The sequence below is a fragment of the Arachis stenosperma genome, chromosome 8, assembly GCF_014773155.1.
Source record: "Arachis stenosperma cultivar V10309 chromosome 8, arast.V10309.gnm1.PFL2, whole genome shotgun sequence".
Taxonomy (NCBI): domain Eukaryota; kingdom Viridiplantae; phylum Streptophyta; class Magnoliopsida; order Fabales; family Fabaceae; genus Arachis; species Arachis stenosperma.
The window spans coordinates 52092466-52164554 of NC_080384.1; the positions used below are offsets into that span (position 1 = coordinate 52092466).

General features: G+C 30.2%; 4 protein-coding genes and 1 long non-coding RNA gene across 5 annotated transcripts; 4 read left to right on the forward strand and 1 right to left on the reverse strand.

Moving 5' to 3' along the window:
* Positions 1-6420: 6420 nt before the first annotated feature.
* Positions 6421-13671, forward strand: LOC130946276 (probable alpha-mannosidase At5g13980). The gene is made up of 28 exons (XM_057874952.1): positions 6421-6748; positions 6848-6936; positions 7022-7196; positions 7398-7517; positions 7654-7737; positions 7816-7887; positions 7992-8105; positions 8301-8401; positions 8498-8591; positions 8707-8874; positions 8971-9057; positions 9221-9286; positions 9376-9432; positions 9727-9946; positions 10066-10202; positions 10421-10492; positions 10599-10661; positions 10756-10827; positions 11055-11102; positions 11312-11431; positions 11545-11610; positions 11699-11811; positions 11903-11987; positions 12071-12178; positions 12298-12393; positions 12529-12576; positions 12720-12788; positions 13280-13671. Exons 1-28 carry the CDS (start codon positions 6455-6457, stop codon positions 13475-13477), a joined length of 3036 nt encoding a protein of 1011 aa, XP_057730935.1. The 5' UTR covers positions 6421-6454; the 3' UTR covers positions 13478-13671.
* Positions 13672-16084: 2413 nt separating this feature from the next.
* On the forward strand, positions 16085-23597 carry LOC130946289 (uncharacterized). The gene is made up of 14 exons (XM_057874965.1): positions 16085-16187; positions 16364-16472; positions 16654-16720; positions 17083-17193; positions 17690-17885; positions 18919-19004; positions 19136-19331; positions 19769-19880; positions 20160-20287; positions 20419-20625; positions 20759-20868; positions 21796-21925; positions 22328-22474; positions 22968-23597. The coding sequence occupies exons 2-14, from the start codon at positions 16382-16384 to the stop codon at positions 23187-23189; spliced, it is 1803 nt and encodes a 600-aa protein (XP_057730948.1). The 5' UTR covers positions 16085-16187; positions 16364-16381; the 3' UTR covers positions 23190-23597.
* Positions 23598-23805: 208 nt separating this feature from the next.
* On the reverse strand, positions 23806-26263 carry LOC130946188 (uncharacterized). The gene is made up of 2 exons (XM_057874862.1): positions 26257-26263; positions 23806-25820 (listed from the first exon to the last, which is right to left on the reverse strand). The coding sequence occupies exons 1-2, from the start codon at positions 26261-26263 to the stop codon at positions 23806-23808; spliced, it is 2022 nt and encodes a 673-aa protein (XP_057730845.1).
* Positions 26264-27915: 1652 nt separating this feature from the next.
* Positions 27916-38343, forward strand: LOC130946608 (ADP-ribosylation factor GTPase-activating protein AGD1-like). The gene is made up of 20 exons (XM_057875408.1): positions 27916-28022; positions 28189-28265; positions 29067-29167; positions 29656-29726; positions 30443-30505; positions 30969-31013; positions 31163-31228; positions 31330-31377; positions 31472-31567; positions 31654-31695; positions 32422-32631; positions 32755-32886; positions 33191-33406; positions 33502-33588; positions 34076-34411; positions 34821-34960; positions 35035-35128; positions 36371-36539; positions 36647-36896; positions 37835-38343. Exons 1-20 carry the CDS (start codon positions 27978-27980, stop codon positions 37932-37934), a joined length of 2388 nt encoding a protein of 795 aa, XP_057731391.1. The 5' UTR covers positions 27916-27977; the 3' UTR covers positions 37935-38343.
* Positions 38344-49567: 11224 nt separating this feature from the next.
* Positions 49568-49983, forward strand: LOC130944052 (uncharacterized). Its single transcript, XR_009071955.1, has 3 exons — positions 49568-49598; positions 49674-49760; positions 49881-49983. It is a non-coding gene; the product is annotated as an uncharacterized LOC130944052 (long non-coding RNA).
* Positions 49984-72089: the final 22106 nt, after the last annotated feature.

Below are 72089 nucleotides of genomic sequence, written 5' to 3' on the forward strand. Positions count from 1 at the left end.
TTTTTTATAAAAAAAATTTCTCTTAAAAATGTATGCCCAATTTCTCTTTCTCTCTCATGCCTAAATTATTTTTTTTATTAGACTGCGGGGCTAATACCCAAAAACACTAACCAAACAACTTTAAGAAAGCTAATTCTTCTGTTACATATTTATTGTTGGGCCAACCGTGGGGAGTTCTAGATAACTAGGGAGACTTCGGGAAGGAATCAAGTGAGAAAACATAAGATGAAAATACACCACATCCAACTCAAAACCTTAACGTGTCAAGTTAATGGGTCTCTCATCTTATAAACTCTTCATTCTTCCATGCTTTCTTAGATGTGGGACTAACTTCAACACTCCTCACACTTGCAACACTAACATTTATACGTTATATATTAGTTTTGTACATCTTTTGTTTTTAATATTAAAAATAATTAATAATAAACGAGTATAATAAAAAAAATTATCTTTTATACTAAAAAAAAAATAAAAAAGGATTTGTTATGGTTTTGATCTTCGGTCCCGCACCTAGAACTCAGAATTGATTCCATTTCCTGCAGGCTTAGATTGGCCTTCATATTTTTTAACCAATATTCAAATTTAAATACCTCTCTTATATTAGTTAAATAAGATAAGATAAGATAAGTTGAATTATAAATTTTTTTAGGTATGTCAGTCATTTTACACACCTTACACCTCTCAAATTCATTTTGACTTGAATATTAGAATGTCTTTACAGGTATCAGTTATATTTTCATATTAAAAATTGAGAAAAACTCTGTGTACAAGCGATTAGGGCTTGTAAGTATTACAAATCAATTAAACTCTAATCCCCAAAATTCGCTTCAAGTGCTACATCCCTTACACGCGCTACATCCCTTCTTCTTCTCCTTCTTTTTCGATCGTTCTTTTCTCCTCCTTTCTCACTGGTTTGTTCTTCGTCGTTGACGTTAGTTCCTCCACATACTGTTACGGCACGTTTTCATTGCACCTTCTTCTTCTTCTTGCTGCACATTCCTCTTCTTCTTCTTCTTCTTCTTCTTCTTCTTTTCTTTTGTTTCTTGCATTTTCTTTCTCCTTCTTCTTCATTTACGTGCTTTTCTCTCTGTTTTCTTTTTTCGTTATTCTCGATTTCTATTGTTTTTTGACATCAAGCTCTGAAATCGTTTTTGAAGAAGAAGAAGTAGCAGAAGATGAGGAGGAGAAAGAGAAAGAGTTCTAAATTATGCATGATTTGGGGTGTATTTCTTAAATCCTTTGGGTGTATTTTCTATAATCTTTTGGGTGTATTTCTATAATCATTTGGGTGAATTTCTGTAACCGTTTAGGTGTATTTCTGTAATCTCTTGGGTGTATTTTATGTAATCGTTTGGGTGTATTTCTGTAATCTCTTGGGTGTATTTTATGTAATCGTTTTGGTGTATTTCTGTAATGCTTGCCATTTTTTCTGAAATAAAAAATACACCCATAGATATCAGTAAGATACACCCATAGATATGAGTCAGATACACCCATAGATATCAGTCAGATATCACTCAAATACACCCAAAATTCGTTGAAGTACATCTTATGCATAATTCAGAACTCCTTCTCTTTCTCCTCCTCATCTTCTGCTGCTTCTTCTTCTTCAAAAACGATTTTACCATGAAAAATCGAAAAAAACGAGAAAACAGAGAGAAAAGACGTAAATGAAGAAGAAGAATAAGAGGAAAACGAGGAAGAAGAACGTGCAGAAACGAAAGAAAAGGAGAAGAAGAAGAGTAAGAGGAAGAAGAACGTGCAGCAAGAAGAAGAAGAATTTCAAAAACCATGAAAATCGAAAAAAAAAAACGAAGAGGAAGAGGAAGAGGAAGAGGAAGAAGAAGAAGAAGAGAAGAAGAAGAAGAAGAAGAAGAAGAAGACGAAGAGGAACCGTTTGAGTGGGGCGCGTGTAGTTACGCTCCATTCAAAATGAGTTAATGCGCGTGTTAATGAAGTTTGGGCTGATAACTTGTAAAACTTGTACGGCCTTTTTACTTGTATGTGTAGCAGACCCATTAAAAATTATGGTAGAAAATATTTATAAAATTAAACTATTTTTATAAAAAGGTAGTACGTCACAAAAGTTCCTCTTATCTAAGAAGATTAGAGTCTGTAGATTAAAAAAATTAAATAATAAGTTTTAGTTATTATTTTTATGTAAAAAAGTTTAATTTTTTAAAAAATTAATTTTAATATTCATTATCTAAAACTTGATAAAATTTAATGTTTATACTTTTATTTTTTCTTAGATATTAAATTTGTTGTACAAATAAAAATAATTAATTTTATATTTACTATTTAAAAAAATATTTTTTATATATAAAAATATAATTAGATATTAGTATAAAAACTTATATTAATAGTTATAAAATTAACTCAAAATTATTTTTTAAAACAATTGAATGTTGATTCTAATTATTAATCACAACATTAGTACCCTCTTTAAATTATATGTAATAAATAGTTAAAAAAAGTATAGATTAAAAAAATAAATAATAAAAAATTAAAACTAAATAAAAAACTAAAAAAGTGCATAATATATTTTTTATGTAAATAATATTATAGAGTATTTGTTAATTATATTAAATTATAAATTTATATATTTTTTATAATTTTATGAATTTATGTGAATTATATTATTTTATTAATTTTATTTTTGATAGAGCAGAAATGTAGAGAGAAATAGAAAATGAGAGAGAAGGATAAAGAAGAAAAAAGAGAAAGAGAAAGTGAAAAAAAGAGAGTTCGATAATTTTAGAGAAAAATATCTTATTTTAATTATAATGAAAGAATATTTCGAAACATATTTTAACTTGTTAAGTTAGTAATATAAAATATAAATTATAAATTATATATAAAGTATGAAGGATAGAGAGAAATAGAGAAATGATGAGAAATAGATTAGAGGATGGCGGAAGAAAGTTTATTAATTTTAAAAAAAATATATTTCATCTCAATTTTAATGGGAGAGTGTTATATGATATATTTTGGCTGTTAAATTAATAATATATTTTAATTTTAATATTTTAATTTTAATTTTAGTTACAATTAAGAATATTGTATATTTTGATTGTTAAATTTATAATTAATCATTAATGATCTAATAAAAAATATATTCTCTCAATTTTTTCTTCAATTGTTTAATAAAGTGTGATTTTTTATTTTACACTCTTTAAATAAAATTAAAAAAATATATGAAAAAATATTGAATAATGAGATATTATATTTTATTAAATAATTAAAAAAATTAAAAAGATTCGCTTTTTATTAATTTAAAAAAAATTAATTATAATAAAAAATAATATAGGACACATTTTATAGTAGAAATACATTATAAAAGGAAAATGAGTGTGATTTACTGAGCGGATGATATCAAAATCAAAATCGGGATAAATGTTGACTAAAAAATTGATCCGTCGTAGCATGCAATGCATTATTGATGCAACCGAAGAACTGACACGTCACGGACACCAAAAAGTAAACAAAACATTCTGATTCAACGTTAACACCACACTACACTACAAAGGAAACGGGGCAAAACTCAAATCCACGCTCATCACGATGAAACCAGGCAACTACCTCACACCCTGTCACTTTTAATGGCCCATTATGGCATTATAAGAAAGTTATGTGCACTTCTTTGATAATTGGATATTTGACTTAATATTTAAAATAGTTTTTGAAATTTAATTTTTAATTAATTTAAATTATATTTTGAAATGTTAAAATATGAATTAAATTAATTTTTTTGTTTATTTTCGTCACAAAAAAATGATATAGTACTCATTGTGAAAAAAATGGTTGAATCGCATCTCATGTAGTTTGGACATGTGAGAAAAAGACTGATAGAACATCTAGTTAGGAGGGTGGATGAGATGGAAGATGGACAAGGGGCGAAAAGCAGAGAAAGACCTAAGAAGACCATCCTACATGTAAACGGTCTCTGTAGACATGATACATGACAGGACACAATGGCGTCGTTTGATTTATGTAATCGACCCTACTTAGTGGGACAAGACTTTGTTGTTGTTATTGTTGTTTTGTTGTACAATTAAACAACGTCATGTCAGCAGAAAAATGACGTGACATGATTAAACAACGCCATTTTACTATTGATGCTTAACCGGCGTGATTTTACTCCTTTCTCTTTTTTTTTGTGTACCTTTTTAATATCTGAACCTCCTATCATCCCATTGTCACTATGCTCAATCATACTTTTCCAATCCCATTATTCTCATCTCCCCCCTTCTCAACTATCACCACCACCATACCAGCGCCCTCCTCCTATTCTTCCTTCTCTTTTTTCTTCCTCTTCAATTTGATCAATAAATTCTCCTTTTTTCTTCTTTGAGTTAAATCTCAAGTTGGCTCCTAAAATTTAGTCCGATACTCAAAATGACTCCCACAATTTTGTTGGCCCCAAGTAGAACCTCCAAATTTGCAATTGTGGCTCCAATTTGCCCCTGCGATCATCTCCATTACCAGAATGCTGATTTGATGCAATTGCATGATACGGTGAACACTACTTAAACGACGATGCATTGGTTTCGCGCCCAAACCCTTTGGAAACCACGTCGTTTCAGTCTTTTGTGGGTTAAAACTCTCTTTCTTTCCACTACGACGATCACAAGTTGCCAAACATCAAGGAAACTCTTACACTACGTGGTTTCCAAAGGGTTTGCGCGCGAAACCAATGCGCCGTCGTTTAAATAGTGTCCATCATATCATGCAATTGCGGTAGATTAGCATTTCGATGACGGAAATGATCGCAGGAAAAAGTTGGAACCACAATTATAAATTTGGGGTTCTAATTATAACCAACGAAATTGTGGGAGTCATTCTAAGTATCAGGCCAAATTTAAGGGACCAAATTGAGATTTAACTCCAAACCTTTCTTGTTTTTTTCTCACATAATCAATGCAATGATAAATAAGATAACTTGATTCTATGATCTCAAGCAACCATCACTCTAGCAATAATTTTCAACTCACTTTCATTTTAACTCGCCGCTGCTACTACTTGTGAGATGGTAGAGCATGTAGGTGAGGCTGATGATAATGACGACGATGATGATAGGGTTTTGAGTCTTTGTTTGTCGTCGAATTTTTTGGTTGGGATGAGGATGAGAATTTCTTAGATGGTCCAATTTTCTTTGCGGTATTATCTAGCTAAAGAGGTGGAGGAAGAGAGTGATGGAGAAGAGGTGGTGGGATGACGGTGGAGTGGTGGATGAGGGGGAGGTGAGGAGGAGGAGAATGGTGGTGATAGTGGTGAGGATGGTGGGGTTGAGAAGGTATAATTGAGAGTGGTGGCAATGGGGTGGTGGAAAGTTCAGACATTGAGGAAGAAGAAGAGGGAAAGAGTAAAACCATGTCGTTTAGGCACAAACAGTAAAATGACGTGGTTTAATCATGCCACGTCATCTGTCTAGTGACAAGAATGGACAAATGGGTCAATTTGAGCCATGTATTAATATTTCACGGTACAATTTGGACCAATTAAAAATTGAAGGGTTAAATTGAGTCAGAAAACCAAATTTCAGGAGTCATTTTGAATATTCACTTAATCATAATTCGTTTTATTTCAATCTTTTAATATTGTCGGACTAATTTATTTTAAGTGAAAATTTACGTATAGTTATCTTAACATGAAATTGATAATTCAAAATTATTAGATTATACTTTAATTAAATCGGTCAAATTATCTAATAATTCTCAATTATCAATATTACATCTAAAATCTTTACTTTCTTTTATTTTTTTTTATAAAATTTTGTAAATGTACATCATAAAAATATAAAAGTATATTTTTTACATTTTTAATATGTTGAATATAGTAAAATTTTAAAAATATTATTAATTTTTTATATTCTTAAAATATATCCTTAAAACATAAAATAACTAACTTTTTTTTATATAGTTTGAAAAAGCTAATTCTTTTGAAGATTGATATTTTAATTCAAATTCAAATAAAAATTTATATGTAAAGATAATAGATAAACATCGTCAAATAATTTGACATATTTGAGAAAATTATTTAACGTAATAGTTATCCATACATTAATTGTCGTTTCATGTGAATATTGACTCCATAAATACTTCGTTTCCAAACTAACTTTCTCATTTGATTGAAAAACCATTAACTATGTGATCCGAAATTTGATTCCTAACGATAAATGTAAAACATATCCTATATCTAATTCTTATTCTTAGTCATAATAGTAACGGTGGCCAATAAGTCTAATCAGAACCAGCCAAAAACATGCATAGCACCATAAAAGTAAAAAAAAAAAGGATCAAATGATTTCGAAGTCTTCAAAATTTTGGTCCTACTCGACAAATAATAATTCATCTATAATAATAATAATAATAATCACGTTCCACATACATTATTGACTATATATATATATGTGTGTGTGTCTGTGTTTTCCTTGTACTTGGTTTTTTCATGAATGGAGAGTGTAGTGTGTTCCTGTTTGTGTGTTTTGGTGTTGTTGGGGTGTTTCATTTCATCAACGGAATCAAAGTACATAAAGTACAACACAAGTTCAAACATTGTTGCTGGGAAGCTCAATGTTCACTTGGTTGCTCACACTCATGATGATGTTGGTTGGTTGAAGACCGTTGATCAGTACTATGTCGGTTCCAATAACTCAATTCAGGGAGCGTGCGTTCAAAATGTGCTGGATTCGCTTGTGCCTGCATTGTTGGCGGACAAGAATCGCAGGTTTATATATGTTGAACAGGCAAGCTAAGGCTCTATCTATTTTGATTTATCTGAATGATGATGATATTATTGTGGAAATTGCTGTGGTTGAAATTTGTTGGTGGATTGGAATTTGTAGGCATTTTTCCAGCGTTGGTGGAGAGAACAAAGTGAAGTTGTTCAGAACATAGTCAAACAGCTGGTCAACTCTGGTCAATTGGAGTTCATGTATTTAAACAATTTTACCCATTTCTTGTGGTTCCAATGACATTAAGTTATTCTAATCAAGTATTGATTATTTTCAAATTTGCAGAAATGGGGGTATGGTTATGCATGATGAGGCTACTACACATTACATTGACATGATTGATCAAACAACACTTGGACACCATTTCATCAAACAAGAATTTGGTAAAACCCCAAGAATAGGATGGCAAATCGATCCGTTTGGACATTCGGCGGTGCAGGCATACTTGTTGAGTGCACAGGTAGGTGTGTTTGTGAGTTAAGATCCAAACTTGTTTTGAGAAGGAAACAGATATAGAAACAAACAAACAAAATTTCTTGGTATTTCTGTCTTGAGACACTTGCCAAACACAATTTAGTATTTCTTGGTATTTTTTACATAGTATTTCTTCCACCTGTTTCCCTAGCATGGTTATGGTTATGCAAAATGCTTGTTGGCATAGGTTGGGTTTGATTCCCTATTCTTTGCGCGGATCGATTACCAAGACAGAGCTAAGAGGAAAGATGAAAAATCTCTTGAAGTTGTGTGGCAGGCCTCTAAGAGCCTTGGTTCATCTGAGCAAGTAAGTAATCCAACTAGTTTATGCTTTACACTGATTGATGCTGCATAAAGAAAAAATGTTCTTGAACATTTTCCATTTTTTGGCTTCTAATGTATGCTTCTACTAATTGATCCTTAATATTGTGATGTTTATGTAGATATTTTCAGGTGCATTCCCTAAGAACTATGAACCTCCTGCTAATTTCTACTATGAAGTAAATGATGATTCTCCAATTGTACAGGTAGGAAACTAACTCAAGTATTGATTGTTCTTCAGGGCTAACGTGTTCATTTAAAAATGTGTGGTTTTTAACTTGAAGGATGATGTCAATTTGTTTGACTACAATGTCCCTGAACGTGTAAATGAGTTCGTCGCAGCAGCGATTTCTCAGGTGTGGAACTTATCCTTAGATAGCTGTTTTGTTCTAAATTTGTATTCCTTTTAAGTTCATAAGATGCTTTGAAGTTTTATAGATTGCTGACTATCCTGTTTCAGGCGAATATTACGCGAACCAATCATATAATGTGGACAATGGGGACAGATTTCAAGTACCAATATGCACATACCTGGTTTCGCCAATTGGATAAGTTTATTCACTATGTTAATCAAGTTAATATCATCAACAATTTCCTTAATTCATCACTTTCTTTTTACTTAAGTATTGATTTCAAGCTATGTACTATCTTCCAGCTTGGCCTGCTAAATTTGACTGAATCTAAATTAAATAAAACTTGTCTTGTTAAGCATTTGTGTGTTTAGAATTTTTTGAGATACTAATGGTACTTCTGGATAATGCTTCTTCAGGATGGCCGGGTTCATGCCCTTTACTCAACCCCATCCATATACACCGATGCGAAACATGCTGCTAATGAGGCCTGGCCAATCAAGACTGAAGACTACTTTCCGTGAGTCCGAATGCGAATAATTCAATGAATAAGCTGTCAACTTAAAATCATTCCTTCCAACTTGTTGTTTATATATTTGTGCCATGAATTTGTTAGGTATGCTGATGTGGAAAATGGCTATTGGACGGGGTATTTTACAAGTAGGCCAGCTATCAAAGGCTATGTTAGATTCTCAAGTGGCTACTACTTGGTAATCCTTATTGTTAAGTTCACCCAAATATTCTATGCAAATGTCTTCATTCAAATGTATATTAGAATCTCATTAGAATTCAGAACTCCACAATCTGGCTCTTATTGTGAAATAGGCAGCAAGGCAGTTAGAGTATTTTAAAGGGAAGAGTGCCTTAGGTCCAAAAACTGATTCTTTGGCTGATGCTTTGGCTATTGCTCAACACCACGACGCAGTATCCGGTACAGAAAAGCAGCATGTGGCTAATGATTATGCGAAACGGCTTTCAATAGGCTATACAGAGGTAAATAATTGCTTGTATATGTGCTCTTGGATCTTCTTTTTTTCTTTTGGTCTTAAATAGAATCTCAAAAATGTTATCATGTGATATGTTATTCAGGCTGAGAAGGTTGTTGCAGCATCACTTTCTTACTTGACAGATGCACCAAAAGCTGGTCATCAGATTCCTCAGGTTAAATTTCAACAGGTAAGTGGTGAATATGTGAACTATAAGTTATCACATAATTCAAATGGCTTTTTTCTTGTTTCTCCCTTCACATGATATTCATAACATTTTCACAATGGTGAATATAGAGTTATTAATTCTTACTTATATCTTTTCTCTTTTGTGTTCCATCTTGTCATTTTAGTGTCCACTTCTGAACATAAGTTATTGTCCTGCGTCAGAAACTGACTTCTCGAATGGAAAAGACCTGGTGAGGATCAATGACATCTAATTCCATTGCTTATTGAAACACAATTTTCTATATATCAAGAATCTTCTGAGATAATGGCTTTTCTGTAGGTTGTAGTTGTTTACAATTCACTTGGATGGAAAAGAGAGGATGTAATAAGGATCCCTGTGAGTCTTTTTTCCTTCAAGCATTACTGTCTAAAATATCTTTATTTCAATATATGATGGACAATATACATTTGCAAGCATTTTTCATGCTTTGCTTTTATGTGGCAATCAATGCCTTTTTAGGTAAAGCATTTGCACATTTATGTTGCATTCTGTTTCATTGTTCAATTGAGTTAACTTATGTTCATGAATTGCCATGAATGAAAAATGTTTCAAACTCAAAACAGGAAAATCATATTGCAAGAACAAACATTGTTTCTGCTTGAAGTAACTTGTCTATCAACTTTTCTGTAGGTTGTAAGCGAATATGTTGTTGTTCGAGATTCAAGTGGAAAACAAATCCAATCACAGCTGCTCCCAATACTTGATACTTTTATTGGTTTGAGAAAGTACTACACTACAGCATACCTGGGAGTATCTTCAACTGTAAAACCTAAATACTGGCTTGCATTTTCGGCTACTGTCCCGCCACTTGGTTTTAGCACTTACTATGTATCTAAAGCTAAACAAGCAGGTTAATCCTCATGGGTGATCCAATTCTCAGAACATGATGAGTCATGCTTATAAAAGCAACTAAGAAAAACTTTTTGTATGTGATAACTGATAAAATTATTGTTTTTACTGCTATTGCAGCTACTATTTCAGATACATATACACCATACAAATCAAGGAATCAGAAGGATACAATTGAAGTTGGTCCAGGAAACTTGAAATTGATTTATTCCGAGAAGGAAGCAAAACTCACTGAATACATCAACAGCAAAAGCAAGGTATGCAATTTGGATGGCACCTTACTTTTCCACTTCATTCCCTTACATTTGTCACTTTGAAAATCTAGTATATCATTGTACTTAGATACAATTTATATCCAAATACATTGATCTAAGAATTTACTAGATTTTTAATGGCGAAAAATAAAAGGGAACAAAGGGTGTATAGATTAAGATTTTATAGGGCATGTGTTCTAAATTTTTGCTCACAATGAAAGGTCAAAGAATCCATAGACCAGGCATACAAATATTATTCTTCATATGGAGATGATGGAACACAAACTTCTCAGGTGATACATTTTCCTATACTCAGAATTTTGATCAGGCATAGATGAATTGATTGTTATGTGAGAACTTATTAAAGTTATTGATTTAAATGTTCTAAATTGTTAAAAGCCTTCCGGCGCATATATTTTTCGCCCCAATGGTTCATCAGTTCCAATCAAATCAGACAGAAAGGTGAAAATCTCTTATCAGAACTCTTGTGATGTTCAATCATGAATACTCTATGGTAGCAAGAGACTAATAACTGTTCTTATTTGAGATCTTTCAGTCTCCTCTCACAGTCTTCCGGGGGCCAATTGTGCATGAAGTTCATCAGAAGATTAGCTCATGGATATACCAGGTAGTACTTAACTTTCTTTCTAAGAACACTTAAATATGTCAGTGAAGCTTGGACATGCCAAAATTTGGATGAAGACATAGACAACCTAGATAATAAATAGTTAGTTGAACTTTAAGCTTAACAACTTTCTTTATAACCTTCATACACAATTATATGAGAGGTTGAGAGCTACCTTATCAAAAGCTTTATCAACTTCAATATTTGACCATGGCTTAAAAATTCAACAGATCACTAGACTGCACAAAGGGAAAGAGCATGCTGAGGTCGAGTTTATTGTAAGTCTCCGGTCACTTTCTATTACTTTAAGGTGGCTACTTCCACGAAGATGTCTTCATGTGAAGATCATATTTTGAACTGTTAGATGGTTCAGTCAAACATGTCAAACCATCTAACGGTTCATAATATCGTCTTAATCTTCATGGAAGTAGCTACCTTATTTTAATGCTTGTGCTTGCTACTAAAATCAAAAATCTCTTTGATTCAGGTTGGACCTATACCTACTGATGATGGAGTTGGTAAAGAAATTGCAACAGAGATTACAACAAGTGTAGCAAGTAGCAAAACCTTTTACACCGATTCCAATGGGCGCGATTTCATCGAAAGGGTAGGCCTAATAGGTTGATCAGCTGATTTAGAGTTCTCAATATGAATGCCTAGGCAAATGTATTATAATTATGGTATTCCTGATTTGTTGCTAAAACGGTGTACACTTTACAGATTCGAGACTATAGAAAAGACTGGAAATTGCAAGTAAATCAACCTGTTGCTGGAAATTATTACCCTGTATGTTGTTCTGTTGAATCAAGTCTGTTGCAATTATGCTAATACCAATACACATGAATGATTATTGAAATCTAGTTTTTTGTTTCAGATCAACCTTGGGATTTACCTGAAAGATAAAAGTAAAGAGCTCTCTATATTGGTAGATAGGTCTGTGGGGGGATCCAGCATCAAAGATGGGCAATTAGAACTAATGGTTCATAGGTTTGTTAATTGTTATGCTTTGTTCAACTTTTTAAGCTAATTAATTATGTATCATTCTAAACTCTTAATTCTACCAATCAAATTGTTATAGGAGATTGCTTGTAGATGATTCTAGAGGCGTTGGCGAGCCGCTGAATGAAACAGTTTGCGTCCATGATAAGTGTGCCGGATTAACTGTAAGTAGATTCAATCAATCTCTGGAATTTTTAGTTGACAAGACCATAAGTTATGCACTTATGCATACTTTTTTGTTTTGCAGGTACTAGGGAAGTACTATTTCAAGATTGATCCTGTGGGAGACGGTGCGAGATGGCGTCGATCATTTGGTCAGGAGATATACTCGCCGTTTCTATTAGCCTTCACAGAGGTAGTAGTTAAAGAGTGGCTTTTAGAAGCATTTGAATTGCTCTGTTGGCTGAACTTGTGAAAAAATACTTGCATGCTCTAAGAACATTTACACTACTCTCTTTTCGCATTTTTTCCTAGAGTGAAGGTAACTGGGGAGACTCCCATGTTACAACTTTCTCAGGAATAAATCCATCATACAGCTTGCCAGATAACGTTGCAGTCATAACCCTTCAGGTGAGTATCAGTTACCTTTCTTAATGAAGAGAGATTTTAAGATTTTCAATGAATTTGTGTAAGTTCAATAATGAAGCACTCTTGAATGTTTATATGACTTTTGATAATGGCATGCTATTTTCTTGAGCTTTGCAGGATCTAGGTGATGGAAAAGTTCTCCTAAGGCTTGCACACTTATATGAGGTACATTCTATTTGTTATAGATATATAGTATTCTTCATGTTAATCTATGCATAGCTTAGAAATATGGGTTGGTTTTGTTCCTTTTCTGCATTATATTTGGTTTTCCACATACTGAATTTTCTTTTTTTGATAATAAATTCAAGGTTGGCGAGGACAAGTATCTCTCAGCTAAGGCAACTGTAGAACTCAAAAAGGTGTTCCACAACAAACAGGTAGAACAACAACATGAATCACAACTTATAATGTTTTTGTGTTTTTCCATTGATGATTAGGAGCTAGCTTAACTCTGCCTGTGTTTACATAGCCGGTCCCAAACCCGGAAAAATGAGAAGAGTTGTTCAGTGTGGGACAACCAACATAAAACAATCTCGCATCCTAATGCATGGCCATGACGCAATGACGTCTTTGAAGCCATGTTGGGTTGTGTCAGGTTTGCGACAGCCGATGTAAAACAAGGTCGCATCTCAAAACATGGACATGACACAATGACATCTTTGATCCATGTAGCCGAGTCCACTTAGTGGGAAAAAGTCATCTCGAAATTGATTAGGAGCTAGCATAGTAGTAGACCAAGTCTTGAGCTGTGAGCCTTATCCCAAACGTTAATGGTTTAGGATTTAGAGTTTATTGTTTCTGTACCTAATCATTGCACAATTTGTCTAAAGTATTTCATGACATAAATATAATTCTCCATGGTGCTTAGGTTATCAAAATAAGTGAGATGAGCTTATCTGCAAACCAAGAAAGAGCAGAAATGGAGAGGAAGAGATTGGCATGGCAAGTCAAAGGATCAACTCAAGAACCACATATTTCAAGGGGAGGACCAGTTGATCCTCAAAAGCTTGTTGTAGAGCTTGCTCCAATGGAAATAAGGACCTTTATTATAAGTTTCAAGCATTAAGGTCCTCAAGGACCACTATTGCAAAATAAGAGTTAAGTGTGCTTATTCAAATAGTGAGAACAAAAAGAACATTTCTCTTGCAATTAAAAAAATAAGTAATGCATTCAAATATGTCCATTGTGTGAATGGGTTGTTTGTTTGGCTAAGGTTGTATGAACTTTAGTTTCTTACCAATAAAGCTTATATTGTCCCTATGCTCTTATCTTTCACATGCAATGCAACTAGACTCATAATCATAACTGCATATTTTGGTTTTGCTAGAAAGGTGAAAACTTTGCAGTCGACTTCACGTGAAGTTGATATCTGAGAGCCGTTGGATGAAAATTTAGTCAAATCAGTCAAATCATTTAACGACTCTCAGATATCAACTTCACATGAAGTCAACTTCATCTGAGTTTCCACCTGCTAGAAATAAAACATATAAATGATTGATAAATATATTTAGACATAAAAATAGTTAGAAATCCAAGTAAGAAAAAAAAAGATTAATGTAACAAAATTCTATGGATAATTTTATAATTTATGATGCAGTGAAAATTTGATACAATAATGTTTAGAAAATAAACAAATTAGACAATTAATAAATATTAAATAAAATAAATTAATTTTTTTTATCTTTCTAATATTACCAAATTTGATAATATAGCAAAATGTTAAGTACCTTTGGATATCTTTGACTGCATTGAATTATTGAAATCACATTGATATCCAATAATATTAATGTTTCGGAGATGTTTCATATTAGGCCATGGCAAATACAATATTGTCATTAAAAAATATTTTATATATTCTCTATCCAAATATAAAAGTATATTTTTCTCAGAGAAGATTGTTAGTTCTATCATTTAGCCAATCTTAATGTGTGTATAAATTGATTTATACAATTATTGTATTTTCTAAACATAATATCTAATTATGTATTTTCATGAGTAAATTATTAAATTACTATTTTTATTTATAAAAGTTAAAATATCGATAAAGTTATTCAAAAATAAATAAAATTAGTTTTTTTATTTAAACGTTAGTTTTATTCATAAATAAATTTACAATCTCACTGCATTTATATCTTTTATAATAAATACTATTTTGATATCAGTATTTTTTAAACAATCAAACCAAACACACAATTTTTTTTGTTTTATTAGTTAAAAAATAATTTAGATATACAATTAATTAGTAACAACCATATTTTATAGGGTGGCAATAGTGTTGTTTAATATATGAATAATGTTTTTCATAAATTTATTGGTTTTCTAAATTTTTATAGATAAAAATGACAATTTATTTTTTTAAAATGGAAAGTATATTTTTTGTTTTTAAAGTTTGTCAAAAATTTTAAAAATACTCTTAAATTTTATTTTATTTTGATTTTGTTCCAAAAATTTTTTATTTGCATCATATATATTCTTAATAGCTAAATTTTCAAAAATTTTAAGACTAATCCAACAATAATTTATGATAACTATCTTTAAGAGAAATTCTTCGCATACAAGCGATTAATGCTTGTAAGCTTTACAAGTCCAATTAAAACTAACGCTCAAAATGCGCTTCGAATCGTTCTTCTTCCTCTTCGTCTTCTCCTTCCTCTGCTTCTTCTCCTTTTCTTTCGTTTCTGCACGTTCTTCTTCATCGTCTTCCTCTTCTTCTTCATTTACGTGCTATTCTCTTTGTTTTCTCATTTTTTTTTTCGATTTTTCATGGTAAAATCTTTATATGTACTTCAACGAATTTTTGGTGTATTTTCTTAAATCTTTTGGGTGTAGTTTTGTAATCTTTTGAGTGTATTTCTGTAATCCTTTGGGTGTATTCCTATAATCGTTTGGGTGAATTTCTGTAACCGTTTGGGTGTATTTTTGTAATTCTTTAGGTGTATTTCTGTAATTGTTTGGGTGTATTTCTGAAGTTCCATTATCTTCAAAATGATTAAATACACCCAAAGAATTTAAGAAATACATCCAAAATTCGTTGCATAATTCAGAACTCTTTCTCTCTCCTCCTCATCTGCTGCTTCTTCTTCTTCAAAACGATTTCAAAGCTTCAAAAACCATGAAAATCGAAAAAAAACGAGGAAGAGGAAGAGGAAGAGGAAAAACTTGATTTCAGAAACAATGAAAATCGGAAAAAAAAAACGAAGAAGAAGAGGAAGATGAACCGTTCATAATACAGTGTAGCGCTTTAAAAACAGGAAACGGATGAATAACGCATTAAAAGGCCCGTTAGCAACTTGTAAGACTTGTAAGTCAAAAAGACTTGTATGTGTAGCAGGTCTCTATCTTTAATTTATTTTTATTAATGGTTGTTCTTGTAAATTATTGCTAAATTAATCCTAAATTTTTTAAAAAATTAGTTGACAAGAATATATTTGATACAAATAAAATTTTTTAAGACAAAATTAAAATAAAATAAAACTTAATTTTTTTTAAATTTTTAATAAATTTTAAGAAAAAAATATATTTTACTTTTTTTTTAAATATTAAATAAAATATATCTTTTAAAAATGATTTTATTTACAATCTTTAAAAGACTATTTTATCAAAATCTAAACCTTTTAAAAACCAAAAAAATTATTTACTCTCTTTCATATTTAATAATTAATACTATGATTATTGAAGAACTTGATTAAGAAAGAAAACAAGTTAGCAGGCTTTTGGTGCAGCAATTTCATTCTCCATATTGTAGCCTTCATACTCATTCACTGCGCCTCAACCAGGTTCTCTCTCTCTCTCTCTCTCTCTCTCTCTCAATTCCCAGATCTGTAGCTCCCGGAAGAAAAAAAGGAAAAAAAATTCAACCCTTATTTTCTAACCAGCCAAAAACGCATGCAATTTATAACAATTTAACTAGAATATTAATTATTATTGGCGTGATTGGAATATATTTGACTAGTGAACAACACCACACTCCATGGGGAAAGATAACCAACCTTCCGCTATGGAAATCGACGATCCTAAATCCGCCAATTCCGATCAGATTGTTCCCAAGTTCTCCATCAATGGTTAGGTTTTTCTTTTTGTTACCCCTCTCGCCGTTGTTCTTATGCTCCTGTTTTTTTGTTTTCTCAAATTTAGGTCAATGTTATTCCTATTATGTTTCACTTAGCTGATGAAAATCAATAATTTAGGATACAACAGCGAAATTTGAATCAATCAATAATTTATCTTTTTTTTTTTTTGCAGTGCTGCAGCTCTTGAAATCGGCACAAATGCAGCACGGTTTGCGGCATGGAGATTACACTCGATATCGGTATGTGTCTTTGAGATTGAATTTGGTTTTTCCTGAGATAGTTGAGTAGCTGAATTGTGACAGTGACAGTGAAAATCGCCAAATTTGGTGTCAATATATTTATGGAATTTCTTTTGTACCCTTGTTTTTATGAGGTTACCAGTACTTTGCGCTGAGATTTAATCACGAGTTCTGAAATAACTAAAATTTTGAAATTCCTATATTCTGGCTATTGTCTGACCTCAACAGCAATGATTTTAACGTTACCATTATACTTCCTTGATCAATCATACGGAAAGTTCATTCAAGCCATTTGATTTAATATGATGAAATATAAATTGGTAATTGATGTTTTTTTTTTTAATTTCCCCTTAATGTTGTAGGAGGTATTGCACAGCTCGTTTGAGGAGGTTATATAAATCATTGAAGTTTACTCATGGTCGAGGCAAATATTCAAAAAGAAACATAACCGAGAGTACTGTCACTGACGTAAGGTATACTTTATTTTACTGTATCTTCTTCATTGACATAAGCTCTGGGGAACATTTTATATAATTAGTTTACACTGAGTGTTATAAAAGCGAGAGTATGAGAAACTTAAGGACCTGTTGCATATTAGGCTTTAGAATCTTCCTCTATCAAATTATTTCTGGTTTATCTTGATAGTATTTGTTTCTTCTAGCCTCCTGGATTACCTTAAAGATATTGACGATGATGCTTATTGTTATCTCAACTAAAACTCTTGCGCCATTGCTCTTGAACCACTTTTAGATATCTAAGTGCGTCAGTTAATATTAGTGTTTCTCAGACTTAACCCTAAATCCATCCTTGTGAACACCTTCATTTAAACGTTGATTTCATTTTTCTGGTGATGTTTGAGAAAAACGGATTAAGAGACATTTAATCATTCTGTCTCCCTTTTTTTTTAAATGAAATTATCTATTCATGGGCAGCATGGTTAACATTGAAAGATATATTGTCAAAATTCAGGTTTCTTCATGTGCTTCTATATTCGGCAGAGAGAGCTTGGAGTCATGCCATGGAGAAAAGACAGCTTCCAGATGGCCCAAATGCACGTCAACGTATCTATTTGATTGGCAGGCTGCGAAAAGCTGTAAAATGGGCTACTTTGTTTTCAAAATTATGTGCCATCAAGGCAGATTCAAGAACATCTCTTGAAGCTGAGGTCTGGATTTCTGCCAGTTATTTCAGAAAAAAAAATTATGTGTAGTGATGGTTGTTATCTTCTTCTGATTTAGTTGTGATATCAGATACTTCATCTTTATTTTGTTTCGTTTGTTTACTCTTCCAATTAGCTTAGCTTTTCAAATGCCTGTTTATTTATTTATTTTAAAGTTTCATTCATATATGTTTGTGTTTCTTATAAGGCTCATATGTTTCATTCAATCTACATAGGTATTGTAATAATAGAAATAGAACAAAGATTTACATGAATCCACAAGAACTAAACAAGCCATGATTCATGTTATGATCTTGAACATTTTGTTAAGTTTTGGTTTCATCCTCATATATAAATGTTCAAGGTAGAATCTTTGTATTGTTATCTTATATAAGTTTTTGTCCAGTGGAGTGCTTTAACCAAGACAGTATATGTCATGAAAATTATTCGAAATAAACAACATTTTATTGCATTGAATGAATAAGACTAAATTTAAAAAGATACTGCATTATTTTGGAATTGATAAGAAACTTGATAGTTTTTCCTTTAACTGTGTTCAAGTTCATTAGTTCTGCACTTATTCAAGGATCGTACACCAAATTTGGTGTTAATTTGGAAGTATTAGAATTAATCTTACATTGAAACTTAATGGAGAGGAGACTGAAACTTCGTCCCAGATTTAGGTACTAAAGTATATGTTACTTTTATTCATCATCATCATCATCATCATCATCATCATCATCATCATCATCAACAACAGCAACAACAACAAAGCCTAAAATATATTTTACTTTTATTCATCAAACTATCTAAATTATCTTGATTGCTGGTTCCAACATCCAAGATAACCTGTACATTCTATTATGTTCCTGCTCAATGATTATGTTTTTCAACTCATTAACAATGATTGTGAGTCTTAGTGTTGTCAAAATGCAAATCATTTGATGGTTCTACTTTTTGTGTTTTTTGGGTAAATGCTGCTTCCTTTTTGTTGATGAAGAATGAAAGTTCTTTATCTTTTCTGTTTATTGAATTTCAGGCCTATGCATCCTATATGAAGGGTAATTTGTTGTTTGAACAAGATCAGAACTGGGATGTGGCTTTAATGAGCTTCAAAAGTGCCAGGTACCTCTACTTGTCTCCTTGTTTGCTGCCTCAGAAAGAAGATGAAATAACTGTCCGTTATTAAAAAATGTATGCCCTTTTTGTGACACTTGTTTTGTCTCTTAAATTAATTTTTTTTCCTTATTTGACAGGGCTGTATATGAGGAATTAGGGAAATATGGAGATTTGGATAATCAAGTTTTGTGCCGTGAGCGAGTTGAGGAACTGGAACCTAGTATACGATATTGCCTTCATAAAGTTGGCCAGTCAAATTTACAGACCTCTGAACTTTTGAACATTGGTGACATGGAAGGTCCTGCATTAGACCTTTTTAAAGCAAAGTTGGAGGTTGGTTTGGATGTATTTTTATACATATCAATGGAGAAAAAAAGTGGAAAGAAATATAGCTACACCATTGACCACCTACAAATCATGAATAGTAACAGGCTGATTTGCAAGATATGCATATTAGTCTTTATTTGTGATATTAAGTGTGAACTAGCTTTCTTGAATAACATTAGGAACTTCCACCATCTTAATTTTTCTTAGAAACTCAATTCCTTTCATTCTGGTTGAATCCTACCAAGGATCATTATGTAGAAGCTTATGTCAATATATGATGCATACTGATCACTGTTGCTTTTTTTTTTTTTGGTTACGATACAAATTCTATTTTCATTCTAGAGTCTTAATGAGCTATATTATTTAAAGCAATAACATAACAAGCATCTTTGCAAACACTTCCTATGATATTGAAGAAAAAGTATGATTATTGTTTGTTGCAGGCTGTTATGGCAGAAGCAAGATCACAGCAGGCTGCTTCCATGACAGAGCTCAATTGGCTTGGCCATAGGTTTCCAGTATCAAATGCAAAAACAAGGGTTGCCATTTTAAAAGGTTATAATAATCTCATTTTAAAAGTGACGTATGTGAATCTCTGCACTCCTTTATCTCTTTGGGTATGTTTGGTTGGGAGGTGAAATGGGGTGGAAAATTTATTGATGAACTTCATGTGGATTTTTATGGATTTTGTGAAAATGATTCAAGCAAGAATTCTTTTGTGAATTTTCTTTATGGATTTTGTTATGTGCTTTAACATATGGTAGCTTTTCTCTGGTTCATTCTCCATTGTTCGTTCTTTACTGAGTAAATTTACTCTCTGGTTAATTTTCTCAGCTCAAGAGCTCGAGAAGGATTTACATGGTTCATCGGCAGACTCAACTCCATCAGACAAGAAACTTATTATTTTTGACAAAATATTTTCTGCGTATCACGAAGCCAGAGGTTATATTCGAGCTGATTTGGTATGGGAAATTACTTGATATTCTTACCGTTAATTATAGATAAGGTCTTCTCTTAGCCTTGTTGCAGGGGTGGAAACTGGTCCACCCCTGGGGTGATAGTTTATCTATTTCTAATATTTTATACGTTTTAGGCCACTGCAGGAAATGCAGAAAACGTGAAGGATGATTTGCATGGTCTTGACAAGGCTGTCAGTGCCATGTTGGGAGAAAGAACTATTGAGCGCAACCTTCTGTTGGTTAAGGTTGCAAAAAGTAAACTTGCTAGGCGTCGTGATGATAAAAATGATAAAGTCACCAAGCCTGAAGAGCTTGTTCGTTTATATGATCTCTTGCTACAGGTTGATATCCATGATTTTTCAAAAACATTTGTATCAAATTATCACATTTTCTCTTGTTTAAAAAATATGTTTTCTGCTGTATTTTCATGTTATGCTCCTCAGATGAATGACAATGTTTGTGTGTGTTTGGCAGAATACAGCCGATCTTTCCGATTTAGTCAGTTCAGGAAGGGATAAAAAGCCAGAAGAAGTGAGCTTTGCTGATGAGTGTGCATGCAAAACCTTGGCTTTTAGAGCAGAAAGGTCTGATTCCTTGGAGCAATTATTTTAACTTGTTATTGAAAGACCTCTTGTAAATTTGGTTTTGACTAAACTTGAAAATTTTGCTGCAACAAAAAATTTTACAACTTATAATCATTAGTTTGATTGCCGAGTGTGGTAAATTTCGGTGACATTGAATGATTATTGATTAGAGGAATGTTAGAGGGCCAATAGAATTTATTGTTTTTGGCCCGCAGTTAGCCAACAATGTTTGAAAGTGTGGGCTAAAACTATGTTGTTGGGTTGATAGACTAAAAGAATTAGGTTGATAGCTAAAAGTGATGGCCAAAAATAATAAATTATGTTGGTCAATGAGCTTTTCTTTATTGATTATTTAATAGTGAGTCCTTGTAACCTTCATTAATCACGACAAATATTCTCTAGCTTGACTCTAGGTCAAGATTGAACTTTCTTCTCCTTACGCTCTTTGTGTACCTAATTAGATAATAGCTTGTGTTCTGTTTTCACTGTTTTCTGAAAACTTGCTTTGACTTTCAAATACACATTGACTCGAACTCTTAGTCTTCAACAGAACCCCTATTTACCTTTCCCATTTATGGAAAATTTTCTATTGATGTAAGCATTTGGATATATTTCCCCATACTATTTTGCCAAGAATTGCAGCAAAGTTTTTTTCTTTTATGAGTCATTGAACGGGTTTGGGTTTTGACTGCATTGTAAAGCAATATTTAGTTTCTTTTTTGTCTTTCTTGTTTGTTTGGGATTTCTCTTCTATTGAGGGCCATGGGAGAGATTAGGGAGATAGGAAATTGGAAATTATTGTTTGCTGGTAAAGCTAAATGTGTATCTGGCTTGTTGACAACAATCATGCTTTATCTAAATATATTGTTGGGTCTTTAAAGGATGGTATTTCCAGAACTAAGTTACATGCCTTCAACTTATGTGCAGGTGCTTTTATGTGGCAAAGTCATACAGTGTGGCTGGAAAGAGGGCTGAAGCCTATGCTTTGTATCATCATGTTCGCAACTTAGCAGAGGATGCCTTAAGAAAGTTTAAATCATTAAACGGTGACTATAAGGTAATATTACCCTATCACATTTTCAGGGAAAATCACACCTCATTCCCGTGAGTTCAAATATATACACTTTTGGCCCTGAAGATTAGAAAATGCTGGAATTGTTGATAATCTAGTTCAAACTAATTGGAGAGTCCATCTGCTGTGCATCCAGTACTTTATTTTTTTTTTCTGTTCAATACAATCAGAATCTGGTGTGTATGCTTTTGAAACTTTTGTAGGATTTAGTTTTGGTGCATTTACGCTATTTTAAAACATGAATAATTAAAGCATCATGTTTGGTTGCCTATAATTTTAGATTCATCTTTAAAATTCAGTGTGTTAATAGCCAAAGCGTCGTGTTTACTTTGATAGCTGTTATATTTGATTCCTTTTAAATGTGTATTAAACCCCACGTGTTGGCAGAATATGATAAAAGACCTGGAGGAGTTGTGCAAGCAGTGCAGATCTAACAGTTGTATAGAACATGCCTTGGGGATCATGGAAGAGAATAAGGATCAAGAAAACATCTCTGAAAGGATCTCCAATATATCATTGACCGGGGCTGAGCGGGTACTTAGCATTCTATTAAAACACGCTTTAAATTTTTTGTTTGTTTTGGTCATCTTATATATATATGTATCTCTTTTGGGAAGGCTTGCTACGTATTTGTAGGACCTAACAAGATTATAATAACTTTTAGGTTTGATTATACTACAAGCACCGCTTTACTTTAACTTAATATTTACTTAGGTCCTTATAATATTAAAATAAAGTTGTTTAAACTTTGATATTTTACAATATATCCCATTCTTATTTTGTCAAGAGTCAAACACACAAATTTGTTCAATCAAACCAAAACTTTTTTGTAACCGTAAATTGCTTTATAACCTTGATTACAGAAAATGTATTTAGTGTAGGAGCTTGATTGAAAATTTTAGGAGCTTGATCGAAAAATTTTAAACTAGAGATCTATTGGAAAATTAGGTCAAACTATAAAGACCTACAAATTAATTAAACCTAACTTTGATTGATTTATCCTAACAAGTACCCTTGTCTGTTTCAGTTGGAGAAATTCCTTCTTGATAAACTTGATGTTTATGAGTCTGCTGTTGGCGATTCCAATGTAAAATGTGCTCCCCGCATTGCATCCTTCCCCCCACCTTTCCAGGCCATTTTGCGCACTCCAATCGTGTTGGACCTGGCTTATAACAACATTGAATTCCCATCTCTTGAGAGTAGGATGAAAAAACAAAAGGGCGGCTTCATGAGTAGAATATGGGGATGAGTATCCTGGTTTAGGTTTTTGGTTCTTCAAGTTGAATGTTGTTTAACAAATATTATGGTATTTACCTTTGTTAATTATCGTTATGAATTTGGTGATGTTGATATGAAAAAATTTTGGTCGGTCTAGATGGTTGAAAAGCTTCCGAGGAAAGATTGTGTTGCATCACACTTTTGTTGTAACCTTTGACATAAACTAGGCAGATTCTAAGTTGATTAGGAAGGGAAATTGATGAACGAGTCTGTTGGTTATTAATTATTTTATATAACCAAAAGTAGGTGTTTATTGACCTAAGTTTATTCATCCATTGTGACATTTAATGTGAAACCTGAATAATATTGGGTTTAACAAGAGGAGCTATATATGGAAAACAAAAAGAATAATATAATGAAGCTAATGAGTTATTACTTATTAGATGAAGTGACTTGAACATAATTATTAGTGTAGGAATTTTGTGAGAACAAAAAGAATAATAGATCAAGTGCTTCCTTTCTGGATAATGCTAACATAAGTCATCATAATTAGTTTCAATAACATAAGATAGAGAATGAATTTAAGATACATTAGAAGTTGTCTCATCCTTAATACAAGATACTGCAGCTAGAACATTTTCTAATTTCTACTGATTAGGTATTGCTTGAGGTTCAAGATGCCAACTATCCTCAGGAATACCATACATTTCAATTCCAGGAACTCTGTAAGCTATAACTTGATGAGAAAACCTATGCATATCTGCTTCAAAAACAGTAAAACATAGATCAAAACCTTCATATTTTTGCCTCCAGAAAAATGTTACACAATTTTGCACCTCTTCCAGTTTAGCAACTCTTATCCCATTTTCTTTGGAGAAGTCTGAAATAATTTCTACTATTCCAAATTGACATTTTTCATAGTCATTATTCCCCCAATTCCTATCCCAATTCTTGTACACTGCCCAAATTTCACCCTTCTTGGGATAAATCATGTAGTGTTGTTGTGGCCTAGTTGCACCATTCACATAATTGACCAAATGAGAGAAATGTGACATATTCAGCATGACCTTACTATTACAAGGTTTGAACATTCCACAAGCAATGAATCTATCTCCTATCAATCTTTTCTCAAAGTTTTCTAATTCATGTTCTAAGAGTGTCACACTAACATGCTTATTAGAAATTACACTATTCACCAAAGCATATTGGCGTGGCATCATATCTTTTCCACAATAAATTGCCCAAACTTGGCAAGTGGAAAAATCACATTTTGATAAAATTTTCTCACCAACATCACAAGGATTAGTATCCTTGAAGATCAGTTTGTTGGGCAAAGCCATTTGGTCCAATTCAAATAAAGCTTCGTCTCTTCCTCCAATAAGCCTATGAGATAGGATCTTATGAGAGAAAAGAAAAAGTTTTTGGGGAGGAACATGAAACAAAGTAGGACTCTTTCTTCCACATGTTAGTCTTTTGAAGACACTGCAGAAACCATTAACTTTCTCCAAAGGAACAAAGTCTCCACCTTTGCATTTTGAATAATCAGAAAGCATTTCTATGAATCCAAGCTTGCTCCTTTTAAGTTCTTCAGGATTGCAGCTCCAATCATCAAGAACCCCATCTTTGTAAACTGCCCAAATTTCACCCCTTTTTGGGTAAATCTCAATCTGATGCTGATTCTGATCATTCATCAAACCAATATTCCAACAACATTTGTAGGAAAAGATCTTAGTCCTCACATGATCATCACATGCATTTGTGTCTAGGCAAAAGACTCCACAAGCAAGAGGAAAACCAGCATTACACAACATTCTTTCATCATCATTAAATGGAACTGGTTTCAACCATGTAACACTAAGAAAATCACCACTTTTGACATTGATCTTTGCATAAGGGCATTGGTTGAATTTAACCTCATCATGTTTATAGTGAATAGCCCAAATCTGGTTTGGTTCAAACAAAATGGCATTTCTTTCTTCCTCAAAATTATAGAATTCTTGTTTTTGTTGACATTCTTGATCTTCAATTAAGGATCCCTCCAAGCTCCTATGTTCAAATGGAATTTCAAGATTTGGGAAATCTTTCTCCAAAATGGAGGCAGATTCTGTGCTCTCTCCATTAAGAACCTCGTTCCAAGAAACGGCATCATTTTTCTTCCTAAAGCAATGATCATGAAAACGCTTCTCTTTATCCGAAACCATGTCCAGTGCTTTCTTTACAATCTCTAGTGCTAACTCAGATCCAGGAAACTCATCTTTGATTCCATTTATCAATGTAACAAGATCATGAAGATAACATCTAGCATCTGAATAAGTGGCTGATGGATATATCAAATCAAGAATGCAATCAAGGTGAATCTCATTATCTGATGATAATCTTACAATTGAAGCAAGAAGTAGTATGTCACAGATTGTAAGCATAAGATTGATGTTATCAAGTTCAGGGTATAATTTCTGTGCACTGAGGAGCTTCTTTTTTGCACCAATGTATTCCTCACTTTGCATCAAGATTGAAGCACCCCACATTTCTTTTAGAGCCTCTACCTTCTTCTCATTCAAATTTTCAATAATCTCTTTGGAGGTAACATTCCTGATGAGAGAGTTGGCCCTACCACAATGTGAATGTTCGCGGCTCGCACCAGATTGCTTCCTTTGCAAGATACCTGTGATCTTGAACAAAAAAAATATATAAAAATTACAGTGAATGCTAAAACGCTCCAGAAAAAAAAAAAAAGAAAAAATGAAAAAAAGAAATGCAATGCTTCTAGTGTAGCACTCTCTGAAATTAACTTGATATTAAAGATAACAAAAAAGGACAAATAAAAAATAAAATACTTCAAATCCTAATAAATCCTAAATCTGAACCATTAATATAAAATATAATAAATGAAAAGTTTAGATTTGTTTAATTAACAAAGAGTGCAACACTCTTTAAGGATGATGCATAAATTATAGCATCTACTTGTTTATAAGCTATGGTGGAATTGGTATGTGGCATATTATTCTATGGCGGTTTCAAAAAGAAAACTAGAGACTCATTACATTTTTACCAAAAAAAAAAGTTTAGAATAATGGTAACAATATATTATTTATGCTCACCTTTCATGGATACTGAGTTAATTGATTCTCCTCTACTATATAAGTATTAATTCTCTATTAAGAATGTTAATTAAGAGCAAAGTATAGTGTTATGTGAATGCAATTCAAATCCATTTAGATAAGCCCAATTTATGGTGAAACTGGTAAAGTGTTCTGTTCACATTTAACATGAACTCAGCTAAAAATTGTGAAATAAAGTAGAAAATGAAGAATTTATGCTTTTTTTCTTTTAAAAAAAAAAGAAAAGAAAAAGTGTTGGTCAATGTCAGTAGAGTCCCAATGAGACAAGATCAGAAGAACAAGTTTTGTGTGAATGTGATGAAGACAAGGTCACAAGACCCACGTTTCTGTTCTTTCCTTCACTATTGGAAAAAGATATGCTTCTCCAAACATCAGATTCTCTTGCAGTTCTTTTTAATGTGATTTTTACTCTATTCTAAATTTTTATTTTTCATCATTAGATTGACTTAGGTGTATATTATTATTATTATTATTAACTTACTTTGATATCTTTCATCTTATATATTCTTTAAAATTTTCTGTGCTTTCCAGAGGCTAATTGTTTTTTAGTAATTATTCTGGTATTGTTCGAAATTAGGAAAAAAATTACCATATTTCATGTCACATAATAATTCTCATTATACCCATAATAGAAATGAATCTCCTTATATTTTATTAAAATATAGAGTATTATATTTTAATTAAATTTTAGATAACTAATTTATTCTATCATTTGATTGAACTATAAAACTTGATAAATAATTGTGTAAGTTTATGATATATTTAATGTATTCTGAAAGTTTATTTTTATTTGAACTTTAATTTATTGAATTGGTTAAATATATAAATAGTTTGTTTATTAGGATTGTGCAAAACAAATTTATTATCCAATAACATGAGATTTTTAATTTTAAAAAGATGTAAGAGTAATTGTCTTTTTTAGTTTAATTACTTCGTTGATTCTTATAATTTCACAAAATTTATAATTAGATTTTTTTAAGCAGGTCTTTATATTATTTTTATTTTTAATTTTGTAATTAAATCCTTCTTATGTCAAAAACATTAAAAGTAACCTAATATTTTTTCCAAAAAAATATGTGGTAAAATATTTAGAAAGATTTTTAATTATAGATAAATGTTTAATTAATTTTAATATTTTTTATACTAAAAAAATACTTAATTACAAAATTAAGAATAATGTAGAGATTTAATTAAAAATATAATAATTTAACTATAAATTTAATAAAAATATAAAAAGAATCATAAAATAATTAATTTTGTTTACCTTAAGCTTGCTAAGGCATATAATAATAATAATAATAAGAACAACAACAACGAACAAAACGTCCAGTTAATTTTATATAAATTTAATAGTCGAGAGTTGTTAAATAATTTAATAAATTTGATTAAATTGTAATATAACATCTTTTAATTATATTTTACATGAAATAAAGTTTTGACCTAGTTAGTTAGTTGGTAGTTGGAGAGAGAGAGAAGAGCAATTGAGATTTTCGAGCGACAGAGATCAAAAATCGCAAACAGCAATGCCTTATTAAGTAACAACATTTATTAATCAATCTTCATCCAAACAAGAAAAAAAAACAAAAAACAAAAGAGAAAAGAACTCAGAAAATTACACAAGAAAAGAAAATCAAATGCCTCTCGTTTCTTCTCTTTTCTCTTTTGATCCAATAACACAACAACATCAACATCCTTCCAGCATGTATTTCGCCAAATTACAGGACTCTCCCATGTTCCGCCAACAGGTTTAATCATTTACGTCATCGTTGCGTTTTTCTGCTTCGATTCGTATAAAAAAGAGTGAATTTTACGTAGATTTTTCATGTCATGCATGTTTTTCTTTCCTTTTATTATTTACTTTTGGCTGATGATGGTTGAATGGGTTGTGTGGATGCATGATTCGCAATGCAGCTGCAGACCATGGAAGAAGGTGCAGAATCGTTACGCGCCAGATGCTGGAGATTCTACAAAGGGTGTAAAAAGTACACGTAAGTTTTCATTTCTCGTGCAATTTCATTTTTTGTTCTTTAATTTCCCTTTTAAGTTGTTTCTATACAAACCATCTTCCATGTGTTTGATGATATTCCTCTGTGGTTGCTAAGTGAATATATCGCCATATTTATAGGCTTAATTGTCCTAGAGCACTAAGTTTGGTGTGTTTTGACTTTTGGTCGCTTTTAAATTAATAATTCATAGTTAGTTATGTGTCGTTCTAACATTTATACGTTAGAATGTTATTTTATAAGTGGAGAAGAACGAGTATATCCAATCTGATACCCCACAACCACACAAGAATTTCTTGTAAATTATAATCTCTCCGCTCTCCTAAGAAGGCAGAGAGGGACTTTAATATATGTTAGCGATATTATTGGCTTAGCCTTGTTACTCAATTCTAAAATGGTATTAGAGCTTATTATTTCTTAGAAAGTTTGCCTGTTCTTCCATACTTTAAGCTCCATATGTTCAGTCCTGGACATGAGGGAGTGTATCAGAAGTATCACAGTGTTAGTTGATAACTTGATATAGTCATGGTAGGCGTAGCCTCTATATTCTATATTAGTGTTGGCAATAATCCTCTCATCTTGAGCTAGCTTTTGGCATTGAAAGCATGGAGTAGCCTAACTCAATGATATCTCTAATTAATTTTTTAAAAAAATGAAAAATAAAAAGACTAGAACCTCAGCTGCTTCCACTTCCTTACTTGACTCGCGATTCTCTAATTAATTAAGTAGAAGTATTTTCATGCCATTGAATTTCTTGTGGTCTGATAATTTTAACCCCTTTTGTAGGGATGGGCTTTTAGATGCATGTGATGGAGACTTCACCTTTGCAAGTGCCCTCGAAAATTTTGGGGGAGAACATTCTGATCCTTTATTTGTAACTTTGGGAGGTAAGGCTTGTTGGTCTATTCCCTCCTCTTTGTCTTTCCTGATAAAGCAAGCCCAAATGACTGCTTTTTGTATGCTTATTGCTTTGTTAGAGATCTTGGCTAGATATATTGGAGGTTAAACATTAGGTTATTTATTCACCCTGAGCTCACAAGATTGAAGGAGCATTAGATATGTTATTTCTGTGATTTGGATCCTTTAAAGTGAGAATGCTTTGAAATGAGTTTCACATCTAACTTTATTGATCTTTACTTTAGGGGAGCCTCCTCGTTTTTGGTCTTCTGGATATATACTCCAATTCTTTGCATGATATGTTTAGGCCATTAAAGGAGCTTCTAACATCCCATGGGATAGGAAATGTGGTCAAAGATGTCAAGGCTTTGTTGTTGTTGTTGTTGTTTGCTAATCTGCTTCATTCTAATTGAAGGAAAACTTGTATCCTTTTCTAATTTCCTAGTAGTTTTGATCAATTTTGTTTTGGCATCCTTAGGGCCTGTTATGACCAAATTCTCTATGGCTTTGAGAGACATCAGTACATTCAAGGACGCTCTTAGGACACAGGTAACAGTTTGTTTAGTATTATCTTCTTTCATATTTTTCTGTTCTTTTATCAAGGATAGAAAACTGGCAAAAAGTTGTGGCTTTACAATCTTTATTTTCTTTTAGAATGCAAGATAAGGTTTGTTTGATTTCTCTCTTTATGATTTTGTTAAGGAAAAGTGAAAATACAACAACAACAACAACAACAACAATAAAGCCTTATCCCACTAAGTGGGGTCGGCTACATGAATCAAATGATGTAATTGTGCTCTGTCATGTATCATGTCTACAGAGAGACCGTTTACATGTATAAGAAATGAAAAAGAAAAAAACAAAAAGAAAGGAATTTTATTATTTTTACTTTGTTCTTCACAAAATACTATAAGTAGAAAACATAGAACAAACAGACTCATACTGTTGAAGATCTTTTTAAGTAAGAGAGTGAAGTCTATGATAGCTATCATTATGCTGACTATATAATTTTAACAACAATTATAAAGTATTAAAGTTACATTTTTTTACTATTTGGTAACACCTTTTTACTTTTTTTTAAAAAAAAAAGTGTTTTCCAATAGTTAAAAAATGTGACCTTAATTTTAGCAATACTTTTTAAGTATTTCCAGTGTTACTTAGTTACCATAGCTACCACAATAATAGCCATCATAGCATGCACCAAATTAGAGCCAGATTTGTGTTTGACATTTGCTAGGTTGACTAAACTTGTTTTGGCTTCTTAGGTGGAGCAAATGTTGACTGACCGTCTACTTCACATCTACAATGTCGAAATAATGGATGTCAAGGTACGTTTAAGTAGTGCAAAACTTTAAAAATGTTCATACATGAGTGATATAGTGTGATGCCGCCATCCTCTCTCAAGAGGCTACTATGCAGCTCTAATTTGTATGATATAAGACTATCAGTTGAAACTATGGACATGGAAACTATCAGTGATGGAACTCAATTTTTAAAGTAAGACACTTTGTAAAGAATAATTCCCCAAAGGGTTGATATTATGTTTGAAAAATTACGTTAACATCCAATCATATATTATCGCATTAGCAGAAGTGTTTAGTCAACCACTGAAATATCTCGAAAGGCCATATAATCACAAATTTTTTTATTGGATGACATTGTAAAACCTTTTTACATTGCTAATGCATACAATTAAGCTAAAAAGTAAGATCTTTACAAATCACATGTCTTGTGAAGCCTTTTTCCTTCCCTTTTTATTTAGCCTTCTCATGCTTCAAATAATCGTTGCAGGAAGCTCGAAAGCGTTTTGACAAGGCTTCCATTGCATATGACCAGGTGCTTCTCAATTGCTGATGAAGTTTGTACTTAAAAGTTGTCAAGTCCACGGGAAAAAAGTTAGCACATTTGAAAAACAAAATATAGGTGTTGAAACTCCATTGGCATATCTCTTGATCATAACACAATTTAACATGGATTTTTCGCAGGCACGGGAGAAGTTTATGTCATTGAGGAAAAGTACTAGGCAGGATATCGTCATTGCAATAGAGGAGGTATGTCCAAAATCTTACCTTTGGTTTTCCCAATATACATTGTATTAGGTTGTCATTGGCCACCATGAATTTTTTAATCTAATCTGGTAGAGACATTCCAGGAATTGCACAATGCAAGAAGCTCATTTGAAGAAGCCCGTTTCAATCTGGTAATTTTAGTTAACAAGATAGGTTGCTTTGAACAATACTGTAAACTATAGTATTTGTTTAGCTCTTTAATACAGAACATATGTTATCTCCTAGATTAGTGCTCTTCACAATGTCGAGGCCAAAAAAAGATTCGAGTTTTTGGAGGCTGTCACTGGAGTAATGGATGCTCATCTTCAATATTTTCGACAGGTATATAACATTGTGACATATCACATATGGATTTCCCATACAGAGTATCACGCCTATGCTATTTCTAAAACTTCTTTCTCTTGCAGGGATATGAACTACTACATCAGTTGGAGCCCTTCATTGTTGAGGTTTTCCCACTATCTCTTTACTCATTGTGTTTTTAACTTGAGTTGAAGATGGTAAACTGCTAGAACTAGAATCGAGGAGTAGTGTCTATTGATGAATTACAAGATAGAGATGATATTAGAGAGACATCTCAACTCTCCCAATATGCTAAAAGATGCCAAAAACTTACTCTACACTTTTCCTTCTCCTGTTGGTGCTGATACCCTAGCAAACTAAGTATGGAGAATGTGGGATTCAAATAGGAAAGGAAGAAAGCGGAAGAGCAAAAGACTACAAAAGAATATATGGATATATATTTCTGAGAGAATATGATCTGATACCATAATCAATATACTAATCCCTAATTATAGTACTATGCTCCCAATCCTAGTTAAATAAGGAATCAATCATGAACTTAAAGTATATGTCAAAACTAATCCTAAGGAATCATTGCTGATCACCTGGTTTCTTAATATATGATAAAAAAAAGTATCATAAAATTATATAATCCTCCTAGTATCTGTAAGACTAATTCTTACTGCCACTGACTAATAGGGTCCTAAGTAACAGAATCAAACTGGTATTGCCACTAACTTTATACATCTTTTGCATGGATAGGTGGTTGTAGATGATGTTTCTTTCAATCATATTGTGCAAAACTTTTGGTTTGTAATTATGAATTATGATTATTGTTCTTGATATAAGAATGAATGGAAGAATTTTCCTTTCTTGTATTTGCCTTGTTTCAGGTTTTGTCATATGTACAAAAAGCAAGGGAAAGTCACAATGAGGAGCAGGTTTCTCTATTTGAAAGAATGATAGAGTACAAGCAACTTGTCCATCAAGAAAGTAAGTTGTCCTTGAAGGGATTTTATGATTCTCCTGGTCGAGACTCTCCATTTTCTAGGATATCAAGTGATGTGTTAGATGCAGTAACAGAATCTGTCAAAACCGGAAAGGTATTATAGCATATGGCAATTCATCCTCTTTTCCTCTTTGAAATATGAATCTAGTCTTTTTAATATCTGAGTCCTATCCATTGGAATCTGTTCGTCTCAGAAAAGTGCACAAATAATGTTTAGGTTCAAACCATTCGAGAAGGGTTTCTCTCAAAACGATCCAGCAATTTAAGAGGCGATTGGAAGAGAAGGTATTTTGTTCTTGATAGTCGCGGAATGCTTTACTACTTTCGCAAACCATTGACTCTCTTCCATGTAAGTGTCTGATTAGAAGTTACTCCCTCGATTCCAAAATAACTAGCAATTTGGACAAAGTAGTACATTAGAGAATCAATGTATCTAGGCAATTATAAATTGCCTAGATACATATAATTGCCTAGACACATTGGTTCTGTATAATTGTCAAGATACATTGATTCTCCAGTATTCCACTTTATCCAAATTGATAATTATCTTGAAACTATGGTAGTAATTATCAAGTATTTGTACTCTAAGCTTGATTATGCTTATCTCATTAATTGATCTTCTTAATAATTTTTAAGCATGAATACCATTTCAGGGTGCCAACTCGCAGAAGAGTCATCATACCTTTGATAATTCTTCTGGCATTTTGAGTCGGTTGATATCTTCACATATTCATGGAGCCAATGATGAAAAGCCCGTTGCTCGTCATACGGTGAACTTGCTTACATCAACAATCAAGGTTGATGCGGAACAGACAGATTTAAGATTCTGCTTTAGGATTGTTTCTCCTTCAAAGGTTTATACATTGCAGGTAATCATACCAAAAATGTATTTAACGCATGTGTTTGGCTTTTGAGTTTTGATATTGTTACTATATTTTTGATAATACATACGGAAACAATGTAGGCAGAAAATGCCCTGGACCAAAGGGATTGGATGGAAAAGATAACCGGAGTAATTGCATCCTTGCTCACTATACACACACTGGGAAAGGTACATAGTCATTTTATCAATTTTTCTTTTGGCATTTTCAAACTACATCTCAAACTATAAATAAGCAGGGAGATGTCTCTGGTTTTGGTATAGCATTTGTAATATGGTGTTTTGTGATAATTTATCAGAATATGATCTCTCTCTCTCTCTCTCTCTCTCTCTCTCTCTCTCATTTATTTTTATGTTAAAATCCACCATATTGCATTTTTGGGTCCTGGCACAAAAGAAAATGTGTCAAATTCAACATGCAGTGTAGTGCATCAAGGAACACCTTTTCTTGTGTATCATAATCTAATATGTAGTGCATCGGATTTTGACAAAAAAAAAAAAAAAAAAACGGGGGAAATTATAAGAGAGAAATTGTGGAAAGGATAGAGGTGACTTCCATATTTTGGCAAACATAGAACAATCCATATATTGATAGAGTTGCTTAAAAAAAAATGCATGTAATTTAGATTATTATAATCGTTAAAAAATTGTATTGCAGCCTCAGCCTGTAATTTCTCGCTCAGAAGGTGGTGACTGGGATTCTGCCAGCCCAACTGATTCAGTACAAAGTTCTTCTGATGAGGAAATGGCAGTAAATTCAGGTTTGGCATGCAAGATCACCCCCAAGTCAAATAGGTCACCGAATGGCTTGCAGAAGCATAAGCACAGTATAAAATGTGAAAAGCCAATTGATGTTCTTCGAAGGGTTAATGGGAATGACAAATGTGCTGATTGTGGTAAATCTGAACCAGACTGGGCATCCTTAAACCTTGGCATCCTTGTATGCATTGAATGTTCTGGTGTTCATCGAAATCTTGGTGTACATATATCCAAAGTAAGTAGTTGAGGTTGCTTGTTTAAATTTTTGCATCAGTATCATGGCTGCTAGACACCATGTCTGGTTGTTGCTTTTATTATCATTGAAGTGAAAACTACCAGAACTGCATCTTCCCAAAGGATTAATGTTGTTGGGTAGAGATATCCTAACATGCTCTCTCACACAAGCCTCCTTGGGCTTGGAAGAGTGGATAATGCATAAACTACATCTGCCTTGTGTCAAAATTCAATTTTTGTTTAGAAGAATGGGGGTGAAGCATGTTTGAAATCCAGACCAGTTTGAAAATCTTGTTCTGTTGAATGGAGGCATATAAATGAATGATTTTATGTTCTAACCAAATAAATAAAATAAATTTGTTTTAATATTCACTTTGCATAAGGTATAAACTGGAAAACATATTTTGCAGGTAAGATCACTGACACTTGATGTGAAAGTATGGGATTCCTCAGTTTTAAGCATGTTTCAATCACTTGGCAATCTCTTTGCAAACTCAGTTTGGGAGGAGTTATTGCATTCGAAAACTTCAACAGATGATACTCTTGATGGGTAAGTATTTCCAACACCAAGGGGGATTTATTAGCTTTTAAGAACTTTTTCTGACATGCACCTTCCCAATTCAGATCATCTAAGGGCACCAGAACCAAATTATTTCATGCAAGAAAACCTGCATATGATGATCCCATTTCACTAAAGGAGAGGTTCATCCATGCAAAGGTAATAAACCATTAATCTAATGAAAATTTCAAGTTGCTTCCTAGTTTGAAAGAAATATATCTGTGGGAATTAAATGTATATTTTAAAATTTTCTGCTAAAGTTCTTTATTTAAGTTTTCCATCTTTAGAATACTGTGTAAAAGGAGAAATTCTTGCATGGCGAAGGAGTGCGAGATAGAATTAAGCTTGCACTAATCTATTGGATATTTTAAGGGACATTGAATTTATTTTTGAATTCCATGATGACTTTTGCATTTATTGGGATTAAGGATGTTGGATTCTAGCAGTATTAGGCTTCGCTTTGGATTAAGCTCCTGACCAAAAGGTTAACCTTCATTTTATTCAAGTCCAAATACCCTCTTAATATATTTTTTTTCCTTGTTCAATCTATCCAATGTGTATTCTCTCAGACACATATCTATTCTCCAAACCAATTACTGGCTCACTGCATACAATTTGAACTTAGTTAATGGGGAACTTCACCCTTAACTTGGTCTTTTTTAGTGGCCAGACCCACCACTAAGTTTAAATGACATGCATTAATTGATAAGAGTATAATCCTATATGTTGCTCCATAATCCTGAAAGAATTGATTGCTACAGAGTTATATTCATTGCTAGAGAATGTAGGTACAGGTTAACTTAGACATAGTTAAAGTTTTGGTCAATGTTCAATATGTTCTTGAACTCCATTTTGTAAATTAAAATTTCAAACTCTGCTGGTTAGAAAGTATCATGCCATTTTGTCCATGTCATGTGAGTGTGAAGTTGGTGAATAGGTTCTTGAAAATATGCCAGTTAAGCTTTTATCAGTACACTCTAGGCTAAGAGGATGGATGCTTATCCCTTGTTCCTTAATCTGTTAACCATTTCCTCTATCAGTTGTGTTATTTCAACAATACAAAGTTGTTGGACAACTTTCACTGAAAGTAATTAATACATGGATCTCGCACATTGTCTTTTAACTTATTCTTTTCTTTTTTCATCTAAAGTTATAAGCCCCTTTCGAGTTCCAAACATTTTAAACTATAATTACAAACTAGTAATATAAGTTATTAACTGAAAGTTGTTCAATTTTGGACAACTTTTGGTAATTGTAAAAATATCTTTTTCATTTACTTTTCTTTTACAGCGAAACAAGCAGTTTTCTCTTTAAATATAGATACATTTTCTTTTTCTTCCTCAATTAAAAACTAGGTACACATATTTCTCAAATGAAACCTGATCTTTTCTCCTATTGTAGTATTCTGAGAAAGTCTTTGTTCGCCGGATACCAAACAACAATCGTCTCCGTACAGTGGCACAACTGGTCTGGGAAAGTATCTTTGCCAATGACAAGAAATCAGTGTACCGGCATATTGTGAGATCCAGTGTGGATATCAATGCTTTAAATTTAAATGGTCAATTTGATGGTATATCTCTTTCTTATCCAACCATTCTCAAACTCATGGAATCTTATTGCTATTGACAATAGCATTGCTTGAAGTACTGTATAATTAATAATTGGTTTCTGTAATAGGAAATTCTTTTGCCACACCTTCTTCAAGTCACTCAAGCATGTCATCTGAAACTGAAAGCCAACTCATGGAGGACATAAAAGATGGCTCAAGTGTGCTTCACTTGGCATGCCTTGTATCTGATGCTGGAATGGTGGAGCTGCTCCTACAGTATGGTGCAGATATAAATGCAGTTGATTCAATTGGTCGAACACCATTACATTACTGCCTGTTTAGAGGGAAGATTGCAACTGCAAAATTACTTATTTTAAGGTAGTAATATAAGTTATTAACTGAAAGTTGTTCAATTTTGGACAACTTTTGGTAATTGTAAAAATATCATTTTCGTTTACTTTTCTTTTACAGCAAAACAAGCAGTTTTCTCTTTAAATATAGATACATTTTCTTTTTCTTCCTCAATTAAAAACTTGGTACAAATATTTCTCAAATGAAACCTGATCTTTTCTCCTATTCTAGTATTCTGAGAAAGTCTCAAAGGTAGTTATGTCAGTAGTTCTATCTGATATCCCTATCAAATATCTTTATTTCTTTAGCTTCTCTGAAGTTCAGCATCTGAACCATTGATGAAAAAAAATAGTTTTAGATTACATCTGAAGTTTAGATGATGTACTTTATGCTCTAAAGTGCAACTTGCCACAGGCTGCACTTAAGAGGAGACAAACCCATTCTTCTTCATACTGTGTGTCCTATATATTATATGCCTTTGAAATTATCTATCCTAGCTATGAAGATCTACCCTGCCTCTTATTGTTATATTCTGTTTCTTCACTTGTAATCACATTTCTTATCTTACTTTATGTGCTAAGCATCTAGTTCATGAGAAACTTCATAGAATTAAGGCTAGTGAAACATTGTTATAATTGACTGGATAATGCATGTTTTTCTAAGTAATACATATACATTTGGTACTTTTCAAGTGAGTAACAACACTTGAGAGCATTATATTCATGCATGTTTTTTTTTTTATTGTTGGAATCAGCCACTCTCTGAGGTAGTTATTAAAGGACAGGGCATTTATTCAGTTTCATTATGACTCATTTTATGTTCATTATTGAGATAATTGTTTGGTTGAATCAGACATTTTTTAGAATATGATAAACACATGATTTGATACGTGTACGAAGTATAAACTTTTTTTTCCATTTCTACTTACGGTACATACAATTAATCCTTAATTTTATTATTTTCAGGGGGGCCAATACACATGTAGTAGATAAACAAGGCAAGACTCCTCTCATGCTTGCATCAGAACCTAGCAGTGAAATTGTTGGTCTCATATCAAGCAGATGACATGCTCACACACCCTCCTTTTCCTTTTGGGTCTGGTCCAACAAAAGCTTAAGCCACAGCTAAGATTGGGACAAAGAAAACATTGAGGACCACACTGGGCATGGATTTTGAATTAGGCAAGAGAAAGCAACTAGCCCAAGAGGCCTTTTGGGTCACCTGTTCATAGTTATCTTCTTCTGTTGTATATAACTATATATAATATAATATATAGTATAATCTCACATTGTTGTAATGTCCATCCATCTTAAATTTTGAGATTGTATCATATGATCAAATCTCACCAAGAGTTGTACATAATATAAGTTACTTAAGTGATTATTCAACTAGGTTCAAGGAGGAAAAGGTGATTAATTTCTACTAAGGAATTAATAGGCACAATTGTTAAGCCTCTTTTTCCTTTTCAGTATTATACGTGAAAAGTTGGTTCACAATTTCATTTTTATTATTTATCTTCTATTTAATAATAGAAAATATCAATTTATATTTCAACATGATGAATAGTAGACAAAAGAGAGAATGAGAGAGATGTAGATGTAATAGGACAAGAAAAGAAAAGAAAAGTATGTGTAGAAAAATTAAAAATATTTGAAGTAATTAGGTGTAATAGGACAAGACTGATTCTGACCCTCCCAAAAAAGAAAAAAAAAATCTTGCCAAACATCAATATAACTCCTCATGCAATAAAATCATATATATTTGACAATTTCATAAATTCCATTAACACCATTAGAAATTAATCTGAAAATAAATAAATAAATAGGGTTTCAGTTTCCATTTTGGCCACGTGAGTGACAATGGAATAACATGTGGATCAAGAAGATAAGAAGACCATGGACCGAAGTTTCACGAAACGTGGATCATAAAAAAGAAGATAAAAAATAAAAAAATCTGAGTGATTATGACAGCACTTGTTAGATTCAGTGTTCACAACACTTTGATTTTCCATTTGCTTGATCAAGTCTTTGATGGTAACATTCCAAGCTCACATTATAGTTGAGAGAATGAGAGGTTCATTTAACCCACCATTTTTCCTTCTCATAATTTTGACCCATTTATTATTTTTAATATATTTCTTTGCACAACTTGGATTTTATTATTTTAATAAGTTAGGATCGGTTTATAATAATAAGATAACAATATCGAATATCAAACACGTTCTTTGCATTACTTAAAAAGTAAATAAATAAATGGACCCCTCTCAATGTAAGATAATAACTTCATAAATATATGAGCATATGTGTTATATAGGGTGAGGAAATAAAATTAAAAATTATTGTTATTTTTTTACGTGTATATATAGATATAAAATAAGACTTATGATTTACACATATAATAAAATAGTGCGATCAACTTTGATACCTTTATTTGCTGATATATGATATGCATTATTAAGGCATGCATTATTACAAGGATCCATTTTCTCTGCCTCTTTTTGCGATTTCAGTAGGATATATATATTTTTACTACTATATACTTTACAATTCTCTTACAATCTATAATAATAAATCTTAAAACATTAACCGTAAATTGTGCCAATGTCCAAGGTAGCGCGATTTTAGAAAATGAAGAGCTTAAAAAATAAAAAAGGGACATACAAATCGCCATGTTGGTACTATTTATTTAATAAGTATCATTCTTCGAATTAAATTGAATAAGTTTAAGTCTTGAACAGGTACTTGATGTGATTTGATTCTTAAGATTAAACGATTTATTGGTATTTTTTTATGTTAAATTGTAGTGGATAAGAAGCATATATGAAAACTCCTTATTGATGTTAAATAGCTCCTTGTTACAGTGATTTACTAGTAACCAATACTACGTTACAACTATTTATATTACATTAGATATATATATATATATATATATAACAAAATCAATTCAGGACAAACATATAATATTAGAAAATCTTATATATCACAAATATTAGAAAGCCAATATTTTTTTTTTTTTGTGTATCTACTAAAATTGTTTCTCTTCTAACATTCTCTGCTATAATATTACGGGAAGTAAATTTATTGGGTGAATATTCATTTTAATTCTCTGATAATTTTTTTGAAAAATTTTGAAGTTTCTGACAAAAAATATTTTTTTTTATCTTTGATATTTAATTTTGTTGGATTGATTATCTCTTTTGTTAATGATTTCTCTTCAAAATATATTTAGATGACATGTTAATCACTAATATATTCTCAATTTAGTTTTTATAAGTAAAAATAATTTAAAAATCACAAATATTTTTTAATTATATACCATAAATTTAGCTAATATATTTGAAAAAAATAACAAAAAATTAAAAAAATTTAAATAACCTTGATAATTATCCTTAAAAGATCATGAAACTTTCAACAAAAAAAATCTCAATTCTAATTGACTCTTATGTGAAGATGGTTCAGGCTAGGAAAAAATAACACAACCGGTGACAGAATATACTAGAGAAGAGAATAAGAGTTGTAACCTTGTAAATAAGAAAGAAAGAAAAAAAAAAAACTAGAGCTCTCTGATTTTGGAATCCTTTGTTACCTTGTTAAGTCTTGTACAATCTATATACTATGACATCTCTTTTTAATTTTTATACATTACTAATGACCTTTATTTATGGGTCTAATATGACACTTATTTATGGGCCTAAGATACTTCACTTGTATTGTTACTCTTCACATCTTAGTGAATTAATCAACCATTTAATATGTTTTGTAAGTTTATTCTATTAATACAGAGAAAATATTTATAAAGGAGCTTATTCATCTCATAAAAAAAACAGATCAAGAACCAAAAAAAAAAAAAATTTTAAAGATATTATTGTCTTTTGAGATAATTATTAAAAATATTTAAAATTTTTTCTCTAAATATATTAGTTGATTTTATTTAATTTAAAATTGAACCCGCTTAGCACTTAGTTCAACAAAACTATATATATACCTCACTGCTCACTTGATTATATTGAATTTTTTCTGTCCAAATCCAAGCATGGTAAATCCCCATAAGGAGTTACTTTTTCAGGGTTTTTGTCACAAGCAGCAGAAACTTATGGTGGTGGTGGTGGCATGAAAATGGACACATTCTGATGTAACCTTCAATCCTTCATCATTACCTTTGTAACCTATTTTGGTGATTGTCATTAATTATTCATTAAATATTGCTCCTAAAAGCCCAAACAAAATGCACTAGTAATTTAGATTTTACTTAATATATTTATAGATATTCATGATTCTATTTAACACTATATTTTTGATAAATTTTCAAGTGTACTGATACATTAGTATTTTAGTTATTTTTAATAGTTAATTTTAAAAATCTAAATCTTAAAATTTACTAAAACATCGATATACTGATATATTTAAAAATTTTCCTATATTTTTACCCCGTGAAACTTTTCAAAATAAATATCATTGTTTTTATTTGTTCCAATGGGATATCTTAATTTAATTTTAAGAGTAAATGACAAATAAATCTCTTATTTTTTATCTCGAAGACAAATAATTAAATAAATTATCGATTAATTAAAAATATAAAAATGTTTTTCATTTTCTAAAACGCGAGACATTTAAATTTCTTCGATCAAAGGATCGATTTGCTCTTATATATTTTGGACGAGAAAATTTAAATGTCTCATATTTTAAAAGATCGATCGATAGCATCTGAATTAAAAAACTAAGGACTTATTCGTCTTTTTGTTTTTAATTAATACAATAACGAAGATGTGTTATTTTTTTTTTTTTTTTTTTGCAAAATTCAAGGATTTGTCATATTTGTTTGTGAGATATTTATACACACACATGCACATGAATACTTGATCGATTGTTGCTGCACATTCTACTCTAGCAATTGATAAGACTATTTGCATGACATTGAAATTTATTGGGAGAAAAAAAAAAGATAATGAAAATAAAAAAACATTCACACTAAATAATCTACTTAATTCTTACTAGGCCATTAAATTTTCGAATCTAAGAGCTTGGAACAATAACATATGAATATTAATATATAAACAAGTAATTATTACATAGACAGATAGATGAAATGATGAAAGGTAGCTTTGAGAATGAAGTAGTGATAATGGTGTATGCAGCATTCTTGAGTTGATTGGTTGGTCTCTTTATAACGAGGAACTACCAACCTAAGCTACTATGTATTGTCTCACCTTAAAACATAATAAACTTGATGAGCTCTCACTCTTATCCCATCGAGATAATACTCAATTTGGTCCCTGAATTTACACGCGAGTCTCAATTTAGTCTCTGAGATTTCAATTGCTTCTATTTAATTCCTGAAGTTTATCAATGTGCCTCATATTAGTCCCTGAGACCATTTTTAGTATAAAAACGTTAATAGAGCGCTGTTGTAGACTATCACATGTCACGTTAAAACTTGTAAAATGATGCAGTTTTGGTTTCGACATTTAAATAACTCAAAAAGGGCATCGTATTACTTATTTTGTTAGGTAAAATTTTAATAAACACTATTTAGGATGTTGTTTTTGGGTTATTTGAATACCAAAACTAAAACGACATCATTTTACAAAGTTTAGTGTGGCATCCGACTGTTACGACAGTGTTCCGATAACGTTTGTACCTTGAAAATTGTTTCAAGGACTAACATGAGTTATGTTCACAAAGTTTGGGGACTAAATAGAAGCAATTGAAACTTCAAGGACTAAATTGAGACTCGCGTGTAAGGTTAGGAACCAAATTGAGTATTATCTCTATGCCATCACTATTTTATTTTCAAATATTACCATGCATCACTGTACTCATACATTATTATTATTATTATTATTATTATTATTTGTTCATCTACTCCAAACCTCCCTTTGAAGCCTTAAAAATCTTGAAGACTCAACAAACACAATGTTTCTTATATACATGTTCATTCCATTATTATGGATATGTTACAATAATTATAATGACTACAATGCTTTAAAGTGTTGTTAAAATTTAAAATAGTATTTTTAATTATTTAATATTTTCTATTTAAAAAATAAAAAATATCAAAATATAAAAAATATTATTTTAATTTTAGTAATATTTATATAGTCAATTAGACACGAAAATATTTTTATACTTGAATTTAAGAGAGAGAGAGAGAGAGAGAGAGATTGCTCCCATAATACAATAATTTTATAATATCAAATAATCAAAACTAAATCTAGTGATGCTTCAGCCGAAAACCTCTTAAGTCCTTGCCTGTTGTTTCTCTTACTCAATTACAAAACATTATAATTAACTAATTGTTCTTGCTAAATACTTGTCCTTTGACTTTGGCTCCATTTTCTTGTTTTTATTTTCAATATATACATTTTTATTTTAGAAATTTGATTTATCATATTTAAAGTGTATAATACTTTTTTTTTTATAGATGTGTTTTATTGGGTGGGTAATTTTTGTCTTTCCATAAAAAACAAAACCATAAAATTTGGAGTGTCAAAACTATAGCTAAATTATTTATCTATCAGTTGACTAATTGCGATAGATTAGTAACTACTAACTAGCCTAATAGACTAGAAGATATCGTGAGAAAAAATGCATAATTATTTCATCCCAAGTGTGTGTGTGTATGTGTATATATTATTATTATATACAGCTGTATTGAGATATATGGCAAATTGGCCACACAATAATTAATATAAAGTATAGTTAGATAAGATAAACATATATAGTCTTTGAGCAGTTGTTAGTGATAACCTGCTTTGTGTTGTTTATTTTATTGACTCCATCAAGATGGTTGGATGTGAACTAGACAGATTTTAATACATCAGAACAGACTTGTTTAAACTTTAATGTTTATGGTATTTTCAAACTTAGGATATGTTTCTATGGTTGCATAAAGTTATGAACCAATCCCAAAATGCCATACACGTGGGATTGATGGACTCTAACATTTGTTTATTTATGTTGGAAAAATTTATTCAAAAGAAAAAAAGATGGCATACATATCTCAGGTTTGCTTCACAATATTAAAACTTATCTTGCACCTTTTAAGATAATAATAATAATTAATAATAATAATAATATGATAATTAACTTGTGTTGGTCGAATTACTAATTTATTCGTCTATCCAAACAAGTGTCGAAATTTTATATTTTATTTTATACATATAATAATTTATTGACAAATAATAATTTTTTAAATAAAATTTAAATTTATGACAGATTAATTTTTATTTTGTCGAACTAAAAAATACCGTAAAAAATAATATATATATTATTGTAGCTTAGTCCATGATTTGCTGAATGAGTTGTTGAATTTTGGTCTTTTGTGTACAGTACAAGGAAGCATGGCCTTTGTGGTTTTCTTGTTTCAATTTCTTGATATGTATATTTATTTTGAGGCATTGTATTTTATTATATATATAATTTGAAAAAAGTGTTGATGTAATATAAGGATTATATTTTTTGGCCCTATTAATGTGAGATAGTGAAGCCCCCACACTAAGGGCTAATTAATGTGGTTCACAAATTGGGAAGAAACGTTTCGAACACATGAGGAAAATGTGGCACGTGCTTTGTAGGGTTAAAATGTGTGCCATATTAATTTATTATTATTCGTGGGCCTCTTTTTCTCATTACCTATGAACTGGTCCAATCCTCTACATTCAAATCCTTTTCAAATAAAAAAAAAGAAAGAAAAAAAAGAGAGAAAAAGAGTAAAAAAAAAAATAACTACTAAAATAATATTTAAAAAATTCAAAAATTAACAATAATAAATAAATAAACTAATTTGTACATATAATAATCTATTCATCAATAACAGACTTTTAAATAGAATTCAGATCTACGATGTATTAGTGCTTAACCTGTTAAGTCTGTGAATAACTCAAAAATAAATAAATAAATAAAAAGATAAAAATATTTTTTAAAATATTAAACATTTGATAAAATAAATCTAACTATCAAATAATTTTGTTTATGTTAAACAGAAAAACATTATTGTGGTAAACATAATTGATGACAAGTATTTTTTGTTGATGAAAAACAGAAGTATTTGACTCTCCAAGTATTATTTTGTTAAACGTTTATTATTTTAAAAAGTTTTTATTAAAGAATATTTGTGCTTATAAGATGTGATGTATTATATCAATTTATATCTTATCTTTTATTTTTCCTTTAAAATTTTAGTATTATTTATTATATTTGTTCTAAAATTGAATCCTTGAAGGGGCTCTCACTTTTACAATAAGTTATTTGGGAATATCTTGTTTGGCTCTTTAAGGACAATGTATATGTCTTATATGACAATTCAATATAAATCTTAGAGACATAAATTAGGGTTAGAATTTTGCATGCCTTTGATAATGCATCTCTTGCCTTTATATATATATATAGAGGAGGATGAGAGTGCATAAGAAGGGATTTTGGAAAATATATTATTTATCGCTCATATGATTGGAAACAAATTTGTTAGAGATAGAATATGAATTATTTATTTAGGATAGGGGTCTGGTTTCAAGTTACGGGCCTGCTACACATACAAGCATACAAGCAACCAAGTTGGCCCAGTCCAAACACGAAACACGCGCACGAAAGAGAGATAAGATGTCGCGTCCAAATCACGCGCTCAGCATTCGAACGGTTACGTATGGGAGACTCTTCCACTTCTTCCACTTCTTCCATTTCTCAAGGCACTTTCAAATCAACGAAACCCTCTCATTTTCGAGCGAAGATCAACTTTCAAAATATAGAAATCGTAGTTTGAAAACTGCATCAAAACACCATCAACCTCTCTGTGAAGAAGAATCTGAAGAAAAAACAAACCAAGAATACTCAACGTAAGTGCATTAAAATACTGTATATTTTACTTTTCTTCTACGTCGTTCTGATAGGGTTTACTGTTACTGTTGCTTCTTTGTTATACGTCGTTCTTCTGAGTTATACGTCGTTCTTCTTAGTTCTACGTCGTTCTAAGTTCTCCTGCTGTTTCTCCTGCTTTTTTGTTGATTTTTGGGGGTTTATTCCGTATATTCGGGGGTGTAAACTGCTTAACCTTGTAATGTGGCTTTATATTGAAGCATGGCTGAGTGATATCTGTCTGATATCTATATGTATCTGATAATATCTATGGGTGTATGTCCTGTAATCATGGGTGTATCTTGTTTGAGATCTTTGGGTGTATCTCACTGTTATGAATGGGTGTATCTCACTTTATGAATGGGTGTATCTTGCGAATATCTGGCTGTCTTGACTCATATATGGGTGTATCTTACTGTTATCAATGGTGTATCTTAGTGTTCAATGGGTGTAGAGTCATATATATGGGTGTATATTACTGATGTCTTTGGGTGTATTTTAGTTTCAGAGAAATGGCAGCAAGAACCAAACCAAAGACCTCAAATGTGCCACACATCTCCTGAATGATAAGTTCAGAAACATGACTGAGGAGAAGAAGGCCATTGTCAGGGATCTTGGATTCGGTGGTTGATGCACATCCCACCACTGAGGGTGGATCACCAACTCTTGAGAGAGTTGGCAAAAACTTCAAACTTGGGGAGAACAAACTGAGGAGGATATGGTTCTTTCCATATAACCCCGAAAAAAATAGGTGATGCGCTTGGCATCAATGCAACAGGTAATTAGCAAATTATAGATGTATATTAAGTTGTTGCTTGGGTGTATATTAACCTGATGCTTGGGTGTATCTGAACTGACTTGGTTGCTTTGTTGTTTTCCTTTTTGTAGGAGATCTATTTCCTGAGAAAGTTGACTACAAGAACTTTCTGAATCTGACAAAATAATTTATAAAATATTCCAGGGTAAGACCCTCAAAAGTCTTACCGATGAAATGATGGAAATCGGCGTTGGCAACGAAGAGGAACGCCTGATGTTCAAGAGGATCATCCTCTACATACAGATGGCGTTCCTTTTGCCAACGACGATAAACAAAATATCGCCGGTGCCCTGGTCCCGATTTTTGAGATGGAGGGCATAGAGGACAGAAACTGGGGGGGGCATGTCTTGACCTTCATGATCAAGGGCATAACAGACTACCAGGAGAAGAAGAAGAAGGCAATCAATGGCTGCCTCTTCGCCCTGATGATAATCTACTTTCACCTTTCAAAAAACAAACGCAACAACAGGGGTGAAAGACCACCAAGCCATGGATTGCCAACTGGACTAAGGAGCAGTTGGTGAAAAGAATGATGAAGAGAGAGAGGAAACTTTGGTGAGTAATCATATAAGTTAGTGTACTTTATTTACCCTAATGGTGCTAACTAAATATCTCATGTTTCAGGGGATTCTGAATTTGGCAGAGACAAAAGAAAAAATGAGAAAAAAAGAAAAAAAAAAAAAGAACAGGAAATAAAAAACAAAAAAAAGGAAGGCGAGCTCAACATCGTCTTCGGAGACAGAAACTACCGAGAGTGACACTTCTACCTCTGAGTCTGAGGCTCAAGAAGACTCGGAGGATTCGGGAATTAAACACCCGGCAAAAAGGGGAAGTACCATACTTGGGTGTAATTTCTTATAGGGTTTGGTGTATTGCTTGTCCACGTTGGGTGTATGTAGCTTATTAAGCAGGGTGTTTCTTTTGCTGCGTTGGGTATATGTATACTCAGTTGGGTGTGTCTCATGAATTCAATTGGGTGTATTTAGTATGTCTAAATGATGATTGTTTGCCTGCAGAATGGACTCAAGAAAAAGAAAGCAGAGGGAAGAGGAGTCGGATTCTGATTCAGAATCTGAATCTGAACCAAGTGACGAGTAATGTCCTGAAATTATTACTCCTTTCTTTTGGCTTCGTTATAAAGATTTCGTGTATTAACTGAAGCGTCTGTTATTGACTTATAGGAGCAAGAATCATTGCCTGCGGAGAAGGAGAAGAAAAAGAAAGAAACAAAAACAACTCCAAAAGAGTAAGCACTTCTTTGGATAAATTCTGTGATAAAATTAATTTTTTATTTCTGATTGGTACTGTTTTTTTTCCACCCAGAACACCACAAAAAAAGAAAAAGTAGTTGTGGAGGATTCCCCCTGAAGAAGATCAATACTTTGAGGGTACAGTACCTCGTAAGCTATACTATGGTCTATCATCGAATTATTTTTGTTAACGTCTTATTTATGAATGTAGGAGACATATGAAATATCGAGTGACGAACTCGATGAATGGCTAGGGGAAAACGTTTGTAAATCTGCTGCAGAGGGTATGTCTTGCTGTGCTGTGTATTTGAGATTTTGGTGTCTTTTGTTTGCTAATAATTGTATCTTGTTTCGCAGGGACAACCAGCCTGACCTGGGATCGACAGAAGATCGCTATGTGTCCTCTGAAACGTAAGAAGCTTTATTATTTAATAAAATCTTGTTATGTATTCTGTGAAACAATATGGTGTATTCTGTGCATCAAGTTGGGTGTCTTGTTCACTAAGTTGGATGTATTTGTTTTGAATAACATGAAATCTGTTTAGACTACCGGCTGTCAACTTGGGAAGTGATGATACTTCCTCTCAAAGACGCACAGAACAGAGTAGTGTAACCCTGCCGTCTCAGAGCATGTAATTTCTCTTTCAAATAACCGTTACTTTTCTTCTTCTAATAACTTCTACTTCTAATTCTGTATATTTTTTTAGAAAAAAAAGCCCTTTATTATTTTATTCAAGAAAAAAAAGGCAGCAAAAAAAGCAAAACTGCAACTATGTAAGTTCTCAAAAACAAGCCCGTCTTCTTTTTGAATTGTTCGGGTGTATTTGTTGACCTTCTTTGCGTGATTTTAGGTTGACTCCGGACGATTCGAATATGATGGTTGTTAGGGAACAAACGCCGTCGGAAGCGCTTGCAATGTGAGATATGCAAGAATATTTCAACCTTATAACCTTAATATTTTCAAATATGTTGTTAACCTTTCATTTTTATTCTTGTTTAGAGTCTCGATCCAATTTTTGTGCCGCCATCCCAGCAAACAACCACTGACGCAGATTCCGAACCAACCCCTATGCTACAGATTGAAGGGGCTAGAGAAACGTAAGAAAATAGTATTGGGTGTATATTTGCTTAATGTTTGGGTGTATATTTGCTAAGAGTTTGGGTGTATACTCTTCCTGATCGATTTTGTGCAACTGTGCAGCACTCCTGAAACCCCCAAACAACATCAAGAAACAACACCCAAGCTTCCCCCAGCTCCAACAAAAATGTAAGTTAATTAGACTAGAATCAATCCTTGCTTGTCATCCGTATATTCTTATTCTTACTCTCATTCTTATACATACTGATGCAGTCATCCAAACGCCGAGGACGCTGCTGCCCTGTTGATGATGGCACGGACAGCAAGCTATGTTCCTAAAACAGATCTGCCGATGCCATCATTCAGCCTCGGATTGACAGATTCAAGCCAGGAGGGGCGTCGACGCAGGAGACAGAAAGGGAAATCTTCAGAAACTGCAACTATACTGGAACAATTGGACAGTTTGGTCCAAAAGTTAGCAAAGGGAAGACGAAAGTCCGCAATTCGGAGGGAGACTGGGGGAGAAAGTTCTGCTAAGTTTGAAACACCGGGGGGAACAAATCAAATTCCGGATGATATGAAAGAAAAGTGCTACATCTGGGGGACGACTGAAGGAGGATGCAAAGGGCGATACTAACGAGTTTGAGGAGATATGCACTGTGACTGGCCAAGGGAGTACATTTTGATGAGAACGCACCTTGCATCCTCCAGGCAAACAGTGATATAGAATGTCAGGTAATTTTAGACTAACATTAATGTTTTTACACCAAAGTCAAGTGCAATGGTTATTAATTTAAAATTGATTTCTAGGTTGTATCTGCCATCTGCCTCATCCTAAACCAGAAAAAGGAAAAGAGGTTTCATGCACAAATATACTGTCTCCCCCCAGATATTGTGGTAAGTGTACTTCTACGAACTTTGGTGTATTTTATGCTTGGTTTGGGTGTTTTTTTAGCTTAGATTGGGTGTAAGTTGTTTATGTTCATGTTTTCATTTCTTGTATTGCAATTCTTGCAGAGCATGGCACTTTCTGATCACCCAAAGGGGGAATTCATATCTCCGAAAACGAACAGAGAATTCAGGGTGGAAGCCTACCCCAATTTCATTCCCTTCATAGATAGGAAAAATTAAGTTCGCATCCATATAAGTTTTGTTTCGTAAATTTGTTAGTACGCTTATTTACTTATATGCCAAGTAATAACAGACTGTTGAAATGTGGCAATCTTTCAGATTTTGCTCCTGTTGCCACTCGGGACATTGGTGGTTATGGCTGATAAATACAAGAACGCGGAAATGTCAAATACTTGACCCGCTGCACAAAAAGCTCCAAGCCATGAGAGAAAGGACATTAATAAATTCACTGTAAGTTCCCTCTGTCTTCTTTACTTTAATAGATACGTCTGTTTTGAAAGTTGAGTTGGGTGTATTTCTATATTCAATTGGGTGTATATTCCATATTCAATTGGGTGTATATTCCATATTAAGTTGGGTGTCTTGCAATTGACTCGGTGTATTACTGACTTGTTTGGTATTTAAGGGATATGTATTTTCGAGATTGATAGCATATGCCGGCGGGAAACCTCTCGAAAGGCGAAAAGGAGAAGGAAATTAAAGCCCCATATGTTAAAATTTCAGGCCAAAAAACAAGGTATAGATTTGTGACTCTGAACCTTAAACTTTCCTAAATGAGATTTGTAATTATTTTCGTTTTCAGCTATGACTGCGCTACGTAATGAAGTGGCTTGAGTTAATAGAGCCGGAAAACATTAAAAAGGGGAAGTATGAATGGGATAACTGGACACAGGTAACTGTCTTAGAAGTATATACTCTGTATTACTTTACTGAATTAATATTTCTGTTAAACATAACTACTTTTTAATACTATTTGAGTTGAATAGACAGAGAGATCAGGCAATTAGAGAGAGTAGTGCTATAAGGCTGTCGAAGCCATCCTCTGTATTATTGAGTCCGTTCTGTCAGATTAATTCTGAGGATATAGAAACTGGGTAGTTTGTAAATTGAACAAATGATGTAAATGTTTGCCATTCATTTATTCAATGTATATTTTTTCCCATAGTTAAACTATCTGTGCTAATAAACTGTCTGTGATGTATTTAAAAACTGTATTACAGGTGGTAAAACATAAAGCAAAAAATCAAGGCATACGCATATTATAAATTGTTACACCCAACGCTAGTCTAATAATACACCGAGGTTGAGTAATAATATACACCCAATTGTCTGTGCAGTATTCAAAATGAATGAATTACAACTACTAAAATATGAAAAAAAACATCACTGAAAATACGCCATAACCTGTGAATTTTTACAGCTTTTGTTCTATATGTATCTATATATGTGTCTATATGTAAATTGTCTATTAACAAAAATACACCCAAAGGTAACAGGGATTTACACCCATATCCCTATAACATCACCCAAAGAGTTATCCCTGCTGCTGGTACCCTGAACTGATAATTTATAACTGTCCCTGGTATTGGCTGCTACTTGAATGCGCCGCTGATGCAGCATCAAACAGGTTATCTGAATATAACACTCACATTAGCTAAACAATTAACTAGAAAAATAAACTCAATCGCCACAGATTAAAGAACATCACATTTACCTCGCTTAAAACTTTGTCTTCTCTTCTTTGTGGCATTTGCAATCTGTTTCTCCAGCTTTGAACTAGCCTGTTTTTGGACGTCTCTTGTTCGAATCCTTGGCGGGCTTTGAGCTCATTAACGATTCCAAGTTGGCGTCTTCGTGGGATAAAGAAGATTCCCCTTCCTTTGGCTTTTACTGCTTCCATCTCGGCCATGACGTTGTCGTACGCACGGTGCAGAATTGCAGTCAGCTCCTCTGATTCGGAGGCAAATTCGCAAATATTTGCGAACGGAAAACAAGTTGGTCGAACCTCTTGCTTCTTGGCTCAATTAGTGGCTCATCGTGGCTGCTCTGATGTGTGTGTCGCCTCTTACCTTCTTGCTCCATCGTTCCAGTATGTACCTAGGGGACACTGGCTTACTTGTTCGAAGCTTAACACGCTTAGTGCGTGACGGCACAGTATCCCTCTCGACTCGAATAATAAACATTGGCATTTTACCCGGCTGCAACTGAGTCGTAGGTAACGCGAACTTGTCCAATATTGAGCTGGAAACTTGTTCTCCAACTTCGTATACTGAATAGCCTAGAGCAGAATTCTTAATCTGGTGATGCAATTCGCCTTTCCTCTGAATTGGGCTTGGACTTCCCTAAACTTTGCTTGGGTGTACGCATCTTGAAACTGAGTTTCGATGGGGGATTTGGTTGCACATGGTATGACCGTATGAAAATCTGCAGCATCTGATTCTCTCTCTGCTTGCTCCTGCTTCCGAGGCAATTATCGTACTGTTTGACGAACTGAATGAGCGAGCTGTTACGGGTGATGTACTTGTTAAAAAATGCATGCTCTCGCTCCTTGTGTGCTTCTCATCCCTGCCCAGAAGTGGTGGTCCAGATAGATAGGAACCCATAGTGACGGTCTTCGTACAGATCTGCATAATACACCCAAACACACACTGTAAAATACACCCGAGAGACAGTACAATTTACACCTCTGCTGCAGAATTTAAAAACACATTACCTGAGAGCCACTTGTTGTCCGCAAGACCAAAATTCACCAGAAAATCGTTCCAATTCCTATCGAATGAGTCTTTGCTGTGAGAGTTCCAAACAACATGGCTCATTTGTGTTCGACATCGGCGTGTGCCTGTACCCGTTTAATTTGCTTGGAATCTTCTTCATGATGCCAAATACACCAGCGGTGAACTGTTGGCATACAGGCCTCTAAAGCCCTTTTCATTGATGCGCACTGATCGGTGAGAAACCCTTTCGGAGCGTTTCCTCCCATGCAACGAAGCCAGCATTGAAATAACCATTTGAATGATTCAATTTCTTCGTCTCATCAAAGAGCATCCGAGAAGTGTTGACTGGCCGTGGTGATTCACCCCGACAAAAGAACCACAGACCAAATTATACCTGAAACGAAGTGCCATGGTCCAGAATGCAAAATCATTAGGTACACCCCAACAAATCTTATAATACACCCAATGACACGGCCAATATACACCTCTGCTGCGGATTAGTAAAAATAAATTAATTTAGCATCAAAAAGGGACAGTTTGTTACCTTTGTATTGTAGGTGGTGTCGAATGAAATGACGTCTCCGAAATACTCACAGGCCGCTGCTTCTTGCGTCGGCCCAAAAGGCCAGCTTAATCGATTGATCCTCCTCGAGTTGGAGCTCGAAAAAGAAATTCGGATTCTTCTCTTTCATCCTTAACAAATATTTCCCGAATTCCTTTGCATCTTCTTGTTCAGAAACATTCCGCACTTCCCTGGTAATAATTCCTCACGTCCTTTTCGATGAAATTTAACTCGCGGTGACCCCGGCAGCCGCAACAAATGATTGGTAGGTTTTGCTTGGTCTGATACCGGCCTCGTCGTTATTCTCTATCGTACGACGAATGGACATGCTTAGTTCCCTGTGCTGTTTGAGCATCTCTGCTTGCTTGGACAGCAGGGGTGTGAATGATCCAGCACAACCTTTGAAATGATCCAAGCACCGACTCCTTCAATGTGTGTATATAAATTCTTGCAGGACAGTTTAAACCGGCTGTCGGATTGGTCTTCTCGGTTGGAGATATTTTAGATTTCCATTTTCCCTCTCTGCTACATGTAATCAGTTGATTCTTAATCTCGTTTCCCTTTCTATTTGTGCACCGAACTCTTGTAGAGAAACCTGCAGCCTTGGCGTAGTTCCTGTAAAATTTTCCGGCATCTTCAAGGGTCCTAAAGGTCATTCCGACCTTCGGAACAAGCTCGTCATCAACAACAGAGAGAGGCTGCACAATAAACCGTGTCAAACTGTGAATACACCCATAGATATGATACAAAATACAAATACACCAATCATGTCTTATATGATACACCCGAACCGAAACACTCAACTACAGAATGACTTTAAAGCCATAAACTGTGAATACACAGACTGCAGAATACACCATCTCAAAAACTAAAACACACACAATCATGTCTGATATAACATATAATACAACTGAACACAACAACTCAATTAAAAATAACAAAAAACCAGTAAAGTGTATATACACCCACACTAAGCTAAATACACCCAAAGAAGAGATTGATCTACACCCGCGTCTGCTATAAATTCTAGTAATTAAACAATGTTCAGCAATTTTTAAACAACACAATGCTATACAAATTACTGTAAATCAAACCTCAGGAACTCGTTAGATTCAAATTCATAATCCACATCGCCTGGATTCAGCGCAGAATCTGAGCTTGAAGGATCCATTATCTTCAAACGAGTTCGAACTTTGATTTCAGAAAACAACAAATCAACAGAGAAAACGAAGCTCGAGTTGCAGAGAGAGAAAACAGAACGTAAACGAAGAACATACCAGTTGAGAAAGAGAGGAAAAGATCGATGGAGAAGAATGAGCGAAAACGCGCGAGAAGAAGAACAACCAATCTCAAAATAACGAAACGAAGAAGGAAAATATTTTAATTTGGAAGTTAGATATCTCGGCATATTATATAGCGCGTGTGATCAACGTAGCTGGAGGAGCGAGTATTTTAAATTTATTATTTAATAAACTTGTAAAGCATACAAGCCCTAATGGCTTGTATGCAGAGCTTTTCCGTTCAAGTTAATTGTCATAACTATTAATATAATATATATACTTAAATAAGTCATCAAAAAATTTTGTGTCAAATATTTTTGTTCGTAAAAAAATTTATTATAATAAAATTTTTAAATTTTATAAAAATAAGACATATAAATTTTTATTTTAGTTAAATTCATTATTTTTACTTTAATAAATAGATCTTTAAAAATGTAACGAAAAAATTTATATGTCATATTTTTATAAAATTCAAAAATCTCAATATAAAAAAATTTCTTGAGACAAACTTGTTTTACACAAAATTTTTTAAAAATTTATTTAAATATATATTAAAAAAGTTAAAATTAACATAATGTTTCTGTCAACCATCAAGTTAATGTTGATAATGAAAATCTTGTGTGGACCGTTAACTTCTATGTTTTGATAGCATAAAAAATGTGAATTTAAAATTTCAGTAGAAAATAGGTTTAATTATTCTTGGTACATATAATTTCGTAAAATTTTTAATTAGATTTTTATATTTTTTTTTTTTAGTTGAGTACTTGCATCAAATTTTTTTTTAATTGAATTCCTACATTTTTTTTTCTTTTATTTGAGTCCTTATACCATTTTTTTTTTTTAGTTGAGTCATTATATAATTAAACCAATTCCTACAAAAAAAGATCTAATTGAAAAAAAGTTTAGTGCAAGGACCCAATTAAAAAAAATATAAAGATCTAATTAAAAATTTTACGAAACTATAAGAACTAACCGAATAATTAAACATAGAAAATATTAAAGACTACATCATTTTGGACTTATGATCTTTGAAAATTTGTAGAAAACCAAACTCATGTTGTTAAGTTGTTATCTTTCTCTCAATTAATTTAGGTTAGTCGAGCGGTCAACTCACTCGTTAATTTAAGTAATTATTAGAGGTTTAAATCTCGTCTAATATATACAATAATTTATTAGTCAAACACTCTTAAATAAAACTCAAATCGACAAAAAAAATTATCAACAATAAATCCTAAACAATGGAAAACCTTTTCAACATTTCTCCGTTATTGTTTTTCTATAAACAATGGGTTGCATGTCGCATATGGAATCGAGAAAAAGGAGATTATCAAAACAAGAAAATGGATTTTGACAATTCAAGGGGGGCAAAAAAGTGATGAAATATTTGTTGATGAAGTCAATACAGGATTTAGGGCTAAAGTTTTCAAGTAGATGCAATGGAGTTTAAAGCAATCATAGTTGACTTGTACCCATCAATTTGAGATATATAATATAATAATAAAATAAGACCATGATTATTATGATGAAGTTCCTATAAATATATAGTGGTGGAAAAAGGAAGTAATATTCTTAAATGGGAGCATATGTGTCACAAAATCACTTTGCAATCTTTAAAACGAATGCAATACATATTTTCTATCTTTTTTTTTTTTTTTTGAGTTTAGTGGTCATAATTGCTTCCAAGAAAGTGATATGCTTATCTAATGACTAATGCCATCAATCTTGTCAAATAGTATTTGATTAATAAGGAATAATCCTCATCATACTCAAATTGGACTAATATCCTCCTTAATTATTATTAGCCTTTAAATTTATTAATTTCAAATTTGACCTTTCACAATCTTAAATGTAATTAAGCCTTGTAGCAAATTAGAGAAGTGCTACCCTATGTATTTAAAAAAAATATTATTTACACAAAAAAAATTAGCTATTAAATTAATTATTATATATTTATGTATAAATATATGTATTATTTGATTATTTTTTAATATATATTTTATATAAATAATTAATTTTTTATGTAAATATATGTAATATAATTATTGAAAAAATACATAGGGTTTTGTTGATGAGAAGCTTTTGGATATCTTGTCAAAAAATATTATTCTTTTAATGTATTAAATGTGTTTATTTTTTTTAATGTATACACACATATATAGTTATTTATTATCCATAAAAAATCATGAAAAAATCTTAAACGATCTCTGACAATTATCTCAAAAGATAATGAGGTCTTTAATAAAAAATAATATCTTTTTCGACTTTTGATCTTTATTTTATGAGACTGATTAGCCCCTCTATTAATATTTTTTATTTGTATTAATAGAATAAGTTTATATAACATGTTAAAAATTATTGATTTATCCATTAAGAACCATCTAGAATTAACAAAATTTTTTTTGTTGGAAGTCTCCTTATTTTTTAAGGATAATTATCAAGACTGTTTTTATTTTTATTATTTTATTATCTTTTTCAAATAATTAGCTAAATTTACTGCATAAAATTAAAAATATTAATAATTTTAAATTATTTTTTTATAAAAATTAAATAAATAATATATTAATAATTAATGTGTCATATAAATATATTTTAAAGAGAGATTATTGATAGAGAATGAATAACCAGTTTCACAAAATTAAATATCAAAAATTAAAAAAAATATTTTTTTTGATTTAAAAATTTCGTAATCTTTCAAAAAAATTATCAGAAATCAGATCGAATATTCACCCAAAAATCATATAAAATACCGTTTGATCAATCTTGTTTAACAATATCAAAGAAACCTAACCCTTAAAAATATAGATGCATGACTAGAGAACAAAACAAACCCACTTGTCACCCCTTGAATTCAAACAAGACAAAATAAATAGAATTTCTTAACTTTGATCCTAATCTTATCAATAATAGTTTAACGAACCCTAATGAACTCTGATAAGCACGATGTCATAAGGTGGAGGCAGCATAACTTTTATTTTTTCAGCCAACATTTCATTAAACAATTGAACTAATCCACTTCTTCTATTTTGATAGGGTTACACAAAAAGTTTTTTCTTTTAAAAATAATGTTTATTATCTTCCACACTCCAACAGTTCTAAAGTCCTAATAATTAATAAACTAATTATGATATATAAGACCAAAATTAATTAATTTTTTATAGAATCTAATTATTTTTGAAGGCCCACTCTAGTGGGTAACGTGGATACCCATCTGCTTGTATGGCCGGTTTTCATCAAATTGGATGGTATATATTTTATTCAAAATTTAAATTTTAAATTATAAAATTTATATTATTTTAATTTTTTTAATTATCCGTAAAAAATAAATTTGCGTAATTAAAGATTTTTTTTACTTATTTTGTAAAATAAACAATTATTTTAATTTATTTCAAAAAAATTTCTCACTGTATTGGATAACATCTGTTGCATAATAAATTTACTCGTTTTTTTAAAATGAATGTATTTTGGTGCATTAATTAAAGAATGTACGATGTATTACACCAATCATAATTCCGTCCACCGTGCTGTCTATTATTTTATTTTTCAAAACAGTAAATTCCGCATTTAAAAAATAAAAGCAGAACAAAACATGCATGTACTGAATTCTGAAGCCCTCGTGCGAGTACGTGCATTTTTGGTCTGTCCTGGGGATTGCTGGATCACATTGATCTGTTGTGCTTTTATATCCTAATAAATGTTTAATTTTGGGTTGGTCGAGTAGTCAATTCACTCGTCCGTTTAAATAAATATTGGAGGTTAAAATTTTGTATTGTGTATGCAGCAGTCCATTGTCCAGCGACAAATTTTTAAATGGATTTTAAATTTACGATAAATTAGTCTTTAATCTGTCGAGTTGAGAAATACTGTGGGTAATTAAAAAAAATTTAATTTTAAAATAAAAAAATGGTTTTTTTTTTCTGTATGTATGTATGACACATTATTTATCAATTTTCCATTTTTAGATATAAGCTCTTTTTTAAAAATTTTTAAAATATAAAATTAGGATTTAGCTAATAAGTATTGAGTTAAGGTTTATCATTCATTAAACACATTGAAAATTCAAAATTTAGTATCTCAATAAGGCTCAATATATATACTTATTATGGTGCCATTAATTTTTAAGAGTTTTTTGAAAAAAAAATTAGTATTTTTAACAAATTTATTTTGCAAAAGTAAAAATATTAGACAAATTTAAAAACAAAAAAATTATAATTCATAATTTTCATCTTTAAAAAAATAAAATTTAAAAAGAAAAGTGATTTTATTTGTTAGTAGTTTAATAAGTTGATTCTGTGAGTTCATAAAGCAAACTTGGGTTAAATGAGTTGATCAACTTAATTAAATTTTAAAATGTTTAAATCTGTACAATTTGCATGTACAAAATTTATGATTAATTGTATCAATTTTACATTTTCATATATAACTTTTCTCAAATATTTTTAGAGCGTATAAATTAGATTTTTTAAAAAATAAATGTCTTTAAGGATTTTAAAACAATATAATTTGCATGTATATAAAAGTCAAACCTTTCAAAATGCATGTCTCACTCATCATTAGATACTTAAAATTGAGAGGTAGCTAATGATCAGCAATCAAATGTAATATCTTTTCATGCTTTTTAGATATATAATTTATAATTAACATTTTTTTATTAGCTAATATTCAAAGGGGGGAAAAAACAAAGCATTCATGGGAGGAAAAGCTTAAGGAGAGTAGTGGAAAAGATAGATACATTATGTATGTAGGAGACAATAATGGTGTTGCAATTATCTAATAATTTTTGCTTTATGTGACCTTCTGCTCCATTTTAAGTCTTCTTCATTCCCTCACCCACCAACCAAAAGCAAATGATAGGATTGTAATTTTCTTTTTTTAGAAAAATATTAACTAATAAAATTAGATGAATTCGAGTAATAAGAGATGTTTGATTTAAGGTTTTTGGTTTTTTGTTTTTGATGCTTTTATTTTAATGATTTTATAAAAGATAAAATGAAAAAAAAAAAGAAATTGAGAATTAGTAACAATTATAATTATAAAAGATATAAAATGCTTTTATAAAAAAATAAACTATGATTTTCGATCATAAAAAAATTAAAAACTAATAATTTTAACGATAAAAATGTATAAAAATTAGGGTAAATGAACTTTATAAACTAAAGACATGACAATTTTACATGTATCCCTCAAATTAAATCAAATTATTACTAAATTGAATTTGATTTATGTGTAAACCTCAAATCAATTAATTCGAATCAAGTAGATTCGATTTAGTATATATGATCAAATCTAATTCGAATTCAATGAATTCAATATACATAAAAATATGTACGTAACATTTTTTACTTAAAAAATATACATAAAATTAGCATGCCTTTGATTTATAAAAGTCATTTACTCTAAAAATTATTTGATACTTATAAAATAATGGATTAGTGAAATTAGTAACTTATTCATGAAATTGAGAATTAATCAAATTCATGTCATTATTGTATACACAAATCTAACACACCCAAATATGCAAACCTCCACAAGTTAATTATTAGTATTATTATCTCTCTAATACAAGTCATTATGAATAATTAAAAGATGATTTGATTATGACATGGGATGAATGTGTTGTCCTTCTTTCTTTGGTTACCCTTTGGCCCCTACTAGGCCTTTGCCTAACCCTCCAAAAAGGCCAAAAAGTCCTTAAAAATCTCCCATGACCTCATCATCCCTTTCCCTTTTGTTTGTTTGTTTTCTTTTCTTGCTTTTCTTTCTTTTCCTCACACCAATGAGGATTTGCCTTCTTTATTCCCTTTCCTCCATATTTTTCACTTCCTTGACCCACCTTTGTCTCTCTTTTTATATCAATTCTGCATTTACTCTTTTATTTCTTCTTTCTTGTTTTACCACCTTTTTATTCCAACCTTGTTTAACTACTCATGGAAATTAATTATTAAAGTTGGAGGGTAGAATAAAAAATGGGTGAATTAAAAAAAGAGGGTGATTTTATTTATTTATTTATTTATTTTTATTTTTACTTTGATATCAATTCATCCAATAACATGTTTTGAAGTTTTATCTTGTCTTCCATAGTTCTAATCGTTACGTCAATGTTTTTTACCACATTTATACTACCCAATGGGTGTCCTTGCTTTTTCTTTTTTAATTTTACAATTTAATTTTTATAATATAATCAAAAAGAAAAAAAATATTAGGATACTTTATTCATGATGAAGCTTATAATTGCATTGAAATATTTGACCAACCTGCATAGGATATAATACATGCTAAATAATGAGTAACATTTTAAATTAGTCTTTAATTTTTTTAATATTAGATAAATTAATTAGTATCCAATAATAAAAAGATAATTATTTATATTTTTATAGAAAATATGGTTAAATGATTAAATTATTTTAAATTCTAACAATTAGGAGACTAATTTATTTTTTATTTTGTTATATACTAATTTATCTAATATCTAAAGTATCAAGTTCTAGTTTTTCAATTATTTTTCTTAATAAAAAATAATTTATTCAAAACAAAAAATATTAACTACCATAGTCTACCTAACCTATAGTGAGCCCTTTGCTTTTTCTTTACTAGCTTTCACCTCCACGTGTCCTTCCAAATTGCTATTGAAATAGATATTGCCCTAACTTAAGTATCACATAACAAAAATGTTATTGTACATAAAAAAAATTATTATATATTTATATATAAATATATATTTTTTAATATATATTTTTTTATTTTAAATATATTTTATTTGAATAATTAAGTTAGTAACTAATTTTTAGTATATATGTAATATAATTGATTTGGTAATTAATTGTTATTAAATAGAATAAGAAAAAATATTAATGAATTATTAAGTAAATTACAATATAAGATTAGATATTTATATAAAATATTTTTACATTGGTAACCCATAAAATTTAACCTAAATTTGAATAGTTGCAAATTATTTAAATAATGTTTGTAACAAAATAAAATAAAATCATGTAAGAGAGATGATAGAAGCACCAAGCTTGTTTAAGTTTGAAAAAGGGAAAGAAAATGAAAAGGAAGAAAGTAAGGGGGAGGGTTTAATTAAAAAAGTATTAAATGAAGGGAAAAGATAGGGTTTGGTCTGTGGGTTAGGGGTCAAAGGAAAAGAGTGAGGAAATGGAGTGGGGAATTGTAGAATTTTGCTAAGGACAGAGGAGGCATACCCTATTTGGGTCCCACAAATTTTAATCATCTCCTAATGCAATCTAAACAGGGAACATCTACTAGGGACCCACAACCCTACACCCTATTCTCTTTACAGCTTTGATTTGATTTTGCTTAACCTTAATCTTTATTATTATTGTATTAGATTAGATGAATGATTGATTTTTTTTTATAAGTTATACAAATATTAATTATTAAATGAAAAAAAAATAATTTTTTTTAAGTTTTAACACATTGATTAATTATTTGTTTGTATTTAGTATTTTAAAAATATTTATAGACTGTATTATTTTTTTATGAGTAAAGTGATACATCAATTTTTAAAAATTTATACTTCATACAAATTAGTCTTTAAAAAAATATTAATAAAATTTTTTATAATAACTAATATGAATACATTATATTTAAAATTAATCCTTATAATTAAAATAAACGGTCTTAATTTAAATCAATTTATTCATATTTATTATCGTTGAGAATTTTTTTGATATTCTTTTCCTTCAAAAATTAATATATCCAAAATATAATTATTCAAAAATTTATTTGTCACCTTATTCTTCTCATATTAGATGCAATATTACTAAAGTCAATAAGAATATCCCTTTTTTCTAAGTTTTAAAGCAATTACATATTTAAAGTGTCCATTTTTATTATTCATTTGATGCTCTTGTAGAATCTATATTAGATTAGAATTTACTTTGTCTCAATAATTAAGATTCATACTTGGCATGGTTGAACAAATTTTTTTATTTGATATAATCCTTTTTACAAATTAAGATGCATATACTTTTGGTTTATTTATTTATATCCTTATTGTAACTTTTATATATTATTATTATATAATCATTTACTCAATATTATTAATTAGTTTATGAGTTTATAATAATATTTTCAGCCAATACCAATCATTTTTTAAAATTATTTTTTGATATTAAATTATTAATCCAAAATCTTAAATCTTTAAATTTTGAAAAAAGAGAATTTTTAAAATTAAAAAATAATTTCCTATACATGTTCTTAATTTGTTAGTAGCTTCTCAAATGAAAACTACCATAGATGGCAATGCCAAATTGCCAATAAAAAACTATGCAAATGCGATGTTGCAATTTGCAAGAAATTGGAACCGACGCAAATTAAAAGGGTTGAACCAACTTGTTTGGCTCGTCAGGTTAAATAAGTGTTGAGAGTTTGAATTTTGTTGTGTGTATACAGTAATTTATTGACCAGCGATAAATTTTTAAATAAAATTCAGATCTGTAACAAATTAGTTCTTTAATATTGGATCGAAAGATATTACAGACAAAAAAAAAGGATGATTGAAATTACAGATATACCCTTGAATGGGTGACACTATTGATAGTGTTGAGTGATGGGGTTTTGCTGCTTCGCTGTCTCCACAACACCATGCTTACTTACACCGACGCCTCCATAATTATTTTCCCTCCTATTTTTTTGGATTTTATATTTTATTTTATTATATTAGAGTTAAAATATATAAATGAATAAGAAAGACAAAAAACACTACAACTCTTAGGACAAATCACCTTTTAACTTTCATTCCAAATCTCTCTCTTATTTTTGGGTGAATTACTTTACTTCTAAAATTAAAGGACGTATTATTTGTGTGAAGTGGTGATTTAATTTTGACATTACTCATCGTTAAATTATTCTCAAATATGAGGATATATATTAGATATAACATGAAGTCAAATTATGTTTTTTTATAGTTTACATTTTTAGAAAATGTTTTTTTTTATAGAATTTGATTATTATTATTATTATTATTATTATTATTATTATTATTATTATTATTATTATTATGAACAGAAAAAAATGTGAGAAGCTAAAGGAGATTGTGAATAAAAAAAATTAAAAACAAATAGTTGAAACTAACTATCAAAAATTGGTTTCCTAGTTTAGAAAGAAAATGTTAAAACAACACAGTATATAATAAGACAATAATCCACATTTTGTTAATTTAATTTGTGAAATATATTGTTAATAACTGTTTAAATTTTGCGAAAAATTAGATAAACTCATATATTAATTAACTACATCAGGTAGAATGCTTAGTGATTTTAGACCTAACTAACTAAAACATTTTGTAATATTTTTTAATTTTTACAATCCCCCCCCCCCCCCCCACTAGTTAAGTTTTCAATACTTGATGGAAGAAAAAAATAAATTAAAGTACTTAGGACAGAAAAATACATGCACAACCAGGTATAAAATTACCAAAATTGTTCATTCCTGCTTTTAAAATGTTGGTCCAAAAATGGGTTCATTACTTGATTGTTTTTCCCTCTTGAGTCTCTTCACTTGAAAATGGGATCTAAAGAAGGACAAGAGGATGTTTGCATGTGATGATAGAAATGAGAATGAATGAATTGAATAAGCCACACACCTTCTTGGTATGAAATAAAACCACATTCCACCACATTTTTCATTGCTTCTTTAATTTGTGAATGCAAAATGGAATTTTGATAAGGATGTTACAAATTTAAATTAAATGATTTTTTTAACATATTTAATGTATTGAAAAAATAAAACTCTATATATATCTTTTCTTTCATTTCTTTAATTAACCAATCATGTTATTAGGTCATCTTTATTAGCTAAAGTCATACAAATTAGTGCTAGTTTAATTTAGCTTTTGAAAATGTTATATATTTTTATCTTTGAAATTGAAGGCAAAAAATGTAAAACAGAATTATTTTTACCTATGATTGATAATTAATAAAAAAAATCTTGTATTTATAAGAATATTGTGAGTGTAATTTTAATTTACCGCTTAGAATTATATTATTACTTAATGACCTAAAAGTATTTAAATATGGAAGCATGTTCTAATCCTCATAATTGCTACTATTGAAATTACTTTAATTCTTTTAATTTTTTCTATAAAATTTAAATTTTATAAAATAAGGAACAAAGATATAAGAAAGAGATTTGGAGTAGCATATATCGTAAAAAAAATCTGATAGAATTGCGTTTCAGGTAGTTTGAACATATGAAAAGAAGATTGACAGAGCACGAATCAGGAGAGTAGATGAGATAGAAAATGAAGAAGGGTGAAAAGTAGAAGAAGATCTAAGAAGACCATTTATAAGATGGTCAAATGAGATCTACACATAAACAGACTATCTGTAAATATGATACATAATAGACCTCGATAGCATCATGATCCATATATAGCCAAACTCCATTGAATAAAATAACACTTGGTTATTGTTGTTATTTGTTAAATTTTATATAAATATTTATAATAAATTGTTTGTAGAAAGACTTAAACATAGAAAACAACTTAATTTATATCATCTACAAATACCTTTTGTAGTAATTTAAAACTTTATTGTATATTTTTTTTAGAAAGAAAAAGAAAAGATAAATAGGCAAAGAAAGATATGATGAACAAAGTGGGTTAATCTCATTTTGGAGTTGTCATAGTCATAAAATCTTTTCCCCCAACACATCTATATCCTAGTCCTTTGCTCTATCAACTCAGAAGATAGTTGAAACAATTGCACGTTTCTATGTCCTACACCTCTTGGATAACTCACATGCATCATATTTCAAATGCTTGTGTTTTATCTACATTTCATAAAGAGAAAGTAGTTTTATTTCACTCTTTAATTTTTACTTGAAACTCTTTTTGTTAATGGAGGTCCAATAAAGCTAACACATGCACCACATGCAATGGTAAATAATTAATGGATGAGTTAGTATAACATTAAAAAAAAAAACCAAAACTTTTTTCCAATAAAATGTAAAAATCGTCACAAAGTTGAGTTTTATTCATCAATAATTGCTTAAGTACTTCCAATCACCTCAATTTATAAATAGAATAATCAAGTTAGGTTGGTCTAGTGGTTAACTTACTAATTCATTTAAATAAGTGTCAAAAGTTTGAATTCTGCCTTATACATATATCAATCTATTGGTCAACGATAAATCCTTAAATGGAACTCAAAAAAATAATCCAACAATGACTTATCACGTTGTTAGTAGGTTGACACTTCTTTTGCTAGCATGATAAAAAAAAATTAAATCTGTAGTGTCTATAATTTAGTACTTAAATTTTGTTTATTTTATCTTTTATAATAAAATTTAAATTTTTAAAAATAATTTTTTTATCTTTTAAATTAAATATTAATTATTAATTTTTTTTAATAAATTAGACACCATTCTTAGATTCTATAATAATTACCGTAAGAAAAATACTAACTTACTAATAGTGTGATGAGTCATTGATAGGTGAGAAGGACTTTAGCTTAGTGCTAAACTAACTTTGATTCTAATAGGCCTTATTAGGTTACAAAAAGGTTGAAAATATTTCAACTTCCAAAAGTTGATATTCTTTGTTTCCTACAAGATTATCTGTAAATATGGATTACCCTTTCAATTAAGTAACTCTAATTGAGTAATAGCCTGGTCATATAATTAAATATATTTAGTAATAAGTCACCAAAAAAATATATATATATATATTTAGTAATATTGTTATATTTTTAGGGTTTGATTGTAACAAGTTTTCTAAAGAATAATGATTTGTATAAAGAATACAAAAATCGTTTATATTAAAAAAATTCAATATTATTGTAAATATTATTGATTTTCATAACTTTGCATATACATGAAACTCATAATAATCGATTTACTTACTTGTCGATTTAATTTTCGAAACCTTGCATATAAATGAAACTCATAATAATTTTTTTAGTTAATATTTCTTTCTATCCAATCAACGCATACCATAACGAGTGATATATCAAATCAATTTTTAATAATTACGGAATAATTTAGTTCCTAATAAAAAATTGACATATTGAATAGATCTTTTAAAATACTAGATAAATTAATTTTTAATAAATTAAAAGGACAAAATTAATTCCTAACATTTTTAAAAAAAAAATAAACTAATTTTAATTTTTTAGTAAGACTTGAAATTAAATTGTCTAACTTTAAAAGAAAAAAGATAAACTAGTTTTAATTTTTTAATAAGACTTAAAATGTACTCATATGATTAATTATATTTATTCGATTTTTAAAAAATACTAATGGTTAATTTTTTTATTTAAATATATTTATATTATTTTTAAACTAAAAGAGTATACTTATTTAAAATAATATGAGTACGTTGATTTAAATTTAACAAAATTTTAAAATAATAACAATATGTTTATTTAAAATATTAAAATTTAAAATTTTAAATAAATTTACTAATATTAATTTTAAATTTTATTTAAAATAATACAAATATATTTATTTAAATTAAAAAATTAAAATAATAAAAATACATTTATTGAGCAATTTCCTTGATAATGATCTCTTGAGCAACTTTAATCTCGCTCATATATATATATATAATTCCTCTTCTCGTAAAGCGTGACAGCCTACAAGGATTTATGAGTTTAAGGTCACATTGTTTTTTTTTTTCTAAACCGTGGTCACCTACTACGGTTTACCTTTAAAGCTTCTCCTTCATAAACCGTTGTAAATTGCCACGGTTGACATGTAAATAGAAAACTGTGTTTAACTTTTACGGGTTACATAATATTAAAACAAGACATGCACGTAAAGAAGTTCTATTTTTGCAATCACATAAGCGTTTCTCTCAATTAATTTATTTAAGTATATTGTCCAAAATATAGTGACATAATATTCAAAATATATAATTACATCAAGTTGACTAATTTAGCGGGATGTTTAATTTTAAATGAATTAATGTTCATTAAATACTGATCTTAATTTTGAAAAATAAATAGAAATAATTATTCACAACTTATCCAATTGGAGGTTGGTTCCTCACATTATTCGTCTGCTCTTTTTTTTTTTACCTTACTTTTTAATATAATAGGTCAAGAATTAGTCTGTTACGTATATAAGTTCTATTTAAAAGTTTACTATTAGTCAATAAATTAATATATATATATAAATTATAATTTAAATTTTTGACACTTATTTAAATAAATTAATAAATTAATTACTATACCAATCCTAGTGGTCAGCTCTTATGCGTCATTGTAAATTTATAAAATTCAATTTGGGTAAACAACATAATTAAAATTCGTTTGAAAAAATAGTTTAAATAATAAATGGCTATATTAAAAATAGGGTTAATAGTTAAATTCGTCCTTAAAAAAATACTCATTCTTTAAATTAGTCATCAAAAGATTTTTTAGTTATATTAGTTCTTGAAAGATAAAATATAAGTTAAATTGCTCATTCCGTTAGTTAAATGATGATGTGGTAGGTTAATACTATGTGTCACAATATTATTAGTTGACGTGTCAGGTCAGTGACACTTAGCATGTCACGTGTCACTTGATGTGTAAAAAAGATTTATAATCAAAATAATCCCTAAAAATTTAGACGTAAGTCATTTTCATTCTTAAAATTTTAAAAATTAATTAAATTAGTACTTATATAAATTTTTTTTCATAATATTAAATTTGAAGTATTTTTTATAGTACCAATTTTAATACTATTTATTAGACCTTAATAAATAAAATTTTTTTACATAAAATAATAAAAATAATTAAACTATTATAAAATTATTTTGTTATTTGTATTTTAAATTTTATATTTTTAAATTATAATTTTTTATTTAAACGAATTTATCAAATTATTGTTGATTATATATTTAAAAATTTAATATTTTAAATTTATAGTTTTTTAAAATAACTACTATATTTATTTAGTGAGATATAAAAGATTAAAACATTTAAAATAACTACTATGTTTATTTAGTGGAAATTAAAATATTAAAACTCTAGTTTTTTAATATTTTAAAATAACTATTATATTTATTTAGTGAAATTAAAAATGTTAAAACTCTAGTTTTTTAATATTTTAAAATAACTACTATATTTAGTGAGATATAAAAGATTAAAACATTTAAAATAACTACTATATTTATTTAGTAAAATCTAAAATAATATTTTGGATTTCACTAAATAAATATAGTAGTTATTTTAAATATTTTAATCTTTTATATCTCGCTAAATAACTATAGTAGTTATTTAAAAAAAAATATATTAAAATATTAAGATTCAACAAGTGATCTCAAGAATTGATTTTTTAATTATTGAGTTCTACCATATATATTAAACAATAATAAAAATTATAATTTTAAACTTTAAAAGATTTAAATTTTAAAATAAATATTATATTATGTAGTAAGATTTTAAATTTTTAAATATATAATCAATAATAATTTGATAAATTTGTTTAAAAAAATTTACTATAAAAAAATTACAATTTGAAAATATAAAATTTAAAATACAAATAACAAAATAACTTTATAATAATTAATTATTTTTATTATTTTATGTAAAAAAAATTTATTTATTAAGGTCTAAAAAATAATATTAAAATTAGTATTATAAAAAATATTTCAAATTTAATATTATGAACAAAATAAAAAAAATTTATATAAGGACTAATTTGATTAATTTTTAAAATTTTAAGGATGAAAATGATTTAAGTCTAAACTTTTAGGGACTATTTTTATTATAAATAAATTTTCTACACGTCAAGTGACACGTGGCATGCTAGGTGTCACTAATTTGACACGTCAACTAATCATATTATGACATATGGCATTAACCTACCATGTCATCATGCCTCGTAGCACTTAACATGACACAACATCATGTCGTCATTATCTAACTAACGGAAGAACCAATTTGACTTATAGGTTTATCTTTTAAGGACGAATATGACTAAAAAAAATATTTTGAGGATTAATTTGAAGAATGAATGATCTTTCAGAAACGAATTTGATTATTAACTCATTAAAAATAGCTTATAAATAAATTATTATGTATTTGAATTTTTAGTTTTAAAAAAACTTATTTTATAGAAATATAATAAAAAATAGTTGTTATGAGATAAGTTATTTTTTTTAATTTTTTTATAATCTCCTAAATAACTTCTTAAAAAATTACAATTTAATTTTAAAAATTATACCAAATATTAATATTATTACTTTTCATAAGTTAAAAATTTAAAATAAATACTTTTAAAAATTTTTAAACGGACCCTAAATGTTCTCCCTTATTAATCGTAATAGCAATAAATTCAAATTATGAATACATGTTTATTATAAGAAACAATAAACTCATAGGGATAGGTATTAGGTAGTGAGAAAAAAAGTCATTAGTAAAAAAATAGATAAAAATTCAATTACATTATTTAATTTTATATAAAATTAATAATTAAAAGTGATTAAATAATTTAATAAATTTAATTAAATTATTATTTAACTATTCTTAATTATTAATTTTATATGAAATTAACTGCACTTCAATTTCTACCGAAAAGATGATACAGTAGGTGAGTAACAATGTACGTTGTTTAGTTTTCATGTAAACATGGACTCCCCTCAATTGATAACATCTAACGTACAATAGTAATGGCATCATCTTTTTTTCTTATTCTAATATTTTACAAAACCTTAACCTAGCCATACTGTTCACACACACGTTTAGTTAATTGAGTACAATAAAAATCACAAAATATTAACATTTACTAAACAAAAACATTTTAAGCAATATACTTGTAATTATTAAAATACTTAATATAATCCATATAAAATATTAAATAAAAAATATTATAAATAAAAAATATGAAACAATTATAAAAAAACAAATCTATCATTAAAAAATTAAATATTTAGTCAAAATTCAACCGAAATTAATTTAAATATAAAATATATATTATTTTCAAAAAAATTAACCGATTTTTTTATAAAATTTAATCGGTTCATCTAGTTCGTTGAGTTTTTTATTTTTATTTTTTTTTATCGATTTTACCATTTTTTTTAAATTGATTTTTTTTTAAATCAAACTAATGACTACTTCTCAATTAATCTAATTGAATCTACTAATTTCATCCGACTTTTAAAACTACCAAAACACCACACATCATGTAATATCAGAAAATAATAAATAGAATAAAATGACAAATAAAATTTTAAAAATTTATATTTTAGACAGATTAATTTTAAAAAATAATTACTAATAAAAATTTTTAAATAACAAATATAGATAAATTAATTTAAATTAAAATTTTTTATTCTAATTATAGAAACTAATTTAAATATAGTATATTTATATTTTTATTTCAAATAATTTAATTAATATTTTTTAATTAAAAATTAATCTGTTTAAAATATAAATTTTTAGAAATTTATTTGTTATTTTATTTATATAAATATAAATAAATAGATAATAAAAGAGAGATGAGAGAGGGAGAGAAGAAAGTGACAAGATGAACGGTCAACAAAGTAAATAAGCAACAGAGTAAGGGAAAATACGAACGAGATGGGGGGAGGGACCATATTTGTTTCATGTTTGTGTGAAGATAAGATTTCCACGCGTTACAAGCTGAAGAGGATCGGAGCAAAGTATTTAGTTTATTTTATTAGTACTAACTAAATACTAAATTAAATTAATTACGTGTAACGGTGGCAAGTAATGTAATTAAAATAAATAAAACACAAATAGAAAATGAATGTGTTGTCGCGTGCCGCTTGGTTAGGAGACTGTCTTGAACAGTCACTGCTTGCTATTGCTATGTTATGTAACTTATTGTTTTGTTTTCAAAACCAAACAATCATAAACCAAAACGTAACCACCCCAACAAAACTGCGTAACAATTTTAAATACTGATTGGGACTTGGGACTTGGGACTTGGAACGAGGCAAGAATTTAATTTTAGTAGTATTGGTATTTAGTAGCTTGTAATTTTAAATTTCTTTTTGTTTCTTTCTTATGTGGAAGGCTGCGTTTGGTTCCTCAGACTAGATATAGGGATTAAAAAAAATATATATTTTTATATTTTATTTAATAATAAATTAAAATAAATTATAAAAATTTAATTTATTTTTATTTTTTGTTTAAAAAATTAAAAAATATATATAATACTAAAAATATAATTATACAAAATTAATAACACTAATAAAAAATTAAAAAATAAATTATATTTTTTATTAATATTTTTATATTCTTTTATTATGATACATATAAAATATATTAATTTAATATTTTTAAATATAATATTTCTATTTATATATCATCTATTAAATATAAATTTATATTTTTATATTTCTGTTTCAATATTTTATACGGATAAACACACGCAGCCTAGGACATTTGTTTTCCTCTCTAGATGTGAAATTCATGTCATTGACCATATAATAAGGTCAACTTTTTATACACGTTATTCAAATTTGTTTTAGAAATATTTTATGCATGTTTTACATTTTTTTTCAATAAAATTATTTGTTATTAAGATAATTAAATATTTCGGCGTGTAATAAATCAAATTTTCATAAAAAAAATCAAATATTTTTATAGTAGTATAATCAAACTTTAGTGATTATAAAAATTACATGACTATATTTTTATAATTTTATTCGCATTTTGATTATAAATATAAATCTGAGTTGATTATATTATTTTTAAAATTTGATTATAAATATTGTGATTATTTCATATTTAATATATATTTTTATATAAATAATTAATTGGTGTCTATTTTGTGTCTGTAATAC

Excerpts from the sequence above, each read along its gene's own strand:
- LOC130946608 (XM_057875408.1), top strand. The coding sequence starts at position 27,978 with ATGTATTTCGCCAAATTACAGGACTCTCCCATGTTCCGCCAACAG. Across the intron at positions 29,727-30,442 it reads AGGACGCTCTTAGGACACAG|GTGGAGCAAATGTTGACTGA; the intron begins GTAACAGTTTGT and ends TTGGCTTCTTAG. Across the intron at positions 34,412-34,820 it reads TTGGTGTACATATATCCAAA|GTAAGATCACTGACACTTGA; the intron begins GTAAGTAGTTGA and ends CATATTTTGCAG.
- LOC130946289 (XM_057874965.1), top strand. The coding sequence starts at position 16,382 with ATGGGGAAAGATAACCAACCTTCCGCTATGGAAATCGACGATCCTAAA. Across the intron at positions 19,881-20,159 it reads AAGGGTTGCCATTTTAAAAG|CTCAAGAGCTCGAGAAGGAT; the intron begins GTTATAATAATC and ends TAATTTTCTCAG. Across the intron at positions 20,626-20,758 it reads TATATGATCTCTTGCTACAG|AATACAGCCGATCTTTCCGA; the intron begins GTTGATATCCAT and ends TGTGTTTGGCAG.
- LOC130946276 (XM_057874952.1), top strand. The coding sequence starts at position 6,455 with ATGGAGAGTGTAGTGTGTTCCTGTTTGTGTGTTTTGGTGTTGTTGGGG. Across the intron at positions 10,203-10,420 it reads ACATCAACAGCAAAAGCAAG|GTCAAAGAATCCATAGACCA; the intron begins GTATGCAATTTG and ends TCACAATGAAAG. Across the intron at positions 11,611-11,698 it reads TTGCTGGAAATTATTACCCT|ATCAACCTTGGGATTTACCT; the intron begins GTATGTTGTTCT and ends TTTTTGTTTCAG.